At 30.4% G+C, this 72,089-nt stretch overlaps 3 protein-coding genes and 1 non-coding gene across 6 annotated transcripts; 1 reads left to right on the top strand and 3 right to left on the bottom strand.

Annotated features, from left to right (window-relative positions):
• The first annotated feature begins 17,851 nt into the window (after positions 1 to 17,851).
• LOC127259355 (pleiotropic drug resistance protein 2-like) lies at positions 17,852 to 28,533 on the top strand. 3 transcript variants are annotated; one of them, XM_051286642.1, is made up of 20 exons: positions 17,852 to 18,049; positions 18,267 to 18,736; positions 19,180 to 19,300; positions 20,255 to 20,343; positions 20,443 to 20,527; positions 20,625 to 20,915; positions 21,590 to 22,581; positions 23,098 to 23,258; positions 23,360 to 23,463; positions 23,548 to 23,713; positions 23,787 to 23,885; positions 24,759 to 24,883; positions 24,979 to 25,311; positions 25,407 to 25,697; positions 25,789 to 25,872; positions 25,944 to 26,077; positions 26,165 to 26,392; positions 26,733 to 26,904; positions 27,141 to 27,395; positions 27,934 to 28,533. In XM_051286642.1, exons 2-20 carry the CDS (start codon positions 18,357 to 18,359, stop codon positions 28,201 to 28,203), a joined length of 4,380 nt encoding a protein of 1,459 aa, XP_051142599.1. In that variant the 5' UTR covers positions 17,852 to 18,049; positions 18,267 to 18,356; the 3' UTR covers positions 28,204 to 28,533. The 3 variants fall into 3 exon arrangements, with proteins under 3 accessions (XP_051142599.1, XP_051142595.1, XP_051142596.1); XM_051286638.1 differs by having other exon boundaries at positions 24,738 to 24,883; XM_051286639.1 differs by having other exon boundaries at positions 17,852 to 18,736; positions 24,738 to 24,883.
• Positions 28,534 to 34,870: 6,337 nt separating this feature from the next.
• Positions 34,871 to 34,977, bottom strand: LOC127260208 (small nucleolar RNA R71). The gene has a single exon (XR_007840649.1). It is a non-coding gene; the product is annotated as a small nucleolar RNA R71 (small nucleolar RNA).
• Positions 34,978 to 43,939: 8,962 nt separating this feature from the next.
• Positions 43,940 to 49,874, bottom strand: LOC127259911 (uncharacterized). The gene is made up of 4 exons (XM_051287527.1): positions 49,438 to 49,874; positions 46,276 to 46,386; positions 44,791 to 44,871; positions 43,940 to 44,082 (listed from the first exon to the last, which is right to left on the bottom strand). Exons 1-4 carry the CDS (start codon positions 49,648 to 49,650, stop codon positions 44,008 to 44,010), a joined length of 480 nt encoding a protein of 159 aa, XP_051143484.1. The 5' UTR covers positions 49,651 to 49,874; the 3' UTR covers positions 43,940 to 44,007.
• A 14,378-nt stretch (positions 49,875 to 64,252) lies between these two features.
• On the bottom strand, positions 64,253 to 66,039 carry LOC127259824 (uncharacterized). Its single transcript, XM_051287439.1, has 2 exons — positions 65,799 to 66,039; positions 64,253 to 65,011 (listed from the first exon to the last, which is right to left on the bottom strand). Exons 1-2 carry the CDS (start codon positions 65,995 to 65,997, stop codon positions 64,485 to 64,487), a joined length of 726 nt encoding a protein of 241 aa, XP_051143396.1. The 5' UTR covers positions 65,998 to 66,039; the 3' UTR covers positions 64,253 to 64,484.
• Positions 66,040 to 72,089: the final 6,050 nt, after the last annotated feature.

Genomic DNA, 72,089 nt, shown 5'->3' with positions numbered 1-72,089 from the left:
TGCCTTTTTTACGTGGTCTGAGTAGCCACCTTCTTGCTCTTTTCAATTATGGTCCAAATCCATTTTCTTAGGGCCTTTCTAATTTGAATTCTTATTATAGTTAATGGGGACTTTCTTATGGTCTAAGGTGTGGTAGTCACTTGATCAGCTTATATAATTCTTCACACTTTCTGAGTACTAGTGATTCTGACTTTTGCGATGATATTATTCTTCTTAGAATTTGCCTCACTTTGGTTATGTCCCTCGGCCTTGGCCGAACAATTTGAGATAGAGAGAGATAACTGGATTTCATTATTTTTTTAAAAAAATCTCATTTGATAGTCTTGACATTTGGAACCTACACTCGGAATCAATCATTTCAAATACAGAACTTTTTGAAACTTTCATTGCCTCTAATCGGTCATAGACTGGAGTGTAAGGCCAAGAGTGGCTAAACCTATTCCTTAAAAATAACATTTGGCTCTTAGTTGATATTGTGTTGGTAGAGGATGATAAAAATGGGTTAAGATCTACTTGCATCTCTTTTTCCCGTTTATTCAACTCTTTCCATTTAATAAGTTTTAAGGCTGAACAAGCATAGACCTAACCTTTTAGCAATTCAACAGCCTAGACCTCACACTCAGAATCTACTTTATTCGGCTTAGTCTATTCTACACAGGTCGTGTCTTATTTCCAATTAGTGGCATGTGTATTTCATCTCTCATAGACTATGTGTTATGCTCGAGATGCTGCTAGCATTAGCAAGCAAAAATCTTGAAAATGGTGAAAAACTAACTTCTTCATGTTGTTTGCCCTAATATTTTCTATAGCCATAGTAGTGGTATGTCTTTTTTTAGTTTACTCACTGTGCACTTCGCCTTTGCTAGCCTGAACCATTTCAAGAATTTAGTAATTAGTTCATTATGCTTTTGTGTCACGGCCATTAAATGAGCGATATTAGTTTCCACATATGGTTTGTAAAATCGGTTATGAAACATTCGTTCTATCTAGGTTGAAGACTGTATGGAGCCAGAGGCTAGAGAAGTGTAACATGACAACGCTATTCCCGTAAGAAATAAGTAGAATAACTAGAGTCAGTAAAAATTATTAATATCCAATCCTCATATTGGAAGCCTAGTCTTAGATGGCAAAGACATAGTCTCCAAGACCCAAAATGGATATTTCATCTAATTAATAGGTCTTTCATCGAACTTTATCTTGGAGAACACTCATCTAATACTCTCAGCCAGGATCTCTAGATCAATGAAGTAGCATGAATCCACTTATGATCCTTGAGATAGACTAATCCCACAAGGATGGTTGTGGTAGGAAACTGTCCTTCAACCATTTCTTAAGGATTTCATATGGGATGGGGATTTCCTTATACTTCTCAGTATCTCCATGATGTCGAATCAATAATGAGGTGTGAATCCAATATTGGTCCTTGAGACGGACTAATCCCGAAAGGATGGCCTATGGTAGAGGACTATTCTTTAACCCTTCCTTAAGGATTTCATTCCTTCCATCTTTGATGTCTTCAGGATTGAGTCAGCATGTCAATCCTTTATCTTCTATCATTTAGTGGCTAGAATCACTCAGATCAACGCCCTGTGATCCTGCTCTGGTCCACAGGCCACAGGACTGACAATTACAACCACTACGTATAGAATGTGGTCTCTGTAATATGTTGACTGGCCATATTGTAGATTGGATTTTTCATAACACCTATTCTCTTTCCAAGTAATGTTCTGGCCAATGGATCCACCTCTCATGTTAGTTCTACAACTGTTTTCAAATGGTGTTCCTCATTGGGGTATGGAATTCATCCATATGTGCCCTTTTGGTGGGTAAATACCTCTTTAGGCCATTTTTTTCTTTCCTATGGTCTGATTGTTGTTCCATTCAGTATTTCCTTCAAAAGTGGTTCTTTATTTTTCTTCTCGTATATGAAACAATTCATTCCGAATAGTTGGCCTCGAAACATCCGTCAGCGGATGAGATATCCACCAACGGATGAGATATCTCGTAGTCCATGTCTCTTATGCCACATTGGAAGCATTGGTTGACCTTTCTTTGGATTGTTGCAGCCATTGTTTCGGCATGCGGAACCTTCACAACATGGACAACACCGAGGTGTTATTTTTGTCGTTTGTTCCATGACTACCATAACCACTAGCCTAAATATTATGTTTGGTTTGATATTGTTGTAGGTCTTTTGTATTCATTTTTCTCACAAATTTTCTATAATAAAGGTTTATACATATTAAAATGGGGTCTACTAGGTGTGCCAATTATTGGATCCAAAATATACTTGGTGCAAGATTCATTGAATGACTACACGCCTAAATCAAGCAATTTGTGTTGACCAATAGATTTTAAGCCAATGTTGGATTTCGAAGGTACTTCAAAGAATTTTTTTGAATCTAAGAAGAGATGGATAAGCCTAAGTAGTTGTAGACGGGCTGAATAGTAATCCGACCTAAATAGTTTCAAATGGCTTAAACAGTTGAAGGCAGCATGAGCTCCAATGACAAGATGAATATCAACCTGAAAAGTAAAAATAAAATAAAGCATGTATAGAAAAGTAAAATAATATTGAAATTTGAAATGTGAGTTTGTTGTTATTGTTTGTTCCTATTTGAAAAGAAATATTACACCTATGACCTTATTTAAACAAAGCCTAACCGAGAAATAACATGAAATATGAAAAAATCTAACTGACCTACTAATATAAATAATTATTCAAAATGCAAAACAAATTATATCATGTATTTCTAGATAAGATTTGACTTCTAACCTCTTGTGGATGAAATTTAACATTCCAACCTTTATTCTTTAGAGAAGCTCATACTTCAATCTATAATTTGCTTATCTATTCAATAGATCTTTCCGAAATCTTGAGATAATTTATTTGTCACGAGCATAAAGATATAACTAGTCTTGGCTTAAGTTGTGTTCACTATGTTATTTACTTGTCTTTTCGCTTGCTCAGACCATTACAATTTTGAAATAATGTATATGGAGGCTTGGGGATGAGGAGGGAAATAATCTTAGTTCAGTTTGTACTTAATGTATTATGGTTTGTCTTCTGGATTACTCATGACAACACTGTCCTTTTGAATTGTTTGACTTTTTCTTTATGCGTAGACATTTTTAAGATTGAAATGAATATATGATTTTATGGAGATGTATAGTTGTTTGGTATTTATGGAGTGATTTTTTACTCTTTTTACGGTAGGCTTTTTTAATGTGTGTTAATTATATTTTCTATTTTTTTTTTATTGGAACATTTTCTACTTTGATGTTGAATGTTTATGTGATACCACCGGAGTTGGGCCGGTGCTAGACCAACTCTCATATATGGATGAACTGATGCTAAGTCATCCAAAATTGAATAAAGATTAAGTGGATTGAATAGATTACTCATGTTAACATGTACACATTCTTTTTCGGGAGTCCACTTTAGAGAACTCTAGAGTTAAATGTGATTGTCCTAGAGTAATTTGAGGATGGGTGACCTTCTAAAAAATCTCTCAGAGTGCGTGTGAGTAAAGACAAAGTGTGTTGAAAGGACCCATGTTTAGTTGTGGGGACAGTCTAATCCTTACAAGTCCGATCTTCATAGCTTGCAGGCAAGGATATTACAGTTTATGAAGTTAGATGAATTTTTTTAATGAATTGAAAAATGACCATTGGAATAATTTGGAGATATTACAAAGATGAAAAAAAAAATAATAATCACCAATAAATTAAATTAATATAATTTATTTTTCAATTGGGTCGTTCTCAGACTTATGTTTTATGGCTCAGTTTTAAACGGGGCCATGCCTAGCGTATTTGACACAAAATCAAAATCAGACCAAGCTAACCCAACACAAAAAGAAATTAGGTCGTCCTGATTTGCCACCTCTATCTATAATGTTATTATTATTATTATTATTATTGGAAGTTGTTTCATCCCCAAGCAAAATGAGGATTATTCAATTTTCATCCGATATTATAACCATTGTCTCGCCCCTATAACATAATAATAAATAGCATATGAAAATAATTTTCCCTATAATTAGACTGCATGATAGCTTTTATCAAGACCTTTTATTGATGCACAAAACTAGGCAACCTCTAAACATGTAGCGGTTAAGGTTGCTAAAAATAATACTACCTTCGTCCCACATACCGTGTCTGCTACACTGTAGACACGATATTTTAGGAGGGGTGTAATTAATAGATAATTAAAAATGTATTAGTGAAAATAATTATCCTATAATATAAATAATTATGAATTAAAATTAAGATAACTAATTAGTTTTATTAAAATTTTTAAAGATTAAAATTAAAAAGTTTAAAATGAGATTAAAGTGTATAATCATTTTCCAAAAAAGGAAAGTGACATGGTATGTGGGACGGACAGAAACGGCAACGTGGACATGGTATGTGGGACGGAGGGAGTAATTACATAATGACGTCCAATCGTGCATCAGAGCGAAACTTTTTGTTTTTCATTCCCAGTGCATGCAACACTATTATCGCATATCAAGGTGACAATTCTTTTGTATGAGATATATATATATATATTTTAATTTTTTTTTTTTTTTTTTTACTCTTTAGAACCCTATCTTTTGAAGAAATTGAAGTAATGTTATTTAACAATGTTCTGTCTTTCAATGATATCACATGAACATTGGCCTCGAATCTTCATATAATTAACAATTTTTGGTCGTTCCACTCTCCTTCCATAAAAAGCTTGTTATATAAAACTAAAGTTTAGCTATTTAATTGCATACAAAATACTATTTTAGTACAACATAGAAATTGCATCCAATCCATTTATGCAACCACAAAACTCATTACAATGATAGTATCACAAAAATAAAATAAAATAATACCAAATAAAATTATTACACATAAGGACATCAATATGTTCACACTATCGAAACTATTTTGGCCTTTGTGTATCCATAGAAAACATATCCTCCAAAAATATTTTCTAACCGTTTCCTACTAAGAGATATTGCATTCATCTTTCCTAGCTAAAAAAGCAAAAATAAATTTGTACCGTGCACCCTTGAAGAATCTAGATAGAGTATGATTTGAACATTTGGAAACAATTTTGTGTTGCTTTCAATCACCACTAAAAAGAGCATCGTATCTTTGGGTGTGTCCACTGGAAGGAGAATGGTCCACTGCGGTAAAGAGGGTTAAAGCTTGGTATTCACCGATGAATTTTGGTTTTTGTTGCGCTGGTTGTAATAGATGTCGGTTATGGTTTTTTGTCCTCATAGTTGTGATCGTAAAGGACACACCTAATTTCTTAGGTTTTAATGATGTGATCATTGGTCTAACAATTTCTACGGTTCCAACAAATGGTCGGGTGAAGTAAGAAGGTTTCGCTCGGGGCTAATGCCTGATATAGAAGTAAGGAAGAGTACGGTGGAGCTGATGTTACAAATGAATTTTAAAAAAAATTGAGGTAAATATGTCAAATATTAGAATGATGAATAATATATAAACTACACGTGAAAATAAGGAGTGCACTTAGAATGGTTAACAAGTTAAATTAAGTCAAACTTTTCATGTTGAGTTTGGTTCATATTTATTAGTTAAAAGATACAAATTAAAAATTTTTGTTTGAAGTTGACTTGTCAAATAATTTTATTGTTTGTAATTGGCTCGACTCGGCCCACTATTTTTTTTTTCTTTCTTCTAGTTATTTTATTTTATTTAAATTTAAATTCAAGTAATAATATTTATTATATGTGAAAAATTAGAACTAAGTATAATATTATGAATATATATTTATGTTATATAAACATATTAATTCTTTTTAATAAACACTATCGAACATTGCGAACAAGCTTCAGCTCGTTTGTAAACATAACAATCTAAAAGTTGTGTTTGTAATTGAATCGTTTAACTTAGTGAATGAGTTCAAACGAGCCAAATTAAGCTGAGTTTGCAAACAATTCATTTGTTTTCAAACTCTATGTGCATTGTAGTGATTTTGTACGAAAGATTGAATTTTAAAATTTTTATAGCAAGAATAATTTTACTCCAATCAGCGATGTTTTATATAATATAATTAAGTATTTAATGTAATAATTAAATGAAGAATTAAATTGCTTACAATATACTCCATCCATCTTACTTTAGTTGTCCGATTTCCTATAGATACGAGAATCTAGACAATAGTATAATTAATATTTCTCCCATCTCAACCTGAAAGTATCTTTTTTATTGTTTTTGTTCTCATTCAAAAGTACTAATACCAAAATACCAATAACTTGTACGTAAATTACAAAGATGTCATTTTACATATAATTATTTTATACATAAAGTCAAATGACAAAAATGTCAAATTTTTTTACATAATATATTTGCACTGACTAATAAAATATTATTACTTTTTAATTTCTTACAAAACCCTAAAGGGCCCATTTGGATAGTGACGGAGGAAGTAAAAGATTAGGAAGTATATTAATAAAATAATTATTTTATAATATAATGACTATAAATTAAAATTAAAATAAACAATTAATTTAATTATAATTTAAAAATTATAAATTATAAACTAAAAATATAATTAAAGTGTATAATTATTTTTTATAAAAAGATATAAATATATTATGTGGGATGGATAGAAAAACAAATATGAATAAATTATGTGTAACAGAGTGAGTAATACTTTTAAATGAAAAAAATAAATATTTGATTTAATAATTTTAAATAGAAAACCAAAAATGAATAATAGGATTTAGAACTTGGAATAATTCTTTAATTCTTGCAATAATATATAAATTTAGTTAACCTTAAAGTAACCGATTCAATAATTAAATCTAACTAAATAAAAATAGAATATGTATATACTAATTAATAAATTGTGCAAATTAGATTGCATTATTGTTGACCTGATAACAACGTATAAGATTACAACGACTAAAATGACGTGTGTCATTGACATCATTTGTTACAATAGAGAATAACAAGTCAATATTCTCCACCATTAAATAATATATAATTTTAAAATATATGTGCATGCAATTGAAAGGATGTTTTTATTTTTAATATATATTATTTTTTAAAAAATATCAAAATTAAATATTATTTAAATTAAAAAATCAAAGAAAAAAAAACACAAATAATAACTAAACTAACATCTGCAAAACAACTTGTTTGATTTACATGATTTTAAGTACAAATATATTAGTTTTTTTTTAAAAAAAATTAATTCAAATAATATTTAAAAAATTTAAAAATATACGTTTTTGTTTAGTATTTTTTAAATTTAAAAATTATCATACACTAATACCAAAATTTCCTTAACTTTTACTTATATTACAAACATATTGTTGGGAAAGTGATTTATCGAAAAAAACATATTCGAACACTTTAAAGGGTCAACTCCCTAAAAGCGTGGACGGTTCACAGTTATAACAATATTTTAACAACGAAAAACAATGCAGAACAATAAAATAACAATGAAATAAGGTGTTTGTTGACCCGGTTCAATTATCAACAAATCTACATCAGGGGATACCAATCCATGAGGAATTCCGCTAACCAGTGCTGATTAAGGACTCAAACAATCACAACTCATTTAACTCTAACATTTTTCATGGTTAACCCAGGAAAATGCCTCATCAGGGTCGCGTTGCTACAACCTCATACTAACAACGACCACACAACATAGAAGTCCAGAGGTTGATCATTCCCTCCGGTTGGAATTCCATAAAGTCCGAACACCTTCGACCTCTCCAGTTGATATCAGTGTAGAACACACATTCAAAATGTGGAGAGTTGAACATGATGGGTGGTGAGAGCTTTTCTCAATAATCTTCTCTCTGAGATATGCACACCAACTTACACACAACCAACTTGTTTGTCTTCTTTGTTTGTATAATAATCTATGCATCCTTAGAAAGAACACACTTCACATTAATTTTCCTTGGCATAGAAATGGATGGGGTGTTCTTCAATGAGTCTGCACGAGTATCATATTTGACTCTTGCAGACATTTAAAGTTTGAACACAACTACACCATGGTTGCAGTGACAGCCTTACTGCAACATCAAACTTCGTGAAAAGGAAAACTTGTTGCAGAGAAATAAAAAGCATATTTGTCCATATGCTAAAAACAAAAAGGGTTTTTTCATTCACACATATCATTACGTATACAATTATTTTATACAAAACTTAAAAGGGCAAAAATATCAAAATCTCTTACACACTTCTACTAATCAATAAAATATTATTATTTTTTAATTTACTACAAAATCTCAAAGTGCTCATTTCAAAAGAGACGGAGAGAGTATTGAGCATGTAAATAATAATAAATAATATTCTCTGTCCCACATAATTTCTCTCTATTTTCTATTTTCGTCCGTCCCACATAATTTGTCATTTTTTTTAAATATGATTATACACTTTAATCACATTTTAAATTTTAAATATTATAATTTTCTTAATCTTAATTAAATTATTTAGTTATCTTAATTTATAATTATTTTTACTAAATAATAATTATTTTATTTAATATATTTTTTAATTACTTCGTAATTATATTTTACTTAAATTCTCGTATGTACAGTAATAGATCCAAAATATATGGGATGGAAGAAGTAATATTATTAATATTATTATTTCAATAAAAGTGAAATAATGAAAATGCTTGGTCCAGGCCACGGAGCCATCTCAGAAATTAGTGCAAAAAAATTAAAACTAGGTGACAGAACCGATCCAAATATTAGTGAATAGCACTAAGTTGTTGTGACACCACTAAGTTGTTGTGACACTCGGGCCCGTAAGCCACGCAAAGTCGGACGTGTCGGGATCGAAGACTGGCCCCACAAGTCAACACGCGTTCTTCCAACGCACTTTTGTCCTCACTCATGCGCATCCTAGAAAATTTCTCAGATGGTTACCCATCCTCAAATTACTCTAGAGCAAACACGTTTAATTATAGAGTTCTTTCAATAGGGCTCTCGAAAAGAAATGTGCACATTGTTGATATAAGTAGTCTATTCAATAAATTTAACCTCTAACAATTTCAGATGGCCTAATACCGGTTCATCCGCACATAGGAGTTGGCCAAACAACGGCTCAAATCTGGGGCTATCACATCCTCCCCCACTTTAGAATGCAACGTCTATGTTGCACCCAAAAGATCGTCAACTACTAGGCCCCTCAACAATCAGGTCAACAACTGTGGGTTGTCGCTTGTCGGACGCTACATTCTAAAGTGGGGGAGGATGTGATACCCCAGAGTCGGGTCGTTGCTTGGCCAACTCCCGTGTATAGATGAGCCGATATTAGGTCATCCGAAGTTCATTATAAGTTAAATAGATTGAATAGACTACTCATACCAACAATTAGCACATTCTTTTTCGAAAGCCATATTAAAAGAGCTTTAGAGTTGAGTGTGTTTGCTCTAAAATAATTTGAGGATGGGTGACCGCTAAGAAGTCTCTTAAGGTGTATGTAAGTGAGGACAGAAGCGCGTTGGAAAGACTCGTGTTGACGTGTGAGGCTAGTCTAATTCCGACACGCTCGGTCTTGCGGGCCGGGGTGTTACAATTTGAATCGACCAAAATGAGTTTATAATTTTTTTAGTTTTCATGGGATCATTTGGACTCTAGTTGCATCCCGTTGGAAAATGTCTTTGAATGAACTGTTTTAAAATATTAATGTTAAAAATCTCTTTGAAAAGAGTTAAAGTAATATCAGTTAATGTCAAGAATCTTTTTTAACGAGTTAAAATAATATGTTCAACAATATCTTTTGTAAAATATGAAGAATGAATAGATTGTGATCTTTAGTCATATTTGAATTTTGTAATTTTGAAATATTTGGTGCAGTTTGAGCAACCTATGTGTAGGAATCACAATTATGGGAGTAATTTCGTAATCCTTGATTTTTTGAACAGTAGATTAATTTGGTTGATTTTGACTTCTCATTCCTACAAAAACAAAATTATTAGTATGCAATAAAATAATTTAATATATTTTATGCGATACAATTATTGAACTATATATATTTTTTTACTTCTTTTTTAATAAATCTTTTTTCTAAAAGATAGAAACAAATTGAAGTAAAAATAATTCATTTTGATTAATTAGGTGCAAAAAATTAAAGGTTATATTTTTATCTATTATATTAGTATGAATACCTTAATTATTTTTTTCAAATGGATAAATTTGAATTTAAAAAAAAATTCCTAAAATCATATTTGAACTAATAGTATCATTTATAATAAAAATATATAATTTTGAAATAATACTTATTATTGCGAATATATTCTTTTGATAATTTATACTTAATCTTAAAAGGAAATTCATTGGCTGTTACTAATTGTTTATTAATTTTAATAGTACAATATTTGTAGAATAATACCATATTTGAAATAATTTTAATTTGCTCCACTATTAATTAATTAATGTTACAAATAAAATAAACATAAATTTAACGGAATAGTCAAACAAATAGTAATATAATTTTAAATGAAAAAAGAAAAAAGTATATTAAAAATGATCTCCCTTAGGAAAATATATATATATATATATATATATATAAGGTAAAGAAAGCTTAGAAACCAAATAATAAGTGGACATAAAGTAGAATCCGTGAAGTAGATTATACCTAACAGCGTTGGAATTTGATTTGACGTGTGGGTCTGCACCTGCACGCTCTTTCTGACTTTACTTCTTCATTCTCATTCACACTAAATTAGGACCACCCACCGTTATATATAAATATAAATATAAATATAAATATTTACATAGTGCGCACATTCGGACAGAGACTGTGGGTTCTCGTGTCATTAAAAAAATATATATAAATATAAATATACTTATAATTGATTCGTTTGTCACTTTGATTGTGTCCGACTATAAAATTGACAGTACGCACTTTCGGGTAGTATCCGCGAATTCTCACATCGAAAAAAAAAAAAATATATAAATATAATTATAATTGATGCGTTTGTCACTGTGATTGTGTCCCGCTATAGAATTGGAGTTGAAAGGAGTTATTCTCGTTGAATTTTACAATAATCTTAAATCGCGATATTAGAGGTGAAAATAGTTTTACCAATTTAAATAGGGATATATGGCGGGCGCTTAGTTTGGGGATTTTGGAAAAATTTATTATTCATATATATATATATTTTTCAAAACATAATTTCGAATTTTACATTTGCCTTTTATTTTTTATAATATATTATAAATTAATTTTATATTTAAAATATTAAAAATGCTTAGTTCAAAAGAATTAATTTTATATTTAAAATATAATAATTTTAATTTGTAATTGAATATTTGAATTGACTTTGTTTAAATAGTATGTTTAATATTTTTTCCGTCTCATGACAAAGTATTCATTTTTTCATTTTAATTTGTCCTATAGCAAAGTATTTATTTCTTTTTTAGTAACTATACTATCTACCTAACATTACAAATACCCTTACAACTTACAATATATTACACAAATGCTATTACCTTTATATCACACATACTAATAAGGTTATTTTAGTCATTTCTACTTTATTCTTACTATATCCCAATATAATACTAATATTTTTAAAACTACGGACAAAAAGCAAATGGATATCTAGTTATGGGACGGAGGAAGTATAATATATTTTTACGAAAAATCGTATCGAATGAAGTTAAATGTGTTTAAAATAAAAACAAACAAATCATGTATAACAATTATTTATATCACAGTAAACAACAATTTAAATTTAAAATTTTGAACATTCATAATTCAAATCCCAACAAACACACCTTAGATTATTTATTTATTATTAAAATTATTAGAATTTACTTATTTATTTTTTTAAATATTCTCTCCACCAACAATATTTGTTCGTCCAACCTATTTTTATTGCACAAATATTTATAAATATTATTAAAAAATACAATATAAACGCTTTTAACACAATATATATATAATATATATTCTTCATTTACTCACGAAAGTCAATAATTCAATAAAAAAAATATATAATTTTTATGTTATTGGTACATTTTTTTTATATCTAACATATAAAATACATACATCTATATACACAAAGTGAACACACCTAATATATATTGGGGAGATTAAAAAATACTCCAATATATGCCACATAAGGTGATATATATGATTTTCGACGCACAAATTTAAATGAATAGTATTAAGGAGGATATTTTCAAAATTAAGTAATGTGATAAGAGAAAAATATGTATTTATTTTTTTTATTTAGTAATGCAATGAGATAAAATACAGTTATATATTTATTAGAGAGTTACTTATTTCTTATTTTAAAAATTTTGTAGGCCGAAAAAAAAAAAGAAAAAGAAAATTGAACAGTACATGAAACAGAGAGAATATTATATTTATATGACAGTAATGGTGTGTTTATTCGTGGAATTTGATGTTTTATTTTACTATTCCAAAAAATTTTTCACTAAAAAATATTAAATCAAATATCTATTTTTTATTTATTATATTAAACTAAAATTAAATTTTACATTCAAAATATTTATCAAACATCAAATAATAACAATAATCAATGAAATCGCATCATTTTTTTCCTTATAATGGAAACAAAATTTTCCCACCAAAATTACCTTATAAATACTGTAAACAATTACTGCTCATTCTATTTTGATGGAGGAAATGGTAAAAAAGAACAATTTAAGTACCAATCAGCCTAACAATATTGCTCAATTTCTACTATATGAGTTAAGTAACAGAAAATCAGAGGATAAAAAAATCAATAAGACATGTTCAAAGTTTACTTTTACCAGAACAATAGTAAATATAACATAAAAAAGAGTACATGTACATTTAAAATTAGACCAAACAATTTTCTTCTGTAATACGTAAAAAATTAACGTGTCAAACTGCCAATTCTCAAAGATGAATGAATTTGATAAAGTAATTTTACAAAGTATTCATGTACATAAAATGAGAACTTATAAGATATAACAAAACAGATGGATGTAAGCAGATTCTAGTGTTACGAATTGGGTAAAAACTGTTTTTGAAATCACGAATGAAGAAAAGTACATAAAAATATAAAAATTTGATGATCCAATTCGATCAGGATGATCTACGTTTGGGGCGGCTCAAACCGAATATTTGTACTAGTAATTTGAGTGTATAAATTACAGAAAAAATGAATCAAGTATGTGTAGAAGTGTAGGCCAACTCAAGCATCCGACCTAAAATAAGCCAAGCACTTGAAAATAGACTATGATTTAGTCTATACTGTATGGATCGGGGGCGTTGTGCCCCAACCTCCACTGGGCACGCTGCGCCCCCAAACCACCAAGCCGGGGCGTTACCTCTAGACTACACTCGCTGACCGATCAGTGAGATCTTTGTGCAACTCAACAAAGTGACAAACAAATCAAGTTTAGCTTAAATTTGAGCTTCACAACACATCAAAAGCATGACCGATTATAGTCATAAAAATGCCAACAAGTCATCTCATAGTGAGAAGAACAAGATAAAAATGTTGAAATTCATCATTAAGCCATTGGAGATCAACAATGAGATGAAAATAATTAAATTTAGAAACATGTTATATGTTGTGCGTATAGTGTTATATGTTGTGTTATAGATGAAAAATAGTTTACTCTCTCAAGAGAAACAAAAAGATATTACCTAGTATAAGAGGAAATAAAATCATACACTTCATGTCAAAACAAAATATTCATTACCATGATATTATTTTTATGTGCGTTTGTTATACTCGTGTACAATGCCAATGAGGAATGCATCATTGATAGGAAATAGACATTTTTTATTTATACTGAAGATGTTCTAGCAAGGAGAAGTTCAAAGAATAGTGTAGCTAAAACATTGATAACCAAACCATTGAAATCATCACTAAGGAAGCCAAAAATAAATTTCTAATCAATAAGATACTAACATTGCACCTTCTAGTAATACAATATGACTTCTTTAACTCTTAGAAAAGATCATCATCGAGTTATTGATCAAAAGAATAAATCTCCTAAATAAGAATTACATGAATTATTTTCATTGATGATATTATTACTAGTGATCCCAACAATAAAAGAGAAGTGATAATTGATGGGACTGGAGACATTACTATTTAAGAAGATAATGCAAAGTCTCATATCAACAACTTTGATTCAGATTTCATGGGGAAAATTTGCACGGAAGGATTCAACACCCCATTTGATGTTTCAACCACCACACAACTTGAAAATAAATATAGGTGACCTGGGATGATTCCGAGCATTGCAGCATTACAGACAACAATCCCATGTATCATAGTAAGTGATTTACTAGAAGTAGTGCATAAATAATTTGAAGAAATATTAGTTTAAATTCAAATTTTCTATGCTTGCAAGCAGGTCTTGAGAAAATCAATCCAACAGTAGCTTAAAAAATTATAAGATCCCTCATTTAAATAAAGATTCAATAAGAAAGACAGTACCTTCACGAGGATTTACTTTATTTCTTAATCTACTACAAAACCTCATTTGATTTGGGACGAATGAAGTTAATTAAGATGAATCAATACTTCCATGTACTCTTTACGTTATACGTTTTGTCATTTTCATTTGTCTAACGTAAGAGGTTTGTTCCCTAAGGGTGTGTTTGTTTGGGGGTTTGAATTTTGAGTTGAGATTTAAATAGTAGAAATTTTGAATTGAAATAGTTGTATGATGTGATATAAATAGGTGTTGATGTAATATTTTGAATGTAAAATTAATTTTTAGTATAATATAAAAAATTACAAAAAATGTTTGATTTGATGTTTTTAGTGAAAAATTTAATGAATAATAGAATTTTGTCAAAATCCTTCAAACAAACACATTCTAAGTGTTTTTAGGTGAAACAATTCTTTATAAATATTATAAAAAAAATTACAATATATATTAACACAATGTATATATACTTTATCCACTCACAAAAAATTAACAATTCTAAACAAAAAATTAATACTTCATTCTTTATATTACCATCAAAATTTATATATAATATAGAAAACACAATCACAAAAAATACAAAATGAACAAACTCCTTATGTATACATTTTTTTCGAAAATATGAACGTTACTTCAAATTAAAAATACGCTCAAATATCCTTTTATTTACGTCAATACCATTACATTAATTTGAAAATCCTTTAGAATAACAAAATATATAAAAAAAGTTTTTATCTATTACATATTTTTAACGCATTAAAACCGCTCGTTAATTAAACAAATGTATATTCATACCATTTTAATTAAACAAACACAAACAATTTCAAAATGCACACACTTTAACCTTAAATACTTGCGATGTTATTTCGTTCTACTTCATCCCAAACCCTTTCACCGCATAACCTTACGATGCCCCTGGCTCCCATACCGCATAATCTTCTCCAATGGCTGACAATGGGGATACGAAGGTGGAAGAGGTTGTGCCACTGTCACCTAACTCTATTACGGTTATGGCGGAAGATTGTTTGTTTTCACCGAATCCTTACCCTATTTTGACCGCTTGCGAGTTCATGTAGATTTGCCATTTTTTTGAGCCGGAACTTTACAGATCATAGTGTCGGGGTCGGGAATGACCTTCTCTGGTGAGATAACGACATTATTATCTTTCTTGAGTACTGATGCTATCAACCCTTGTTCATATACACGTTCTATATATATATATATATATATATATTTAAACTCTATAGGTGCCAAAATCTTGTGATTTTTACAAAGAGATGGTTGCACCGGATTTTGATGATGAGTTCTTTTTGTTTTTTTTTGTTTTTTTTTTTATGACGTGGGGACCCGAAGCCGCTACCTGAAAGTGTGGGTAAACTTCCGACCGAACCTAATACCCTGCAAACCAGGCCCGACGGAAAAGTCACACTAGGTGAATCATATGTGGCAAGTGACCTAAGGCGTCGGGGGTTTGAACCCATGACCTCACGGTCATAAGTCCAACCCCTACACCACCCATTAGTTCTTTTTTTTTTTTTTTTTTTTTATGACGTGGGGACCCGAAGCCGCTATCTGAAAGTGCACACTGGGTAAACTCCCGGCCGAACCTAATACCCTGCAAGTCAGGCCCGACGGAAAAGTCACACTAGACGAACCATATGTGGTAGGTGACCTAAGGCGTCGGGGGTTTGAACCCATGACCTCAAGGTCATAAATCCAACCCCTACACCACCCATGAGTTCTTGATTTTGTCTCAAGTGGTAGAAAACCTAAACGCTGATGGTCGTGATATACACGTCGGGAAACACACTGTCGTAGCCCGTGAGGTTCCCCTTTTGTTCTTGAGGATTTACTGTATAGATGCAATGTCATTCCCAAATTACCTATAATGTATTAAATCAACTAGGCCTATTTCGCTTTCTATTTTATATCATTCTTTGAAATTGAAATTTTATATTTTCAGGTTGAAACGATAATTTTCAATGTAGATTACGTGTAACGCATGTTCTTGGATGTGTGTGTGGTGCACATTGTTTATGAAGATTCACTGTAAATATAATGCAACCACATGTGCATCCAAATCTTTACACACGCGTGCACACTTGATGAAGATTATTATCCAAGAAAACGTATATGAGCAAATGTAAATTTATGAGAGTGAGGTGATAACACTCTCTGATGATTGATCTTAAGCACACAAATCACAATTACTCGATCATAATACAAAATTTTGAGAGCAATCCACAATGATTTTCATATCCTACACGAGGAGTTTATGTTTATAGCTTAAACATCCTCTATTAGTTGAGCTATTTTATAGCTAAAATTCCTTTACCCTACACTACAATAAATGCATTTTGTTGTACATTTTTAACCAGCACAAAAATATAGGTTTAAATTTAATTATGCATGATCAATATACCTCGTGCATTTTATAAAAGTTCTCCAGAGATATTATGAATTATTCTAAACTTTTAATTTTATTTTTATCAATCAAATGATCAATACATGTCTTTAAAATATATGTTGGTATTAAGGATGAATACTAATGAGACATCAAATTGGTAAAAAAAAAAAAATACTTGAAATTGGACCGAAGAAGTATTAATTAAAAATATTATTTCAATTTCAAATTGCTATATTTTAAAATTTAAAATATATTGATATATACATTATTTCTTATTTTATTCTTATAAATACAATTTATAAAAATATTTTATATAAGAAAAACGAATAAATAAAAATTTTGTTTTTATTTTTTTATTTTTCTGGATATAAGGAACAAAAAAATAAAATAAAAATCCATTTATCAAATTTGACTCAAACAAATAAAAAATATATATATATTTTTATTCTAATTTTCCAATTTTCCTATACCATTCACACCTTAAAATTATATTGATAATATTTTATAATAAAAAAATAGATAAATTAACTTTTGAAGGAATGGTGTAATTTTTCTGAAAAAAAAAAAAAAACAAACATATATATATTTTTTAGAAAAATAATATATTACATGTATTTATTATTTATACAAATTTTTTATATTTCACATATAAAAAAAATTAAAAATAAAAATAAATAAAATCGAATAGAATTATTTCGAAGAAGTATCATAGTTTTCCCACAAACAGAAACACAAGTATATATATAATACATTATTCATCCCATTTTTTTTAAAAAAAAATATCAAATTAAATATCTATTTTTTAACTTTTTTTTTATATTATACTAAAAATTAATTTTACATTGAAAATATCACATCAACACCAATTATTCAAATTTCAAAATTTTTAATATTCAAATTCCAAAATCAAAATCCAAAACCTCCCGAACAAACACACCCGTACTCCAATGCAATGCGGAGCGAGCTAGCAGTTGACTAATCTATGGGATGCATTTATTATTTTCTTATTATTGCTTTAGGGGCCATCCTATCTTAATTCCCACTGTGCCCGTCTTTGTTTTCTCTCTGTACACACTCAAATACTTCATCAAAATCAATTCTCCTCCACTCGAATAAAATCAAAACTCGAAAATCAAATCACTGCTTTCTTCTTCTTCTTCTTCTTCTTCTTGTAGGCTGTAAAGCAGAAGAAGGAAGGATCCTTGTTGTATGGATATATGTGCGTAGTCTAGTTACTCTGACTCCATTTTTTAATGTTTTTATGTAACTAAAGTGTAGTTGTTTATTTATTTATTTATTTATGTTTGTGTGTGTTTGCTTGCTGTGTGAGATAAAGTTTGGTGATGCTTTAAGAAGCTTATTGGTTTGCTAAAAAAAGCTATGATTATTCTTAGTTACTTAGTTGGTTTTTGTTGATTTTGAAATCTGTCTGTTAGGATGGTACGGGCGAATCGGGATCCGTTCATTTTGGGTGTTTGATTTTGAGAGCCGAAAATTAGGTCATAATAATAATAATAATAATAATAATGGCGGCGAAGATCGGAGGAGGTGATGAGGGTGCGGCGGCGAAGTCGCTGAGCCGGCGGCTGAGCTCGAGAAGCTTGGCGTCGGCCAGCGCGCGGGAGGTGTTCACGGCGGCGCTTGGGGAGGACGCGTTTGCAAGGAGCGTGCGGGAAAACGAGGAGGAGGAGCTGATGTGGGCGGCGATTGAGCGGCTGCCGACGTACGATCGGATGAGGAAAGGGATTCTGAAGCAGGTGTTGGAGGACGGGCAGGTGGTCAGGGAGGAGGTGGACTTCGGGCAGCTGGGCAGCCAGGGTAAGAAGCACTTGATGAAGAACATCCTCCGCGACGTCGAGCAGGATAACGAGAGCTTCCTGCGGAAGCTTAGGGACAGAACCGACAGGTCCGTCCCTACCATTTGCATAATTATAAGATGTGATATAAATATGTATTGACAAAATAATTAATTTTTAGTATAATTTTCTCTCCCTCTGGTAAATATTAAAAAATAATAGTATTTTAATTATAGTAGGTAGTTAAAAACAGTATAACGATATTTTTGCTCTTGTTTTTTTGGTGTAAAAATAATGATGTGATTTAAAGTAATAATATTTGTGAAAATAAATGAGTTATTTAATAAAATATTTATTTTTGTAATTAGATGTCCCAAAATAGAAATATTGTATAACTAATATAAAAAAATAAAAAATAAATGTATGATTTAATATTTTTGGAATGGAGAAAGATAAAATCTGTACAAATCCTTGAAACAGACACACCTATAATAATTAATTATGTGAATCTCTCTTGTTTAATATTAATTAATTGATTAATTAATTAATTTAGAGTTGGGATTGAGATTCCGAAAGTAGAAGTTCGGTACGAGCATGTATCGGTGGACGGGGACGCCTTCGTCGGCTCGAGAGCTCTGCCTACGCTGCTCAATGCCTCGTTGAATCTAATTGAGGTACATCCTCTCATCTATTATGCTTATATTGCCGTTTTTTTCTATGTTATTTTTTTTTTTTGGAAAATGATTAGACATTTTGATTTTATTTTAAATTTTTTAATTTAATATTTTCTAATTTAAATTAATCTAATTAGTTATTTTAATCGTAATTTATAATTATTTATATTATAGAATAATTATTTTAAATAATAGATTCTTAATTATCTACTAGTTATAAATATCATAAATTTTAGTGTCTACCGTAACCCGTACATTTCTACTTTCGTCCGTTTCATTTATTCTGTCACTTTTTTTCGAAAAGAATTACACACTTTAATCTCATTTTATAATTTATTATTCTTTTAATTTTAATTACACTAATTAGTTATCTTTATCTTAATCTAAAATTATTTTTTATTGTATTATAATTAATTTTACTAATATATTTTTAATTATTTATTAATTATATCCCTTCTAAATTCACGAATCTAAATTTTGGTTACCATTGCAATAAGAAATTATTTGTTTTGACCAAATTATTCACACAGACAATGACATTTATGTCTTTCTATAAAATATTTAGAATTATGAAGGGCCCATTAATTATGGAACTGAACAAGGATTTAGTGCAGATTTTTTTATATAATAATGGTTAAATACTTCTTACATTTAAATTTATTCTTACTTCTTTTTCTTTATTTATTTATTTTTATTTTATCATCCAAATTTATTCAAATTTTTTTTAGAAAATACCATTTTTTTTACTAAAAAATAAAAGTTTCTATTTTTACTTATTTTCTTAAAATTTATGTTCTGTCAAATGAACACACAATTGATCGACGAGATTTTATGCAAATAATAATAATAAAAATAATAATAAATACTATAACATGAGTGTCTGTGGATAGTTGAATTTGGTATTTGTGTAGACACGACACGGGAGTGAGCTTTGGAGAAATTTATGTTGTGTAGGGAGTTTTTGAGAAGGTGAAGTTAATCCCTTCCAAGAAAAAGTCGATCAAGATACTTGATGACATTAGCGGAACTGTGAAGCCTTCGAGGTTCGTTTGTTTGTTTGTTTCTTTGTGTCTGAGAATTTCTTCACTTAATTAATTAATAGGTGCGTGACGATGCATCATGTTTGCTATTGCATTGCGTAGGATGACGCTACTTCTCGGCCCTCCGGGTGCTGGCAAGACCATTATGCTAAAGGCGCTTTCTGGGAAGTTGGACAAAGATCTTAGGGTAGGGTAGGGTAGGGTGGGGTTGGGGTAGGGGTAGGGGTAGGGTGTGTTGGTTTCTTCTTTGTCTTATTATTTTCATTTCATCCATGAACAAACAGGTGAGCGGAAGAATAACATACTGCGGTCACGAGTTGTCCGAATTCGTACCTCAGAGGACTTGTTCTTACATAAGCCAACACGACCTTCACCACGGGGAGATGACGGTTAGGGAGACCTTGAATTTTTCTGGACGTTGCTTGGGAGTTGGAACCCGATACGAGCTCCTCGCTGAGCTGTCGAGGCGAGAGAAAGAGGCCGGGATCAAACCCGATCCAGAGATCGACTCCTTTATGAAAGCCGCCGCAGTGTCGGGACAAGAATCGAGCATTGTCACCGACTACGCTCTCAAGGTCTCTCTCTCTCTCAACATCATGTCTTTCGCCATATAAATTTATTTTATGGTAAATTATATAACATCCACTTGTGTTTTATTTCTTAAAAATGTTCATTTATTGCGTGAAACACCTTGTGTGTTTGATATGGAACTTTATTTAGAACCAAACATCAGTTAATCAGAGTCTTTCGTGCAAATTTTACATTAACAAAAGAGGTTTGACGCAATAAATAAAATACAGCTTCGATGCATTTTTACTAAAAGACAAAGAAGTGTTATATAATTTACTCATTTATCTAGGCTAAATTGCACAAAATCTTTTTGGGATTTCGTGAAATTGGGTCAAATCCCCCGTACTTTTAAAACTGCGTCAAACTTTCTCGTGGTTTTATAAACTCTCCGTCTAACCACTCGGCGGTCCTTATTTAACGGTATTTGACCTAAATCCACCCAAAACTAAATTTTAGAATCTCAATTTCTAAACCCCTAAAATTACAAATATATATTTTAATATTTAGGTCAAATACCATTAAATAAGGACAGCTGACGCACGCATTTATGAAACCACAATGGAGTGTAACACAGTTTTAGAGGCACATGGATTCGACGCAATTTCATCAAACTACAAGTAGGTTTTGTGCAGTTTAACCCATTTATATATACGGAAATGTAACGTCTGTTATGGCGCAGCTACTCGGATTGGATATCTGCGCCGACATATTGGTCGGAGATCAGATGCGACGAGGGATCTCCGGCGGACAGAAGAAGCGTCTCACGACAGGCGAAATGTTGGTCGGACCGTCCAAGGTATTCTACATGGACGAGATCTCAACGGGCCTCGACAGCTCAACGACGTACCAAATTGTCAAATACATGCGACAGATGGTTCATATCATGGACGTAACGATGATCATATCACTTCTACAACCCGCGCCCGAGACATTCGAGCTGTTTGACGACATTATTATGCTATCGGAAGGTCAGATCATCTACCAGGGGCCGCGAGAATACATCCTCGACTTTTTTTCCAGTGTCGGATTCGCATGCCCCGAGAGGAAAGGTGTGGCCGACTTTCTACAAGAGGTTACTTCAAAAAAGGATCAAGAACAGTACTGGTCGAAAAAGGATGAGCCTTACAGTTATATTTCGGTGTCTGAATTCGTCGACCATTTCAGTTCCTTCCACGTCGGGCAGAAGCTTTCCGACGACCTGGCAGTCCCTTACGACAAGGCCAAAGCTCATCCCGCTGCGCTGGTTACTGAAAAATACGGAATATCGAATGTGGAGCTGTTCAAGGCTTGTCTGTCGAGGGAATGGCTTTTGATGAAGCGGAACTCTTTCTTGTACATATTCAAGACATTCCAGATTACCATAATGTCGATAATTACTTTCACGGTGTTCTTCAGAACAGAAATGAGTTCAGGCCAGCTCGTGGATGGAGAGAAGTTTTACGGTGCTCTTTTTTTCAGCCTTATTAACGTGATGTTCAATGGCACGGCTGAGCTCGCGCTTACTGTTATGAGACTTCCGGTTTTCTTTAAACAACGAGACGGATTGTTTTACCCGGCTTGGGCATTTTCTTTACCCATCTGGCTCCTTAGGATTCCCCTCTCGATTATGGAGTCGTCCATATGGATCATCCTAACGTATTATACGATTGGATTCGCTCCTGAACCTAGTAGGTATGTAGAGAGTTAAAATATATTTAGAAACAATATATTATATTTATAGTAGTTGTCTTATTTAAACGATTCGTACATTCTTACCTTATTTAGACGATTTGAATGTCATTATAAATATATACGTATTTCAATCATAAGAATATATACATATTTATAGTGAAATACAAATCGTCTAAATAAGGTAAAAATATGTTATAATATAAAATTTAAATTTTCTATTTCAATTATAAGAATACGTACATATTTCTATTGATATACAAATCATCTAAATAAGGTAAGAATCTCCGGATCTCTATTATAATATAAAACTGAAATTTTTTATTTCAATCATAACAGTACGTAACTGATATACAAATCGTCTAAATAAGGTAAGAATCTACGAATCTCTTAAATAAGACAACTACCATAAATATAATATATTGCTTCTAAATATATATTTATCACAGAGCTGAGTCGAACATTAATTAACTATGTTAGCTATATATTGTAGTTTCTAAATTCGACGTTCCTTGGCAGGTTTTTCCGGCAATTGCTTGCATTTTTCGCCCTCCATCAGATGGCGCTGTCGCTGTTTAGATTCATCGCTGCTCTCGGAAGAACGCAAGTTGTTGCAAACACATTAGGCACATTCACATTGTTGATTGTCTTTGTTCTCGGAGGCTTTATCATCGCTAAAGGTTAGTTTCTCCTTGCCTCGGTCGTCTTCACGTCGCCATTTCTAAAGATCTCCTACCGCCAAGATTTGATGTTGGAGTATATTTCACTTGGATTGTATCAGATGATATCAAACCGTGGATGATCTGGGGCTATTATGTTTCGCCTATGATGTACGCGCAGAATGCTATAACCATCAATGAGTTCCTCGACAAAAGATGGAGTACGGTAAGTTCTTTTTATATTTTTCTGACTGTCGGTCTATGATTCCAAGTCTGAAAATTATTGCTTGCCTTTAATTGTTCTTCTCAGCCGAATACGGATCCAAGGTTCAGTGAGCCGACAGTAGGCAAGGTTCTTCTTAAGCTGAGGGGAATGTATACGGAGGATTATATGTACTGGATATGTGTTGTTGCTCTCTTCGGATTTTCGATTCTTTTCAACGTCTGCTTCATTGTTGCGCTCACTTATCTGAATCGTAAGCTCTTGCCACTTTTCATTAGACTTCGGCTTCGTGTTGTCTCATCGTACATTTTTGCAAACTCGTGCAGCTTTTGGAGACTCGAAATCAATCGTTCCGGATGAAGATAGTGTAAGGAAGAGAAAGACTCTTGCCTCGGACGGCAGTCTACAGTCTGAAGCTTCCGAAGGTATGAAATTGTTGAAATATATTTAGAAGCAATATATTATATTTATGGTAGTTGTCTTAATTAAAAGATTCGTAGGATTCTTATCTTATTTAACAATTTGTATATCACTATAAATATTTACGTATTCTTATGATTGAAATATAAAATTTTAGTTTTATGTTATAACATGGTATCAGAGCCAAATTTTCCGGGTATATCTATGACCCGTTGTATCTCATATATATTTTTATATTTTATTGATGTATCTGCTTCTATTTACGGTCATGTTGTTATTTTTATACTGTCTCTATCTCTATTACTCCAATGAGTGAGTTTACTTTCGACTCGAACGCCGTTGAGAGTTTTGTTTTTTATTCTAACTCTATCGAGAGCGAGGGAGTCCTGTTTCCGACTCTAGCTCCGTTGTGAATGAGCGAGTCATGTTTTCGACTCTAGCTCTGTTGTGAGCGAGCGAGTCCTGTTTCCGACTTTAGCTCTATTAAGAGTGAGTGAGTTCTGTTTTCAATTCTAACGGTACTGAGAGTTGTACTTCTGACTTTGATCCAGTAGATGGCTACACCACTCTTAGTCAATCTTAGCGAATTCAAATTCGTATGTGGAAGATCTCGGCTATATCTTTTTCGGTCACTTCCGACAAACTCATGTTTAAGAAGGGGTGTTAAAATATATTTAGAAACAATATATTATATTTATGGTAGTTGTCTTATTTAAGAGATTCATACGATTCTTACCTTATTTAAACGATTTGTATATCACTATAAGTATTCCCGTATTCTTATGATTAAACATATTATAACAAATCATACTGTTTTGAGATTTATCAGTGAATTCGAAGGTCTTAACAATATGCAGTTTCGAATGTATCTATTGCAGGTGGGGAAATGTCTCTAAGGATTAAGTCGGAAGGAAGCAGCAGAGCGACGAGAGGAATGTTGCTTCCGTTCACTCCCCTTTCGCTGGTGTTTGATCACGTGAACTACTTTGTCGACATGCCTGTTGTAAGTGATTTCGATGACTGACTAACAACTCTTATTTTAACGAACTTAACGGCTCTGAAGCTTTTTTTTATTGATGTGTTGTTGGCTTCCGATAGGAAATGAAAAAGAATGGGATCGAAGAATCTCGACTTCAGTTATTGAGGGATGTGAGCGGGGCTTTCAGGCCGGGAGTTTTGACGGCGTTAGTCGGTGTAAGCGGCGCAGGGAAGACGACATTGATGGATGTGCTGGCGGGAAGAAAAACCGGCGGATATATCGAAGGGAGCATCAGTATTTCTGGCTACCCAAAGGTTCAATCAACTTTTGCTCGAATCAGCGGCTATTGCGAGCAGAATGACATTCATTCTCCGCACGTGACAGTTTACGAGTCCGTCGTGTACTCTGCCTGGCTGCGTCTTTCTAACACCGTCGATAAGGAAACTAGGGAGGTAACGGCGACATCTTGATCCGACTCTTTTTTTTTTCGTGTGACGAGTGATAAAAAATTTGAAGCGCTCGACTGTTTTTGGTTTGCTTACTATAGATGTTTGTCGAGGAAGTGATGGAATTGATCGAGCTGAATCCGCTGCGAGATGCATTAGTTGGCCTACCCGGAGTGAACGGTTTGTCAACTGAACAAAGAAAAAGGCTGACTATAGCAGTCGAATTGGTCGCTAATCCATCGATCATTTTCATGGACGAACCGACTTCGGGACTCGATGCTAGAGCCGCTGCGATTGTGATGCGCACGGTGCGCAACACAGTCGACACAGGGCGAACCGTCGTGTGCACTATTCACCAGCCGAGCATAGATATTTTCGAAGCTTTCGATGAGGTAAACAAAAAAACGAGCGCATATATATATATTTATGTATGTATTTCTTAGGCGTGCATTTCAATTACGTCATGTCATTTCATCTTCGTAGCTATTGCTGATGAAGAGAGGAGGACAAGTTATATACGCCGGCCCTCTTGGCCGTCATTCGCATCTCTTGATCGATTACTTCAAAGTAAGTCGGATATTAATTTTTCACATCAACATGAAAAAGATGCATTGAATCTTTCTTTTTTGTTCCTACAGTCTGTACCGGGTGTTCCCGACATCAAAGAAGGCTACAATCCTGCGACGTGGATGCTGGAGGTCACTACGCCCGCAATGGAGGCTCAACTTAACATAGATTTCGCCCAAGTTTATGCAAAGTCTGATCTATACCGGTATCTACTTACCGACTTAAAATGCTGTAGCTGTAAGCCATGTTAAGGGTTCGTTTCGTTTATCTCTTATGCCGTATATTATCGCAGGAGAAACGAAGAACTGATTAAACAGCTCAGCAGTCCAGCGCCAGGGTCGAGCGAAGTACGGTTCCCAACTGAATACGCGCAGTCCTTTTTTATTCAGTGTAGAGCTTGCTTCTGGAAGCAACATTTGTCGTATTGGAGACATCCTCGGTATAATGCCGTTCGATTCTTTATGACTATAATCATCGGAGCCATGTTTGGGATCATATTTTGGGACAAAGGGCAACAAATGTAAGGCTATCTCCAACCCATCAACTCCATTTATCGAGTTTTAATTCTAAATATGCAGTTGTTACAGTAATTTTACTCTAACCATAACTCAATTTTTCACTATTATTCTTCAAATATTTAATTTTTCATATTATTTTAAACAATTTTTTATTTTTATAATTTAAAATAATTTTTTTTTTTAAATTTAGAAAAATAAAAAATTAAATTTTTTTGGTGTTGCACTGTAGCAACGCCAAAATATGGCGCAGCATTTGGGGTCGGTTGACCAACCGACGCCATAAGTCGACAGAACATGGAGGTTTGGCTTAATGAGGGCTTTACTAACTCACTTCACTTGCAGGTCTAAACAGCAGGATTTGATGAATCTGCTCGGCGCCATGTACTCGGCTGTTCTGTTTCTTGGAGGAACGAATACTTCTGCCGTGCAGTCGGTTGTCGCAGTCGAAAGAAGTGTTTTCTACCGCGAGAAGGCTGCAGGGATGTATTCAGCTTTGCCTTACGCCTTTGCTCAGGTACAAAACTACTCTAGAGCAAACACGCTTAACACTAGAGTTTTTTCAGTATGGCTCTCGAAAGGAAATGTGCACATTGTTGACATAAGTAGTCTATTCAATTTATTTAACCTCTTATTCAACCTCGGGGGTATTTCATCCTCCCCGACTCGTATCACTATTTAGCTCCGCGGGTATTACATTTAACCTTTAGGATGAGAGACGAATTGATATATTATGTCTATAACGTGTTGTAGGTGGCGATCGAGACTGTATATGTCGCGGCCCAAACGTTGATATACACTCTTCTCCTTTACTCTATGATTGGTTTTGAGTGGAGGGCCGAGAAGTTCTTCTTCTTCTACTTCTTCGTGTGCATGTGCTTTGTGTACTTCACCTCCTACGGGATGATGCTCGTCGCGCTCACGCCCAATTACCAAATTGCTGCGATCGTCATGTCCTTCTTCCTCAGCTTTTGGAACCTGTTCTCTGGTTTCCTTATCCCAAGAACGGTATATGTCTCGCTCTCAAACTACCAATCTAGATATCACATCATTTATATTAGTATTTTACAAATACAGTAAAAAAATTGAAAGTAAAATTGTTCATAACTCTCATGTTGTTTCGAAATTCAGCGTAAAATCTCCTTGTGCTTTGAAAATTGTATGACACCCCTTATACTTTAAAAAACGTTGCATAAAACCTCATCATTTTTAAAGTATAAGGGAGCGATATGCAATTTTTAAAATAAAATGAGCATTTACGCTAAGTTTCGAAACAAAAGGAGTTATAACAATTTTGCCAAAATTAAAAGCACATGACATATTTTTACAGAGCATAAGACACCGGAATGATTTTTCCAAACAACACTAACGAAGAGTCCAAAACACATGAGCTATATTTAAAACATGAGCTATCTGAACTTTTTATCAATGGTATCTAATCTCTTATAAATCACTGTCTCATCTAAAAGGTTAAGTTAAGTTAGTATTAATGTAGATTCATTGATTCAAATCTCATTATTAACTAACTACGACATTGATTGCACAGCAAATTCCGATATGGTGGAGATGGTACTATTGGGCTTCTCCGGTGTCGTGGACAATATACGGTCTGGTGACATCTCAGGTGGGGGACAAGGAGGAGTTGCTGGAAGTGCCGGGGTTCGGAAATGTGTCGCTGAAGACATATTTGGATCAGTATCTGGGGTTCGACTACGACTTCCTGGGCGCCGTGGCTGCCGCGCACGTCGCCTGGGCGCTGCTTTTCTGCTTCGTGTTCGGATTCGGCATTAAGTACCTCAACTTCCAGAAGAGGTGAGCTGAGTACTCAACTCAACTGCTACGTATGCACATACTCACTCATTTATGCCTATATGCTTTTTTATTTATTTGTTACATATACTATATATTACATCAAAATATGCCTTGGTCGTTTATAACAAAGTGTATTATTATTTGGGTTTTTTTTTTTTTTTTTTTTTTTTTTTTTTTTTTTTATCGGAGACAAAGTGTATTATTATTGATAGAAGGGAGAATTGTACACATTAAAGTTTGTTATAGGGTGGTTCATGTCCCTCAGTTGAGCAGTTGTGTGTTTAAACAAGTTAGACAGTCTGTCAAACTCTTGTAGATCAAGCGGTGACGCATCTCTCGTTTGAAGGTTGGGTCCTGATTGGATCCGGGGTGAGTGGGTGCGGATGTTAAAAAAAAAAAAAAAACTTCCACAAGTTTTTGGGATTTTTTTTATTTTATTCAAAAAAATTTGAATTAATAGATTTATTGATTACTCAATTGAACCAATACTTATAAACCAAACAGTACATATCCGACAACGTTTTAGTATAATATAAATCATATATTTTGATAATATATTATATTATTATTATATATAGTACAATATAATTTAATTTTAGCACAATAAATAGATTATTACAATACAACATAATATATAACTCACAACAAATGTTAATATTTTATTCGTCTCATAATAAGGTATCTATTTACTATTTGCGTCATTATATTAATATTATAAGACATTAATAAATGTATTTTTGTCGTTTTTCCTTAATTTGTAATATGTTTTGATATAATAATTAATACTAAAAAATCAACACGTCAAAAGTAAATGGATACTTAGTTACGGGACTAAGGGAGTATATGTTGAATTTAAATGCCAGTCCTTAAAGCATAAACGTACCTAAAGATGAAGCCACATACGAATTTTGGGTGATTGAGAGTTTGGTCTTCTAAGATCAGAGCGGGGCTTCTTTTCTATCATTGACGGGCGAGGAATAGAAACTGCATGGAGAATAGATTTATTTTAAGGCTCTGTCCCGGCGACCTAACCCTAGCCTATTTAGGGGAAACATAATTGTAATTACAATTATACCCTTAATTAATATTATTACTTTCTCACGTCATAAAAAATAATAATATTATACGTCTAGCTGTATTTTCATTCCATTACAATCAAACCTATCACTCAATAATTAATTATATTAATTAGACCACTTAAAATAATATGACTGAATAAAATAATGACTTTAACAATACATTCGATACACATATTTGATCCAAAATTTAACAGTATAATATATAACATATCATATTATATAATATCATATAGTATGATTTCGACACATAATTTGTCTTTTTTATATAATACAATATATGCTATCCTAATTATTTTTAATTAATGTACTAATAGGACAAAGTGCTGACTTGTTTAACGTGAGATCGCAACTGCTATCCGAAAGTACGCACCGGGTAAACCCTCAACCGAACCGTTGAGATTTTTAGTATAACAAACAGATAGTACATCAATTTAATTAAGAGAACATATACTGTTTTAATTGAAATAATTTGTTGTCTAGGTACTTACGATGAGCTAACTAAAAAATTAAATGCAAAGGTATATTAATTTTAGCATGATATGACTTTTTATAAATATTATAAAAAAATTATAATAAATACATGCATTCAAAAATATTAATAATTGAAAAAAATATTATTGACATATTTTTCTAAATTGAATATAGAAAATTTATTTTTTATTTTTTAAAAAAAAATAAATAGTAGCATTATTTTAGAAGCATTTTTTTATCTTTTTATTTACTTTGAAAGGAGAGGATTTGGTGCTGATAGTAAAAAATCAGCACCATTTTGGCAGTGTTAAAAATATTATATTAAGGGTGTGTTTGCTTGGGATTTGGATTTTGAATTGGGATTTGAATAGTAAAAATTTTAAATTTGAATAGTTGTATGATGTGATATAAATAGGTGTTTGATTTGATATTTTTGGAGAAAAAATTGGATGAATAATGCATTTAAAATCCAATCCCCAAAACAAAATATCGGCATCCAAACCCCTCTCAACTTTAAAATAAGGAATAGACAGTTGCTATCCCCAAAAAACATATTTTTATTGTATGATCTACGAAAAGTTAATTGTATAGGTTTCCAAAATATTGGCCTTCGGATTTTTGTTGAAAATGAAGGCAAAATATAATCCTGACATCAAACGAACACATTAAGAACTGAAATATTTGATCAGAAGGCAAGAAAAACGAGTCAAGGTAACAAAAAAGGCAAAATCAAATTGTTGTATTAAAAAATTTGAATATTCTATATCTTCTGATGATTTGATGAAATCGGTCGGAAAAAAAAAATGTGAAAGGATCCCGTAAAATACTTCAGAAAATTTTTAGAAAGAATATTTCGTGTTTGCGGAAAGGGTGAAATGAACTTGAAGTAGGATAAAAATATAAAGGAACTGACAGAAAAAGTTAATGACAACCAAATGAAGAACACAATAGAAATAAAAGAAAATAAAGATAAACATGATAAATTCTAGGAATTGTGTGTTTGGTTGGGATACTCTTGCATCTTTTTGCTTCAGCTTTTATACTCTCATCAACTTTGTAACTCTACTCCATCTTAATCGTACATAATTTTCACCATTATAGAAAATCATCAAACAATAGACCATTTCCAGCCCATTACTTTATTTTTCAGTAGCTAGGGTAAAAATGCAGTTGATTTACAGTAATTTTACTCCAATCATAAACTTCAATTTTCAGTATAAAGTATATTACTTGTATATTCTTCTTTTATATTATTTTATATAACTTTTTATATTTATAAATTACACCTCAATTTTAATTTATTTTTATAATATAACCCATATATATAATTACACATTATATATCACTTTTCGAAAGATAAAATTATATATCACTTTTAAAAAAATAAAAGTATACATTATTCTTAAAAAAATAAAATTATATCACTTTCCAAAAAATAAAATTATACACTATTTTTTACAAAAATAAAATTACATCTCATTTTTAAAAAAAATAAAATTATACAATATATCCTAAAAAATAACAAAAATACACAAACACCACAAAAACATCACACAAACTCCACTCATAAAATGAAGCGGATTGTACAGTGTTACTACAACGATGCAAAAATAGAAAAAATTTGGGAATAAATTAGATCTCCTCCCCACAATTTTGGCACAACCCACTGCATTGTTTTGCAGTTGCAGTGGGTTGGAGTTGCTCATATGTAACTTGTATAACTTCAAATATCTTAAATAATGGATTCATTAAGCCTTCTCCCACTATTAAATAACAACTATAATCTCCATAACTTTCACATTAACTATTAAATAAATTCTGTTAACAAGGTTTACCTCCACAAAATGAGCTTCACAACTTCATATGGGCTGGCTTTATCTTCATTAGGCCTTGGTAAACTTAGGCCTTTCCTATCACTTGGTTATTTTGGGTTTTTTTTTTTTTTATTTTTTATTTTTAAATTTGTCTCAACACATCATTTATCATTTCTTCTATTGGGCCGGAATCCCTCTCCTTGGGTTTCGAAATTCTTAGGCTAGCTCCCTCTTGTATTTAGGCCATGTAATATTCATCTTCGGCCGAATCCACCACTTTAATTTCTAATTTTTCTGCCTTAATTTCCATTTTTGCCGCCTTGATTCCTCCAAAATTTGATGGATTTCCTTGGTATAACAAAAATACATTTAGAAGCTAAAAACATTGGAAGAATATGAACAAAACTGTAAAAATCAACTATGAAGGCTGCTCTTTCTTTGTTTATGTATCAATCTATAGCTTATATAGAGAAAAGTAGATAGAGAAAAGTTAGATGACAGCATACATCGCACGCTGTAAAATTAAATAAAGTAGACCTATTTCCGCAATAAAGAATAGTGTACTATAATTGGAGTGTTGTTGTCTACTTAGGGAATAAGAAAGAGTTTTATTTTCAATTTTTTAATATTTAGATATAATAAAATGGGGTTTTTGAAAAAAAGTGAAAATAAAAATACCAAACTAAAATTCTACAAAAAAAAAAAAAAAAAAAATCCTACGACCATAAGTTAAATTCAATAAAAAAAAAAGCTTGTAGTTTAGAAATGAAATTGACAACATGGATTGTGAATTTGATCATCGATAAATATATAATTTCATTAGTTTTTAAATAAATTAGTTATACTTAGCGTCACGCACTTAATAACCCTTTTTTTTCCTTACCTATTCAATAGTAAAAGTTTGCCTTTATTATTTCTCTAATTAGACTAGAACTCTAGTGAAACCATAAATAATTTACTGTATAACCGCATTCAGAACTAAAAGAGACTAATTCAATTTAATAATTACCTATGCAAAATTATTTAAAATTAATTTTGTGATTTTCTAGTAGTGTTTGTTTTAGTTGCTACTTGGACCAGATTAAAATGCAATTACGGAAACCTAATTTAATTTTACAATTAATCTTTAATTAATTAAAATATCTGGCCACAATACCCAACTAAGTAAAAAATTATAGAACGTTGAAATTCGAAATCACAGAAATATTTAGGAACTACGAAATAATATAAATCTTAGCAAATCTAATACTACACAAATTTGTAACAAGTTATTTTTCACTCCTAAACTAAAAAAAATAAAAAATAAAAATATGTACTCGCTAATCATGGGGAGAAAAAACAAAAATAACAAAAACAAACATCGTCTGAGATTGATCGAGGAAGAACTTGAAATTTCATTGGAAGAATATTTCTCCTTTTTGTTGCGCAATTTTTTTTTTTTTTTTCTGGTATTCTTATGTACTGTTCTCCCTTTTGATATGATAATATGTTTTCTTTTATTTTTATCCTATTTTTTTAACAATTGGACTTCTAGACCTTTTAGTTAATTTCTCAGGTCATCGGGCCTTTTTATTTTCTTTTCTCTCTAATTCTACAAGTTTTGTTACTTTTTACTTTTCTCCTGTATATGAGAAATAAACAATACATAGACAAATAAAGTAGAATCCGATCAAAATAAAATAAATATCACATATAATATGAATATTTAACGCATATGATTTCTAATTATCACTGGAATATAAGATTAAAAGGAAACATATTGGACATAAAACTACAAGAAAACCAAATAAAAGTTGCATTAAAAAAAAAAAGGAAAAGAAAAGCTGAATTCTTGGGTCTGTATGTGGCTGTCCATTCGTTCTCTATCCAAGGATTGATTGGAAGAACTCACACTTCTTATTGTCCCGGATCGAAACCTTGGCTGAAGAATGTCGATGAGCATCCTGCGACATAGATTACATTTCTAGTTTAGGAGTGAAAGAAACAATTTGGTATGGAAATGTGAGATTATACTATGTTTTGATTTATATTATTTTTTGGTTCCTAAGTATTTCTATGATTTTTTATTTTTAATATTTAATAATCTTTTATTTTGTTGGATATTGTGGCCAGACATTTCAATTAGATTAAATATCAATTGCTAAACTAAATTATGTGTCTGTAATTGCATTTTAGTTTGGTTCAAGTAACAACTAGGGCAGACGCCACTAGGAAATCACAGAATCAATTTTAAACAGTTTCGTATAGGTAATTGTTAAATTGAATTAGGCTCTTCTAGTTCACAAGAAGATTAGGCTAGTAAATTATTTGTGGCGTCGGTTTAATTAGGAAAACAGGTGATGGACGTACCTAGACTGTCGAGAAATTAAGGAGAGTTGGTTACTAGACGTGTGTCGGTAACTATAACTAATTTATTTAGAAAACAATGAAATTAAATATTTATCGATGGTCAAATCCACTATCAAAGTTGTCAATTTTATTCCTAAACAGGAAGCTTATTTTTATTGAATTTATCTTTTAGCCGTAGATTTTAGTTTGTTATTTTTATTTTATCTTCAACTTCCAAACCCCCTTTTTTATTATATCTATATATTAAACAACCTAAAATAAAACATTTGATTCCCTGAGAAGACGACCCTACTTCAGCTATACTACGTTATTTTTATTGTGGAAGTATGTTTATTTTATTTAAAATTTTCAGCGTGTGACGAACGCCTGTCAAATTTTGGCGCCGTCTCTGGAGAGTTTTAATTGGTTTAATTTATCTTTGGTTGTGTTACATAATTTTAAAAATCAACTTTTTTGGTTTATATCAAGATCTGATCGCACAAGAATCTTGATTTTCGATCCCGAGATTAAGAAGATTGTGCGTCGATTGAGAAAAAAACTAGGGAGCGTCGCCAAAAAGATTTAACTTCAGAATCATCTAACGATTTGAGTTCCGATGAGTTTAAACTAGAAGAAAAATGGATCAAATGACACTAAGAGAGCTAGCAGTGTTGACTTGACTTAGCAGCATCCCTGCATCACATACCCAACTATAGATGGTAACATTGCTTTTAAATTGAAATTGGGACTAATACATGTGTTGCCTTCTTTCCATGGTTTTTATAGGAAAAGAGCCACATAAACATCTTCAAAAATTTGATATCATCTGCACAAATATGAAGCCACCAGAAATAACAGAAGATCAAATTAAGCTTTGTGCTTTTCCTTTTTCACTGAAAGACACTGCGAAAGATTGACTATCTGGATTAACATGAACAGAAAGTTTCTTGTAAAGTACTTTCCCGTCTCATGAGTTGCAATCATGATAAAAGAAATATGCAGAATCAAACAACATACAAGAGAATCTTTATTTGAATATTGAGATTGTTTTAATGCTTTACTTATTAGATGTCCACATCATCAAATCCCCGTGCAATTACTGATTCAATATTTCTATGAATGTTTGACTTCTATCGATAGGAGAATCATCGACACAGCAAGTGGAGGAGCTTTAATGAACAAAAAACTAGAGAGGCATGGGACTTACTGCACAACATGTCAATGAACTCACAATAGTTCGGACCAAGAAAAGTAGTAGCAGTTAAAGAAACAAGCGAGTGACATTATATACAACAACAATTGACCGAACTAACTTCATTTGTTCGAAAATTTGTTGTAGGGAGGGCACAAGTCAAGGAATGTGGGATCTGCGCAAGTCCAGAACATCCTACCGATATTTTTGTCCTACTTTTAGTCAAGAAGTAGATGTCAATACTACAGGATTCATCCCAAGAGCAGACAACCCCTACTCGAACACTTACAATCCAAAATGGAGAGATCACCCGAACTTGAAGTATGAAAATCAACAAGCCAACATTAAAGATCATTTACGAGGATTCTCGGCACCTAACCACCCTTCAAAATCCTCTCAAATGGTTTCAGATAATTCTTTAGAGAATATGATGAAAACTATGGCATCTAATATGTTGCAATTTCAACAGGAAATTAGGAATAGCATAAGGAACTTGGAAGAACAAGTAAGTCAAATAGTGAATAAGAGACGCGACATAAAGTCAAGAGAAAATGGTATATTGCCCTCGCAAACCGATGCTATCCGAAGAATGTGAGTTCAATTGTTATTCAAAGTGGCAAAGATTTAGAAGTATCAAAAGCTAAAATTTTAAAGGACAAAAATGAGGATGACATTGAGAAAGAGATAGAGAAAACCGCTAGTGAAAATTCGGATAAGGTAACTTCTGAAACACCTACTCATCCTAAAACTAACGTTGCACCATTTCCTTGCAGGTTGGCGAAACCAGAGAAGAGTGACAAAAACAAGGAGATGATGGAGATGTTTCAAAAGGTAGAATTGAGCATACCTCTACTCGATGCGATCAAGCAAGTGCCAAAATATGCAAAATTTCTGAAGGATCTTGGCGTAAAAAAGAAGAGACTAAGAGGAGATGAATGCATAATCGCTGGAGAGTGCGTATATGTTGTTTTACAACATAAGCTTCCTCCTAAATGCGGTGAACAAGGTGTGTTCTCAGTCCCCTGTAAGATAGGTAAGTTGGAGATTAAACGAGCAATGTTAGATCTAGGTGTTGTAATTAATGTGATGCCTAAGACTATTTATAAGTATTTGAATATTGGACCTTTAAAAGAAACTGGAATTATTATACAATTAGCCGATAGGATAAATGCTTATCCTAAAGGAATGATTGAAGATGTCCTAGTGCAAGTTAACGAATTAATTTTTCCGGTTGATTTGGTTGTGTTGGATTTTCATGTCATATTGAGTCGCTTGCGATTTCTTTTGGTTTGTTTGGAATCTATGCTTGAGGACAAGCATAATCTAGGTATGAGAAGATTTGATAGCCAGAAATCGCATGCGTTAAATATTCATATTCTTTCCGATATTTGGTTGATTTTGATTGGATTCTACATAATTTTTGTATATATTGTTTATTTATGATTTTTAGGAGAAGAATAATAAAATTAGTGGAATTTGGGGGAAAAAAAGGGAAAAAAAAAGCCCAATAGCTCAATAATTAATTAAAAGGCCCAAAAACACAATTGTTACAAAATTATGGTAGAATTAAAAAGAAAGAATGGAGGATAGGTGCCATTTCATATGCTGCCAGAGAGGATAACACAGTGCAGAACAGTTCCAGGGATAAATCGCGGAAGGTCAAGAAGGAGAAAGATTCTTCCAAGAAAATTTCAAGTTCTTCCCATCAATCCGATCTATCTAAGGCGATGTTTATTTTTATTATCTTTGTTCTTCTTCCATGACTAACGAGTAGATTACTTTTCTAGTTTAGGAGTGAAAGAAACAACTTTTTGGATATGTGAGATTAGACTATGTTTTGATTTTTATTATTTTTTGCTACATAAGTATTTCTGTGATTTTTTATTTTAATGTTTAATAATCTTCGATTTTGTGGGGTATTGTGCCCAGGTATTTCAATTAGATTAAAGTTTAATTGTTAAACTAAATTAGGCGTCCATAATTACATTTTAATTTGATTCAAATAGCAACTAGGGGCAGACACCACTAGGAAATCACAGAATCAATTTTAAATAATTCCGCATAGGTAATTGTTAAATTGAATTAGGCTCTTTTCACAAGGCAATTAGGCTAGTAAATTCTTTGTGGCGTCACTAAGGTTCTAGTGTAATTAGAGAAACAATTGACACACGTACTTAGACTGTCGAGAAATTAAGGAAGAATTGGTTATTAGGCGCGTCTCGGTAACTATAACTAATTTATTTTATAAACTAGTGAAATTAAATATTTATCGATGATCAAATCCACTATCCAAGTTGTCAATTTCATTCATAGAGTGGAAGCTTATTTTTATTGAATTTATCTTTTAGCAATAGATTTTTAGTTTGTTATTTTTATTTTATTTTCAACTTCCACACCCCCATTTTATAATACCTATATATTAAACAACCGAAAATAAAATATTTTTTATTCCCTGAGGAGACGACCCTACTTTAGCTATACTACATTATTTGTATTGTGGAAGTAGGTTTATTTTATTTAAATTTTGCAGCGTGTGATAAACACCTTTCAAGAAGATTAAATGTTCCATAATGAGTGAGAATCCTTTACCCAGTATTGTACAAAATTTTTTTATGATCAATGACACAACAAAGTTTTGGTAACAAGTTTAAATTTTTCAATATTGCATGCCAATCATAACTGCAAGCATGTATACTTACTTTAAATTCTTTTAATCCATTGGTAAGTTAAGCTTTTGATATGTTTTAGACTAGGGTTGGATCACTTGCGAGCACTAAACTTAGTCATTTTTCCTTTACCCTAATCAATAGTCTGAATATTGAGTTAAACTAAGTACCCGCTGATATGAGTTGAAAATGTTAGTGCCCTATTCGTTTCAATTAATTCATATTCAGTAGGGCAAACGATATTTTGTCTATCAAATTGTTTATATGAGCTGAAATTGAAATAAGAAGTCCTTAAATACGGTTTAATAAGCGATACAAACGAAGCGGGGAGGACTTGTTATTAAAAGGATTGAAAATGCCTATGTTTGCGATGAAAAAGTATATAAGGTAACGAGTAGACACAATGTTTGAAACTCTGTAACCCATTGTAAACTATAATGAGCGATGCAAAAAAAATATATATCTTTTCACGCCTTTTGGCTGAAGGTTACCTTATCCAAAAAAATCCCTGCTGAGCGAGTAAAGCTGATTATTCTTGGATAGCTTAATCATGTAAATCAAATTTATGAGTTTTGAATGCTTAAGGATCAACTGCTTATATTTGAGATTCACTTTGTCCACAACCATGACACTGATCTTATGCAATACTTGACTTCCTTGACAGGGTTAATTGAGTTTGTTCGAGCACGAACAAATGTTTAGTGTAAGGAGGTTTGATAACTCTAAATAATAGCATAATTATCGCTTGATAAAACTATGTATTTCCCGAATTTTTATGCGAGAACCATCACAACCTCTGATTTATTGCATACTTTATTGATTTGTTTCGCTTGATTTGATCAAAAACTCGCTTGTGAAGATTATTGATATCTTTAGCTTTTTTAAGCAAATATTCTAGCTCAGAAATGCCTAAGTATGATGACCAAGCGAGAGTGCAGCCATTTATGGCAAGCGACGTTTTTTCTGCTCACAACCAGCCAGACGTCCATCGCTGACGAACAATGATCCAGCTGTTTCAAGAAATGCGTAAGTGTAGAGCTCTCAGTGGTCAGCCATCTATTTTTGGCCAGCGACAACAACCTCGCTTCAGTTGTACCGATGCCCTCCTGCCAAGCCAATTATACCAAGGTGAACAAGGAAGATTTGCGCCCAGTTGATGTAGTCCCGTAGACGAGCGAGCAAACTAGGAGTTATGGCAATTCCAAGTTCAACCAATTAACTGCCTAATTGCCTAGTGGTTGCAACAACATTCCAACCGCTCCAACTGCTGCTATGTAATCACTCAACTGCTGCCAACTGCTGTTCCAAAAAATCTATAAATAGGGTCAGATTTCTTGTATAATATATGATAGATCATACTATGATATTGTGCATTTACTCTGTTCATTTTTCTAGAGCTCCAATCTTGTAAGTGAGTTCTCTTAGCTATAGAAGGAGTTCTGGGGAGTGAAGATTCTCTTCTCCCGTGACCACCTAGTTTTAGTCGTTTTCTAGGCAGATTTACTACTTTCTTTACTACTTTGTTATCGTTTCCCTAATGTAGATTTACCGCTTTGCTAGTATTAATCCAGTATCAAGATTTCTCCATCTTCAAATTCATTCCTAATCAAGTTTATATTTGATTGTTTAAATTTGAAATTTTACTCGTTGTGGAAAGTGCATTAGACGAATTAACTATCAAAGTCTAATTTTGCGTTGTATTCATTAAAAATTTTTAGGTAGTTCACCGTAATTAAGTACGCGGAAGCCTTCCCAACCTGGTTAATTGTTGTTCTTAATTTAATTTTGATTAAAGAGAGGTATCAGAAGGGTAAAGCCACTAATGAAGCAGGTTTCCAGAATAATTAATTAGACATAGGCTTTGTCTATCAGGTCTCAGAAATGTCTACTAAAAGTAGTTTTTTTTACTTATAATATTCTGAATCTGGGTGTCATTGAAGCCTTGTTGTAAATCCCTTAAGGTCAAGTACCAGAGTCTCAAGAATCTGGTTTACAGGAACAAGTATGATCACTTTTCTTACTTATGTCGCTTCACATTATAAATATACTTTTCGCTATTTCACTTTCATCACCGCTCATTTCATCAGCAAGGATCTAGTCATTTCATTAATGCACAGATCACACACAAACACCTCTGTTCATGTTCATCGTATCATACGCATCGCTCATTTACTCACTTTCGCCATCACTCACCGCTCGCCAACCATCACACATATATATAGCTCATTGTCGCCCATGCCGCTTCGCTTGCCAACGCACTCACTGCGTTCACCATTCGTAAAATATCGTTTCGCTCGTTGTCCTTACCACTCACACTTTACTGCTTTCTTTACTTTATTGCAATTTATTGCTTTTCGGCTCGCTCGCCAACGAGCCAATTTTACTGTTTTTTTGATTTAACCAGACTCGATAATATTTCTTGATTTAATTTCATGATTTAAAGTCCTTGTGTTCGACTTGAAATCTCACCAGTCAAAGAGTATAAAATCAATTATGATAAAACAATTTAGGGTCTACAACACCATCATTTTTATTAAATAACTATATCTGATCATTTGTCATATGCCAAGATTCGAGATTATCTTAACACATCAAAATCCCTATTTTCCGAAAAGCTAGACTCAAACCATAAACTACAAGAGAGTGTTATCAGAGTGGCGGGCGCCCAAGTCAGCAACGGAGGTATGGTCATTCCTTGATCTGACGAATTTCTATTGACGGTTTGTTAATGGTTATTCAGCGATGACGATCCCCTTGACAGACACGTTGTGAAAGAACAAATAGTGAGATATGTATCTAACAAAAATTTAATGATAATGTTCTTGTAGGCTAGCGAAATAGGACATACACCAAATAAAATAGAATTTTATTTGCCATTGTTTCAGCAGATACAATAAAATAAATTACGTATTCAAGATGTTGCACCTATTGAGATATAATTTGTTAAATATATATATTTTTTCTACTGAATAATAGAATATAATGGTTTGCAAATTTTAGATTCCTAGACAGAGCTACAAATATTTTTTGAAAATAGTTCTACTTGTAAATTGGATAAAAAATACTCGTTAATGCATTTATTGGTTTCAACAATAAAGGTTATGCCCCGGAACTTCGTTCCAAAAGTAAGATAGTAATGGTTCAACTTCATCTTTAATGTTCACAATATGTCACATCTACAACTTATTCAACTATGTGTACGAAGGAGCAGTTGAAGCAACTAATGAAAAATTGGATTAAATTTGTCTATTTTTTTTAAAAAAAAATTATTGATATATTTTATCTTCAAATTTTAAATTATAAAAATATAATTTTTTATTTTTTTTAATAAAATTTGTCTATTTTTTTTAAAAAAAAATTTATTGATATATTTTATCTTCAAATTTTAAATTATAAAAGTATAATTTATTTATTTTATAAAATTGATGAAAATTTTAGAAATTCTGATTTTCAAAAGTTTGATAATTCTATCAATAACGAACTCGAGTTATAATATCCCCAAATAATTAGTCTATTTGATTTTTATCAAATGTGTCGAGAGAAAAATAAAATTTAAAGTGAAAATGGGAATTGGATCGGTGAAACGAATAGGAGTAGACAGTATTATGGAAACGAAGAAAATGATGATGAATATGAAAAAGATGATGATGACCACGATGATAATGATACTATTTTGACTACTTAGTATTATTAACATTTTTGTATATATATTTTACTTGATGTATTTTATGTCGACAATAAAATTAATTTAAATATAATTTTGATTTATTCTATTATTTTTAAAAATATAATTAGATTTAATTTTAAAACTAATTCATAGTTAGATGAATATTCAATTTTATTACTTTAAAATAAAATTAATTAAAAATAAATTGGTTCTATTTTTGTCACTACAACAATCTAGTGATAATTTGTCACAACAATTTATTCTGGTTCGCATGGAAAGATAGTTCATTTAATGTTACAAAGATTTTTCTCTCATTCTACACAATGTTATTTTTCATCACCCCCAACAACATCTTTAAACAAGTTCCACTCCTTAAGGGATGACCTGCTGGTGTGGAGAGTAAACTTGTAACAGTGAGATCATGCGTTCAAACTCGGACGCCTCCAGGTCCACCTGCTACACATGGTTCGCCTAATATGACTTGCCTTGTCGTACCTAGTTTGCAGGGTATTAGATTCGACCGGAGGTTTACCTAGTGCGCACTTTCAGGTAGCGTACTAGACTTTAAAAAAATATTTTTAATTAACAGACCGGCCTATTTATTATTATTATTATTTTTATAAAAATATTTTATTATTATTATATATTAAAAATAACTTTCCATCTAATAATAATATTTATTAAATAATTATAATTATAAATTTATTATAAAAATAGAATTTTTTAAATTATATATATTTAATAATGATATGTACTTTATTTTTATTTTTAATTCTAATACTAAATTTGTAAATAAATAAATACATAAAAATATTATATAGTATTTTAAATAGACTTGTAGGCTGTCACATTTTTAAAAAGGTCAGACTCTCAGACTTTTAAAAACAAATTTCAAGCTTCCAGGCTTAGGTCAAATATTATTAAAACAGACCAGACCTATTTAGCCAAAGCCTGGTCTGGCCTATTTACACTCCTAGTGATAGTAATGACACAATAAATACCACATTTTCTAATTATGATTTATATATTACTCCATTCGTCCCATGTAATATGAGTGTATTACTGTAGATACGAGAATTTAGGTAAAGTATAATTAGTAAGTAATTAAGAAGTGTATTAGTAAAAATAATTATAGATTAAGATTAAAATAAGTAAATAGTTTAATTAAAATTAAAAAATTATAAAATTTAAAATGCGATTAAAGTGCATAATTATATTTCCAAAAATAGAAAGGACAAAGTTATGTGAGACGGAGGAAAATAAAAAATATGGACAAATTATGTGGGATGGACGAAAATAGAAAATAGGGACAAATTATGTGGGACGGAGGGAGTAGCATTTAAATTATCTTAGTAGGAATATTTTTATTATTACTATTACTATTATCATTTTGAACTATTATTTGTTTATATGACACTAAACGACTTTAGTTGTTATTAAATTTCTAGCATTTAAATGTTCTACTGTTGTTAATGTTTTTGTAAGTAGTGTTTGCTTTATAATATAAATAGAAATCTCAAGAAGAAATAAATTAATAGTAGCATTGTTGAAACTATATTCTATAAAAAATGGTTTTAGTTTAATTGTCTTCATGACGTCTTATTGGGTGTTGACACGAGAATTAAAGAATAATATTATTTAATTAAAAATGAGTATAAAGTAGAATATAAAAGACTAAAATAGGTTAGAGTAATAATTATGGGTAGTTTGAAAAAGTAGGAATAATTTTGTTATAAAGTGGGGACAACGGTTACTAAATAAGGAAACGAGACAATTGTTTTGGGACGGACGAAAATGAAAAAAATAAGACAACTCTTTTGGGACGGATGGAGTATAATTTATAACAATTTTTGTGACTAAAAATACTTACGATACTATTACAATCATTGTTATTTAAAACTTTTGACAAATAATACAATTCTTCGTAATAGTTACAATATGTTTGCAATATTTGTCACTAAAAATAATTACGATATTGTTACAATTTTTGTGACTATAAGAAAAATCATAGAATCGTTGCTATTTTTTGGGACAACATATTTGTTACTAAATTGTCGCAACCTTTATGGCTTAAAAATTGCGGAAATCTCACAACCTTCGTGACAATATAAAGCCATAAGATTGATGCAGCTTTCGTTGCTATTTCAAGTTACAAAAATATCACGGACAAAAAATTCACCAATTTTTTTTTTTTTTTTTTAAATCATCAGCAAAATTCCATTGAGATGATTTTGTAAATTTTTCCGTGATTTTTCAGTAAAAATTACCAATTTACATTGAAATCGTAATATTTTCACTGTAACTTTTACTCAATATATTCTAATATATTTAAACCATATATTCTTTTACTAGTTTTTATTATGTATTTTTATAATACTTTAAAATCTTAAATTAAAATTGATCTTAAATATAAAATAATTATTAAATAAAATGTTTTTAATTTTTTTAAAACATTATCATTTGTTTTCTAAGAACATAATATTCTATTATAATATATAATATAAAATTAAAATTAGAAAGAAAGAAAGAAAAAATCTAGACTTTGGGAAATGATAAAGGCAGACAGAAGATGACAATGTAAAAAATCAAAATTATGGATTTAAATTGAGAATCTTGGTGAGCTCTTCCAATTTCTTCATTCTCAACTTTTCGCTTTCATCCACTAGCTGCAATACAATACAATCCCACCTCAATAATAAATAAAATAAATAAATAGATAATTAATTTAGACAAAATTGTCCATAACTCCCTTATAGTTTCGAAACTCAGCGTAATTTTTTTTTTACTTTAAAAATTGCATTACGCCCTCTTATACTTTCAAAAATATTGCATGAAACCCCCATCATGCAAAAAAATATGGATAAAAAATCATCATCACAGATTTCATACCACGTTTTTAAAGTATAGAAGAATGACATACAATTTTTAAAATATAAAAATTTTAAGCAAAATTTTGAAACATAGGGAAGTTTAATAAAATGAATAATACTTAATTTAAAGTAAAATTGCTTATAACTCCCATGTGGTTTCGAAATCCAGCATAAAATCTTCCTGTACTTTAAAAATTGCATGGTACCCCCATGAAACCCCACCACCATGAAACTTTCCTCGTGTGATAAGAAGATGATTTTTTATCTATATGTTTTGCATGACAGGGGGTTTTATGCAATATTTTTGAAAGTATAAGTGAGCGTCATTCAATTTTTTAAAGTAAAATGAGAATTTATGCTGGGTTTCGAAACCACAAAGTGGTTTCATGCAACATTTTTTAAAGTATAAAGGGACGTCATGCAATTTTTAAAGTAGAGGGGAAATTTACGCTGAGTTTCGAAACCACAATAGAATTACGGACAATTTTGCCATAATTTAATTACCTGGATGAGGGCAGTGGTGAGCTGTGCTTTCTCTTTGCATTTGTCTTGAAAAGCTTCCATTGCTTCTTTATATTCCTTTTCCTGTTTCCCAATAAATAAATAAATAAAGGTACCAAGTGCGTTTTTATTTATTGCATTTAGTTTGAAACTTATTTATTTTTTATTTATCACTGATAAATATTAATATAATAAATAATATTTTATATTTAATTATTAATTTTTGGAAAGTGATATAATATACTTTTTCATCTCATATAATATGAGTCTATTATCGTAGATACAAAAATTTAGTTAAAATATAATTCGTAAGTAAATAAGAAATGTATTAGTAAAATTATTATTGTATAGTAAAAATAATTATAATTTAAAATTAAGATAACTAAATAAATTAATTAAGATTAAAAATTATAAAATACTCCCTCCGTCCAGCTATAAAGTATATATATTTTTATTTTGAGACGTCCTATTACAAAGTAAATATTTCATTAAATACCTCACTTTTTTCCACAAATACTCTTACTTTATATCACATTATTACTTTTACACCAAAAAGTAAGGGAAAAAATGTCATTACATTACTTTTAACTATCCACTATAATTAAAATATTTATTATTTTTTAAACACCGCGCTAAAAAAATAAATGTATACTTTGTATGTGAACAGAGAGAGTATAAAATTTAAAACATAATTAAAGTATATAATCATATTTTCAAGAAATAAAAGGCCGAACTATATGAAATGAATGAAAATAGAAAATATGGGAAACGAAAGATTATATAAATATACTATATTCTTTTTATAATATTAATAAAAAAATGTATATTTTTTTTTTTCTTTTTAATTTGATGAATACATACTTAACAAGCCAATTATTATATAACCACTCCCATAGGTCAAAAAGTATAGGCCACTAACTCACTATACATATAATTATGTGAAATATATTACTATAAATATAAAGAATAATTATTCTTTATATATTTGAATTTTAAATTATAAAATTTTAAATTTAAATAGCTATTCGATATGATATAAATAAGTATTATTTATTTCGTCTTACTTATAGTGTTCATTTTTTTTATTTTCGTCCGATCTTATTTATTCTGTCGTTTTTTTTTCTAGAAAATAATTATACATTTTAATCGCATATTAAATTTTTTTAATCTATAATTTTTTAAGTTTTAATTAGACTAATTGATTATCTTAATCTTAATATAAAATTACTTTTATTATACGATAATTATTTTCAATAATATATTATTAATTATTTACTAATTATATAACTCCTAAATTCTCGTGTCTACGATAAATAGGACACGATAGTCGGAACGGAGAGAGTATTTTTTATTTTTTTTAAGCTATTTTTTTTAAAATAAAATATAAAAGATAGTGAAATTTTGAATTGAAGAAAGAAAATTTTAATCATAAAAATCGTTTTTTTTTTTTGTAAAAAAAATATGGAATCGAAACAAACAAATCCATACTTTCTTTTGGCAGATGAGGGTAAGAGACTTGATATCATTGTTGGCAGTGTCCAATTTTTTTCGGACAACACTCACTTCCTTTCTCATTGGATCTGTGAATACTTCCAGTTCCTGCACCAATCACCAATTATTATTGCAGGTGCTCTTATATATTTATGTTATATATGTATAATTTATATATATATAATTTATTTGATATATATATATGAATAAAAAATATTGTAATTTTGTGGTATAATAAATTTTTAATATTGAGATCTTAAGTTCAAATTCTATATATTTCAAATATTTAGAAATATTTTTTTATACTATTTTTTATGTAAAAATCCTAAAAGATTATTTTATTTAATTATTTATATTTTATTATAAATAAAAATATATTATTTATATATATTTAGGGGCCATATTTTTTTTCGCCTCGGCCTTTCGAAGATCAAGACCGGCCTGTATGAATGCAAAATAATTTATAAGAATTTCCAATGAACTATTTTCTATTTTATTTTTATTATGTAGATGACGACTTCCAATAAAACACAAGTTTTGAACGTCATGTTTTTTTTTTTTTATTAAGGTAAAATATTGAAATATATATACATTTTCTTATGTGTTTTGAATTAAATTAGTTATTTTAACAAAAAATAATAAGATGCAATTTTTCTCCGTATAAAAGAGCACTTGAAAAAATTTTGTTCTCTTCGACTAAAATTAACTCTTCGGTTAGTGGACTCGTGGATACATTTGGGGTTTCTACCCATTTTTGACGTGTTTTTGATCTTCCGACATGCACGGCGTACTTGTAAATATATTTTTTTTTATTTTATATCTATAAAATTCTTGATCTTTTCGATAAAAGAAAAAATCAAATAAAACAAAATAAATATAAAAAGAGTAGGAACATATTTTTCTTTTTCAGGATTTTGTATATAAATATAGGAAATTATATACATCATTTGACATAATAAAATAGTAATTACTTCATCCGTCCGCTTCTAAGGGTCACATTTACCTTTTGTGCCATTGTACTTAATATTAAAAATATCTTTATATTTGTATAATTTTTTGTACAAATGTCATTCTACTAATATTATAAGACATTAATTGAAGTATTTTTATAATTTTTTTCTTAATTTGTATTACGTTTTGATATAATAATTAATATTTAAAGATTAACACGCAGAAAGTAAATGAGATCCTTATAGCGGGATGAAAATAATATATGATATAATCTCAGGCACACAAATCCATTTATTTTACAATATATATAGAGAGATTATACATATAATTAACTATGTTTAAAACTAATACATTTTTACGGGGTTTGTTCACAAAATATTTTTGAATGACACATTCCCTATAAATATTATTTTTTTTGTCCATATATTTTGTCCATGTTAATGTAGATACGAAAATTTAGATAAAGTATAATTTACGAAAATTTAGATAAAGTATAATTAGTAAATAATTAAAAGTGTATTAGTAAAAATTATTATTGTATATTAAAAATAATTATAAATTAAAATTAAGATAACTAAATAGTTTGATTAAAGTTTAAAATATTATAAATTATGAAATTTAAAATATGATTAAAGTGTATAATTATATTTTCCAAAAAAAGAACATTATGTGAGACGGATGAAAATGAAAACAATAAAAAATTTATATGGGACAAAAGGAGTATAATATATATATTAACACAATATATATAATATAGGAGTATATTCATTCACTCATAAAGATACAATTCAATATAAAATATTTTTTATATTACTGACACTTTAATACCTAATATAAAAAATACATTCATTTAAAAGTGACAAACACTATAGTTTACCATAATTTAAAAATAAAAAATAAATAAATTGATGAGCTAAGCTTAGCTTTATTGATATGAGTATTTTAAAAAATCAAATAATGTGATACAATACATACTTTAACAAAATTATTAGTTTAACCTAAAATATTCTGAATTAACATATTATTTTAACTTGATTATATTATTCTCTTAAAAAGCAACTAATTAAACAACTGAACTTTTATAAATTTCTTGACCAATTTATTGTCACTTAAAGAAAATAAATTTATTACTCCTCTTATTCAAATTTAGGTCTTTTTTTTTCTTTTTCTTTTTTTTTTGTCATATAAAAATTTTCTTGTTTCCTTTTAGTAAAAATATTATTTTTTCTACTCCCTCCGTCATGCAAATGTGTGCTCATTTGACCGAGCACGAATTTTAATAAAAGTGAGTAATAATAATTACTTTTTTCTTTTATATTAAAAAAAGAACAAAAATATAATAAAAAAGGAAACGGGAATTTTTTTCAATGACAACTCAAAAAGGAAAGTGAATATAAATTTGAATGACGGAGGGAGTATTTTTTTTACTATGAATTTTTTTTATTTATTTTTTATAAAACTCGTGCCTGGTTAAATGGGTATAATGGAGTATATGATATGAACATTGATAAAAACATACTTATTGATTGACCATATTTACTTGTAAGATTTTTATTTAGGTTTTGAAATAAATTATATCTATATTTATAAATAAAATTTTATTCATTTTTGTAAATAAAATAAGTTATACACAATTTATCCTTGTTTGTAAATCAATGTATTGTAGCTAAAGTAATATCATATATATGTATGAAATATATAATATATGTATTTATATATGTGCTGGAAAAATGCATTGGTGAAATAAAATATTATATAATCACAAATAATAGAGTATTATTACCTCTATAAGGTGATAATATAATTCAATATTATTATCCAATATAAATATATATATATATAATTAACAAATTACTATTTTTATTTGTTTCTTTGTTTGTCAATGTTTTTGAGGTGCTTGTATTGTATTTTTTGTATGTTTCAGTAAAGTTCTTACAAAATATTATATCAAACAATTATTATTTCTTTTTTTATATTATACTATAAATTTATTTTATATTCAAAACATCGTATCAACATCTATTTATATCACATCAAACAACTATTCAGATTCAATTTTTTACTATTCAAAAATCAAAACCCAAAAACTAAAACCCACAAACAAACACACAATGTTTTGTGTAGCAAATAAATAATGAACGTGATATTTTAAAACAAAAATTGTGAGAGAAAAAAAAAAAAAAAAGACGAACACGAAAAATAACTTACTTCCCACACTTGCTTCAACCGTTTGGCTTCTTCCTCAGCGCGGGCGAATTGCGATTCAACCTTCTCACGGATTTGCAATTTCCTATGTTCAATCGCATTTTCTCTTGTTTGGTAAGATGCGATGGCGGCCTTCGACACGTCATCATGATCGTGATCCTCTTCGACCAGCTCGGATCGACCGCTACTCCCGATGGCCACTCCAAGACTCCTCATTTTGATCAATATTTGTGTATGTTGGATGTTGCATTAATTACCTAACTAACTAACTTATCACCATTGCTATATATTATCATCCAAAACTTGTTGGATTTTTATATATCACTCACTATATATATATATATATATATGCACTTCTCACAACTTTTAATGCATGCATGCTTTTGCTTTAATGCATGGCCTCTTTGATCTTCCCTCCCTTTTCTTTCAAGTTATTTATTTATATATTTATTTTTGGGAATGTATAAAAAGGAAAAGAAAATTAAAGCAAAAAAAAAAAAAAAAAAAAAAAAAAAAAGTAAAAGCGAAACAAATTAAAGCAGCTTCTTTGGGCTTTATATTGTTTTGTTTTGGGGTTTGTAACAATATTATCTTATATATATATATATATATATATGCAAATGCAAACAAGATTCGAAATGTGTGTATATAATCGATTTCTTGAAATATGGGCAATGTTGTTTCTTAACATGCACTCAACTCAAGGCTTATTGTCATATCCATATATGTGTATGTGTGTAAATTAAATGAAAAGGATCATGACATGAGACTGCACAGACATACAATTAGGCAAAATACTTTTTTAACCTTAGAAGTCACTCATAGTCATTGACGGAATCAGCTTTGCGGCTCCGGAGGGACAAAAGTGTTATGTTTATTTGTTTCATTTTTTTTTACCGTTTATTTTTAGTTGCTACTTATTTCGAGCCTGTTTTTTTTTTTATTATTATTTGAAATAGACATTCGGTTGTTTCTGTGTGTAAAAAAATAATATAAGAAATTTCTTGTCACTAATTTCTACCAAATTGATGTCATCTTAATTTTTTTAATTTTTTATTAACACTATAATGTGATTGTGAAGAAGAAGAAAATGAACGGAAACAATATTTACAATAAAATATTTTATTTTTTATATAATAAATTTATAAATAAAAATATTATATATTATTATAAATTAAAAAAATAATAATATGAAGGTTTATGTAGAATATTAATCCCAAATTGGGGAGCAAATTTGATTACTATATAAAAAATTAAAAAAAAAAATTACACTTGAAAAAAATAAATTTGGGAAGGGCTTGGAGGGTCAATTTATATATATATATTTATATTTATCGAACAAGTTACATTTCATTCATTATCATTGAAAATATGTGGAGCAATTTAGAATTTAATGTTTATAGGCTTCGGGTTCGATTAATTTAAATCATTGTATAGAAGACTTCATGCTTAGATAAGTCTAAAGATGACAAATATAAAAATATATTTCCTTCCTCTCACATATTTTATTATATTTATTATAAATCCGAGATTTAGCAGTTGTATAATTAAGAAATAATTAAAAATATATTACTAAAAGTATTTACAATACAATACAAAAAAAAATATAAATTAAAATCAAGATAATAAATTAGTTTAATTAAAATTGAAAAAAAAATATAGATAAAATATTTAAAATGTAATTAAAATATATACTCCCCCGTCCCATATCTATATATTCATTTGCTTTTTGTACGAAGTTTTAGAAATATTAGTATTATATTAGGATAAAGTGGAAATAAATGTAAAAAGATTAAATTAATCCTATTAGTATTGTATAAGATAAAAGTAATGACATTTGTGTAATATATTGTAAATTGGAAGGATATTTGTAATGTTAGATAAACAGTACAATTATAAATATTTTGTTATATGGGACTGACCAAAATAAAAAAAAATGAATAAATTAGTAAAGAACAGAAAAAGTATTTTTTTTTCAAGAAAAAAATGAAACAAAAGACGTAAAATATTTTAAAACAAATAATATAAGATGAGATATGAGATGTAAGACGATAGAACTATAACAATTGCATTAATTGTTCAAGCAGTAAGCAAAAAAAAAAGTACAACTATTGTTATTTTATTTTTACTAAAAATTAGTGACAAATCTAGACAAGGGCAAAACAAGTGCAACCTATAAAAATATTCACAAAATATACATGGGTGTGTTTGTTCGGGGAATTTTCCCCCAAACACACTATTCATCCCATTTTTTTTTCTCAATAACATCAAATCAAACATTTAATTTTTATTTTTTATATTATACTAAAAATTAATTTTATATTAAAAATATCACATCAACACCTGTTTATATTACATCATACAACTATTCAAATTCAAAATTTTTATTATCCAAATCTCAACTCAAAATTCAAATCCCCGAACAAACACACCCATGAAATAAATATAACAAAAACACAATGTAGTAGATCTTAAATCTCCTATCATTGCTAATTACCAATAGTGAGGAAGAAAGGATTCTTGCTAGCCCAATAGATCGGTGTGTGTTTTTGAAAAATCTATCAAATTGATTTTCTATCATTTGTTTAATGGTCAAATTATATTGTTTTGAACTCTTCCTTTACATACAGGTGACAAAAAATCAGGTCGGCCAGGTTCAGGTCAGCAATAAATGAGTTAGAAAACTATTGACTTGAACTTGATCCATTTAATTAAATGAGTTGATGTTAGCAATTTTAACTTTATTTTTTATTAATCGGGTCAATCCGAATCTGATATGCATAATTTGTTTAAATTTTAAAATTCTAAACTACAATTTTCACTAACAAATTTTTTCAAATGAATAATATATAATTAAATATATACTAAAACAAAAAGTACTCCCTTCATCCCACTGGATTATGCTACTTTATGGTGGACATTGTTATTAAAAAAAATATATTATCAAGTTAATTGTGTTTAGTTTAATTATTTAATGCTTGTAATAGAGTGAATGTATATATATATATATTTATTTAATATTTTATGAGTGAAATAAATGTTAAATAATTTTGACATAAGTAATTTTTGTATTTGAACCGATAATTTATTAATTATTTGTAATAGTACTATGTTTTTTTTAATAAAAAATAATTTATTTATAACAAACTATTTATAATTACTTAAACTATAAATTAAAAAAAATTTGTGTTTGGTTGAATTTAAAAAAAAACTACAATTCACCAATTTTTTCTTTTAATATAAAATAAAATACCTGTTTGTTGATTTTTTTATATTATATTACAAATATAACATTAATACATATTTAAATAATATCAAATAATTTAAATTAAAAAATTCAATATTCAAACTTTAAATTCCCAATCAAACACGTAGTTAGAGTTTATTTATATAATTTTCTCTCATAAAAATATCAAATAAAAATTTTATGTTTACTTTTTATATTATATATTAAAAATGAAGTTCATATCAAAATATTACATTAATATATATTTATTTAATATTTATGAATGAAATAGATATTAAATAATTTTGACATAAGTAATTTTTGTATTTGAACAAATAATTTATTATTTATTTGTAATAGTACTATGTTTTTTTTTCTAAAAAAAGAAATTATATATAACAAACAATTTATATTACTTAAACTATAAATTAAAAAAATTTGTGTTTGATTGAATTTATACATAGAAGAAGAACTACTATTCACCAATTTTTATTTTTTTAATATCAAATAAAACTCCTATTTGTTGATTTTTTATATTATTTTTTAAATATAACATTAATATATATTTATATAATATTAAATAATTTAAATTAAAAAATTTAACATTCAAACTTTAAACTCTCAATCAAACACGTAGTTAGAATTTATTTATATAATTTTCTCTCAATAAATATCAAATAAAACCTTTATTGCTTACTTTTTTATATTATACTATTAAAAATCAAGTTCATATCAAAATATTACATTAATATCTATTTATTTAACATTTAATAATTATTCAAATTGAAAATTTTACTATTAATATTTAAACCCAAAATCCGAACCCTAACCAAACACATTGGTAAGTTTATTCAACTAAATTTTCTTCCAAAAAATCAAGTCAAACTTGTATTTTTTATTTTTTTTATATCATATTTAAAATCAATTTAATATTCAAAATATCACATTAATAATTATTTGTGTAACATAAAAAAATTATTTAAATTTAAAAATCATACTATTGAAAATTCAAACCCAAATCTAAATCTCTAATGAGATACACCGTTAGATTTTATTGATCGGATTTTTTCGTTTAAAAAATATCAAATCAAAATTTTATTTTTTTTACTTCTATATTATATGAAATATGTCTTTTACATTCAAAATATTATCCCAATACATATTTATACTATATTAAACAATCTATTCAAATTAAAAATTTATTATTCAAAATCCAAACCCTAACCAACCACACCCGCTAAAGTCTATTTACCAAATTTTCCTTTTAAAAACATTCAAATTAAACTCTTATTTATCATTTTTTTTATATTAAAAATTAATTTTACATTCAAAACATCCTATTTATACATATTTATATTAAATAAAAAATTATTCAAATTAAATTTTTTTATTATTTACGCAAATCCAAAATCGAAATCTCAAACCAAACACTCCATTAATTAAAATATATTTTTTTAAAAAATAAAAATTTAGATTATTTTTATTTAAAAAAAATTCAGCTATGCATAGCCTAAGTCCGATTTTTCATATCATACCTGAGTCGAGTTTTAAAAATTTTGGAGCATATTTATTTTATCAATTTTAATTAAACGTTATTAAAAATAAATTTTTGAAATAATCGTGAGTAAAAAAACTAAATAGATTAATTTGAATTAGTTAAGATTTAATTGTAGGTAAAGTTTGTTAATTTTTACTTTTTTGGAAAAGTGATGTAATTAGGTGGGACAACTAAAAAAAAGAAATGTGGCATAATTGAGTGGACGGAGGGAGTATTTATTTATATTATGAAACTGATTTTTAAAAATCTAATTTAACAAATGCCATACAAAATACTAAAATAAATACATTTATTTTATATTATAAAGTCATAAGGTAACAACAAACTAACAACAAGCTAACAGTACAAAATTTTCTACTGTCACCCCAATTAACAAACACAATCAATGATCCACTGCCATCCATCTCAAATCACCGTTACATCGCTCATTAATTTTCCACATAAATCATTCAATTCATGATTCATTATTTCTATGAAACAACCGTATAAATATAAATACAAATAATTAGACTTATATTGATAGAATAATAATTATTATATTACTTGGTAATATATAAATTTATTACCTTCTCCAAATGTCCAATCTCTCATAAAAATAATTGACTCTACAATTGACGGCTTCAACAAACTTTTAAAATAATTAAGGACCCTCCCACCAATACTAAATGTCGATTTCAAGACCACAATTAATATTGAGATTGCTAATACGTCTTTATCCATTTGAGAAATGATAAAATAACGAATTGCATTAGAATTCCAATATCTCAAAATATCAACATCATTTATGCAAGGTACTAGTGGCTCTTCATAATAAAGTTTCAAAACAATCATATCTTTTGAAATTACAGACATAAACTCATCACACGATACATCAGAAGCACTTATGTCTTGATTGCCATCACTTTTTAACAGATTTTGTGATGCAGATGAAAATTGTAATGCATAAGAATCATAAAACCACTTTACCTTCTCTTTAAGATTAAAAAACTCAAAAACATAATCTTCACCAATCCCATATATTTTTTACAAACACCATTGAACAAATTGCAACTTGAAACCGGGATCCAAAATTACAACAATAGCCGTAATTGTGCTAAATTGAGACCAATATTTGTCAAATTTCTTGAACATTCTACTTGCCATTGTCTTCATGAAAGTATCCTAATTATCCATTTCATCTTTCAAGAGTAATCTAATCCTTAAAATATTAGGAAAATACAAATTGGCAATATAATATATGCTTCCAGAAAAAAAGAGGGTGACTTTATAGAAAATTTTCAAAAATCTGAATATTTTCTTTCATCCACTCTTCTATTGTCGGAAAATGCACATAATTAGCATCAACTTTCTGAAAATAGATTAGAGCTTTTTTGTAGTACAATGAACTTTCTAACATTAAATATGTCGAATTTCCACCTAGTTGGAATATCTTATTTTAATCCTTTAGAATTCAAGTCCAACATGTTAAAAACTTAAAAATCGTTGCTTTCGACTTTGAGAACTTTTACAATACTTCACACTTTCTCTAACCTTCAAAACAACACCATCAATCCCTTTCAAACCATCTTAAACTATAAAATTCAATTTATGGGCACAACACCGCACATGAGGAAATTCACCATCACAAACTAAGTTAAGTTCACCTCTAAGAACATCAACGAAAACATTATTTGACGATGCATTATCCAATGTAATAGAAAACATTTTCTTTGAAATACCCTAATCCTTCAACAAAGCACACCCTTGATCACTCAAATGATCTCTTGTATGAGGTAAAGGCATAAAACGGAAGTTCAATTTTTTATTTTTTATTTTGGTAAAATTGCTAATAACTCTCCTGCAGTTTCAAAATTCAGCATAAAATCTCCCTATACTTTAAAATTTGCACGACGCCTTCTTATAATTTAAAAAATATTGTATAAAACCCCACATTATGAAACCTCCGTTGCATGATGGACGCTAGTCAATTTTTAAAATAAAGTGACAATTTACGTTGAGTTTCAAAACCACATGGACGTTTCATGCAATATTTTTGAAAGTATAAGGGGACGGTATGCAATTTTTAAAGTAAATGATAGATTTACGCCGAGTTTTGAAACCAAAAGGGAATTATGAGCAAGTTTGCTGTCTATTTTTCTGCAAACAACATTCTTTATCAATAAAGTGAGCTGTTAGAGAGTCATTTGTAGTTATAGAAGTCTAACAATCTGACGTGAGTGATACTATACCATTAATAAAATTCAATTCTTTCTTTAATCTTTATTTCTCTCTCATGAACATCTTAACCACGTTAGATTTAATTGTATTAAACTGACTTTGATTCAGGATTCAAATAATAAAAAAATTATCTAATTCCTTCGTACTTAACAATGGCAAGGGCTAATAGTTCACGAAAAGCATCAATATTGAATTTTGGCAACTCATGTTTTCTAAACTTGAAGAAGATGTTGACAAAATCATTTATTAAACATTTTTATAGGTACTCTTAAGACAAACTTTAAGATGATGACTAAAGTTTCATATGCCTATTGTACTTGACCGATTAAAAAGTTTGCCACATTTATTACATTTACATACTAATGTTTCATTTTCATGTAGTTCACCAAGAAAATTGAAATGCACCCAAACTTCAGAAGTAAGTCTATGAATGCATTTTTTATTTTCAAGAATAATAGGTTTATAATTTTTTTTTGATACATGTTATTGCTGTTGACTTTTTTTATTGTTATCCCCTTCATCTCCAGAATAATCTAAGTGAACAGAATCAACATTTTTTTAGCGCCATTATTGTTTATATACAATTTGAATAAAAATATATAGAAATAACTTTGTTGCAAAAAAAACAAAAAAATTATAAAAAATAAATCTGAAAAAATAATAACAATAAATTAAAAATCAATTCATTCACAATACATTTAAAATATGCGATAAATTTTATTTTTCAATCTATTAAAAGAAAAACAAAAATAAATAAATAGATTCAAAAACTTACTCTTACCTCTTTAGGGATGACCGAATAAAACAAAAATGGCGGAACAAACGGCTGGAGTTGTGGAGAACATGAGATGTATAAATTAGAATGGTTTTTCAATTGACATCGATGTCTGAACGTCAAGATTAAAAATTCTAAAATCTCCAATCGGACCAGCTTTGAGAACCTGTGAGAAAGCATGCATCGACAAATTACAAGGTTTGATGATGAAGTTTGAAATTTGGGGAGCAATTAAAGCCCATGGTACAATAGCCGGAGACTTGTCGATGGATGCCGACGTTAGAGCTTGCAACGCTTCAATTGGATAAATAACAGAAAAATTGTGCAAACCTAAGAGTATGCTAAAATAGAGGATTTAATATGTAATTATATATAAACCTACGATTGCACATGGATTAAGTGGGGGACCATCCCTTGGGACCATTTCTATATAATATGGAATCTCACATGCCTCGCACATGCATGGGGGGTAGGGGGAACCATTAGGCTTGTTATTAGGCTTGTCGTCATTCATTAAGATGCTTAATTAGTTAGTTTCGCTTAGTAGTTTATTCTGTATCTTGTGTAATTGATCGATTTGGTCTATGACAGTTACCTGTGTCGCTTAACATTTGGTCAACGCCGTCGGTCAACACTGGTCAACAATTTCATTGCCGCCGACTTTGGCTTCATGTGCTTGTGTGTTCGGTGTTCAATTGCTAGAATTTTGGGAAAACAATATACTAAGATATTTTCAACTTATCCGCAAGTTGCTTACAATTTTTTGATCAAGATTTTTGTTTGATTTTCAATTATATGTTGGTGTTTCTGCTTATTAGAATTTAATTACTTAGGATTTAGTGCCACTGCAGCGACAAAGGATCACCAGTGTCACCGCATCAAAGGACCTCTGTTATTAAAAATCCTACTTTGATTCCATTGAAGTGACAGAGAATCATTTCCGCTGCGGCGGTAGAGGATTGTGATATTTAAAACTCCTAATTTGGCTAAAAATTTTATTTATTAAAGTTACGGCCATTGCGACATAGGATTGTTGATATGTTCCCAACGAAAAGAGGATTGACACCGCTAGAAACTTTAATTTGGCCGAATCCTAATTTCTTAGGGTTTAAGCGCCACACAAGAGCAGAAAATCGAGTTGAATGCTGATATCCAATTATAAACTCCATCCAATTATAAACTCCATCCACATTCAAAGTCCACATCTTGTTTCTTTTTCCAAACTCGAGTTAACTTCTACATCACCAATTTGAGTTTGAGGTGAAATGTTGAAATATATTTTGATTAGTATTATTTAATTTTTTTAATTATTATTTAATCATATCTAGATTAGATTATTAGATTCATATCTATATCTTAGATAGATACGATTCATATCTATATCCATATCTATGATTTAATTAGATTTAATTTGTCATGATAGATTTTCTAAATACGTATATATTATACTTCCATTTTCCTTCTTATGAAATAAAATAATATTTTTCCTCTATTTCTTTACAATCCAAAACATCAATTCGAAGTGGTTTCATATTATTTTCTACTATGGAATTTATAGTAATATGTGTGTATATATATTATACGCAAAAACATTATATCCTAAAATGCTTTTCATTGCTTTTCTTTATATTTTTATTTTCATCATTGTCCAGTCTTTTCATTCTCTTTAATGATGAGTCCTCCCCCATCATTCAACATTGTTGAACCATCCTATTTTTAAGAATTTCTTACTTTGGTGTCATCACATATCAACTTAGTTGATAGAAAAAAATCCAGTAAACTTTAGCTGAGTATGGAAAAATCGAAATAAATGGGGTACTAACTGTTTCAAGTTATTAAATCAGGTACTTAGGTTAACTCAAAATCAAAATTAATTAATAAGGTAAAGGAAAATTATTGAGTTGAGTATCAAAAAGTGATCTAACCTTACTCTAAAAATATATTAGAGACTTAGCTCAACAATGTATTAATAAAATTTAAGGAAATTACACATGCTTATAGTTATAAGAGGCACACAATATTGAAAAGTTCGTTCAACTTTTTACCAAAATCAAAAGTCTCATTGATTCACCAAAAAAAGAAATATTTGTACAAATCTGTCATTCTTTACATATTTCATCACTCAAATGTACAAGGGTGGAAGACACATGCTTCGTTCAAATAAGGCATATTTTTCGCTCAAATTAAAGTAAAGGTGTCTTACCTTAGCCATCGTGTCAAGGATCCACTGCATCATTTTTCTAAATTATCATGGTGAATTGATTACAATGAGAATTAATTTCCCATATGTCTAGCATAAGGTTGCCCTGTAGCGTGATGGTAGGACTGAAACATCGTCGTTCGCCTTGCCACTGTCACAATTGGATGGAGATAACTTTTGGCATGGTCTATCATCCCAAAGTGATACTTTCTTTTGTGAAGTCGGCCATGTTGTTATGGTACCAATCTGAATCCTAAGGAAAGGTTTATTGTCCACTTTCAAACTAGCGAGTTTGAGACGCCCATGCTTCAAGAATTTTTGTATGGTCGTTCTGAAGTGAAGACAATTTACAGTGGCATATCAAAATAAATGGTACCATTTGCAATATATTCTCCTTTTGGCTTCCTTAGGTGAAGCTAGTTTCTGACCGTTAGGGATATGAATTTGACGGTCATTTTTCATCTCTTTGAAAATTACATCATTTTGTGTAGCATCGAACAAACAATTTTTATTCAGTACTTTGAGCACGTATTTACCTTTTGGAGGCTTAAGATTGGAGCAAATTTAACGCTTGCCCGGTGCCGGTTCTGTTGTGGCTTCTTCAATAATATCTGAGTGTTCATGTCTGTTTAACGTATTCTCCATATCAATTCCAACAATTTGGTGTTTGGCTTGTTCGCTTGTGTTTTTTTTTCTCATGAAAAAGACGTTCCAAACGTGCAACCTTGGCTGTTAATTGTTCAAGGTCTTAAACTCTGTGAGCTGAAGCTAGTCTCGGAAATGCGGCTGCATATTCCTAATTGCGATACTAGCAAGTTTGGATTCGTTGATGATCATTGGACACCGTTTTAGTTTGTCTAATTTATTTGATGAAGGTGGTGGCTAATTTCTCAAATTCTTGTTTTGTTTCCATTAAATATGTTAAAGTAGTTTCCGGTACAGGACTGTAGAACCTGTCGTGAAACACTTTTTTCATTTGAGCCCAATTTTGTATAGATTTAGTGTGGAGGGACAAGTAGCATATAAAGACGGTTCCAGTAAGAGTTAACATGAATAGTTACAGTTTATAAAATTCATTAATGGATAATTCCCAATCATAATTGTAAATTTGGCTATGTGTTCAACAAATGATTGGCCATCTTCTCCTAAGAACATGAGAGACTCAGGGATCCTAATATGTTGAGGCAATGGGTAATTGCATTATACCCATTCTTGAAAAGCTTTCTAGTATACCAGACCATAACGCCTTTGTCTTTGGGCACCGAGGTGTTGGGACATAGAATCTTGTACAATTTAGACTATGTCCGGATATTCTTGTTGTTGTACCGCGGGTTGTAGACTCCATTGTCGCGATTCCAGAGCGATATGAGGTTTTTGAGTTGCTGATGCTTGTGGTTGTTGCACGTAGGGCGCAACTCAGGGAATATTGTCATATGATGAAATGACTCCAGGGATATTGCCGTATGGCAGAGTATTCCATTGTTGAGAGGGGGCTGTGGATATTCTTCACCATTGTATACGGAAGCCAAGGCAAAGGCCTTAGTTCACGGTATGACATAAGTTTGGGTGGTACCGGCATTTGTAAATAATTATACAGATGTCTGCGGCCATTGTTGGTCATGATTTATGAAATCGACTGAAGTAAACAGTTGTAGATTATACGTTCGGACACCACCTTTGACTTGGGAAGTTGACGGGATCGTGTTTACACTCGCTATCCATTGTGTTGAAGCCAAAAAGCTGTAAATGAGTTATTGGCATATCCCTTTGGATAGTACAACCATACTGCCGTGGTAGCCAAGTTTGATGCCTCTTGGAAATCTGATGGTGCCGATCTCTCTATCCGAGTCGGAGTGAATCATTCCGAGATAGATATTGTTGGTGGCAGAAGGCCTGAAGATATCATATATATGATATTAGTTTCTTCCACCGATGTTACTATCTCAAAATGAGCTATCGAACGATGTACAAGTCTTCTTGATCGTAATCTTATGAATTCATAATGATTTTCCGTTAGGAACAAATTACTGTCTCACTAGGCATGCCAAAATATTGTTGTGAGTTGAAAATTTGTAATCGAATAATAATCAAGGACTTCTTCTTGGAGGATATAGAGTAATTAAATCCGTAATTCGTACTAAGACCCAGTGCTCATATGTTTGATAGTAAATAAATTGCAGAGGAAGAAAGAAATGTGAAAATTTAAATGAATTAAAAGAATTAAAAAGAAATGATAGCTTTAGTTAAGATATTAGAATCTGAGTTTTTACAATAATTACAATTCATATTTATAAAATATAATTGTGTCTGCGAATTGACGTATTGTTTCAATAAAACTAATAAAACAAAAAGATGTAACCCTTCAATATAAAAATAATTACAATTAAGTTGTTTTTTCAGTTTTTTAAATTATGTCTAAATTTGGAAACAATCCAATTTCCAAAATTAGATCAAATTTATATAATAAATATAATAATATTTAATCAGGACCAACCTTCTGAAAATAAGTTGAGGCTCCTGAAAACACATCTACGCCATCTGCAAAATATCTAATACACAACAAGACTTCATCTGAAAACACGCTCAGGTCTTCTGAAAACACGCCCAACCTTTTGAAAGCACGCCCAAGCCATCTGAAATCACGTTGAACCCATCTACAATGCATTTGACATGTCTGCACCTTATCTACTGGCCCTATATTCTATTCGGGCGACTTCTGCATTAATCCAGATGATTTCTGCATCAGTCCGAACAACTTCTGCATTAGTCTAGATGATTTCTATATCAATTCGGATGACTTCAACATTAGACCGAGTGATTTCTATATCAGTCTGGGCAACTTTCGCATCAGTCTGAGTGTCTCTGTATTAGCTCAGACACCTCCTACATATGTCTAGGCGCCTTTTGCATTAGTCTGGACGCCTCTTGCATCAGTCCAGGTGCCATGTCTATCAATTCGAGCGCCTCATACATTTGTCTGGGTGACTTGTGCATCAGTCCGAACGTCTTCTGCATATGTCCAAGCACCTTCATATTAGTCCAAGTGTTATATGTATTCTGTCTCGCCACCCTGCACATTGTTGGGGTGCCCAACAAACTGTCTAGGCGCCCTTACACACTATCCGGGCCCTCTGACACTGTCCGGGCCCCCTACATTCTGTCTGGGCACCTCTATACAATATCCGAGCGTCCTGCACACTGTCTGGGCGCCCCTCCATGCACCCTTGCACATTGTTCGGGTGCTCTGCCAGTTCCAATGCATAATTATTGTATGTTCTAAATCCTAACACAACTGAACACGCCAAACACATCTCTACGCCCAGAATGTTTTAAATTATAATATGGCAGTGATATTTGTTTTGAATTTTTTTTTTCTAGAAATGCCATTTTCATGTATTCTCACGCCGGGGTGGCCTTCAGTTCTCCATGCCTGTGAGTCGACCACACTTAGCATGCCGTAGCACCTTAACTTTTTAATGCATTCGAATGTGACAAATGCTTGTCACACGCTGCAAAATTTAAATAAAATAAATCTACTTCTACAATAAAAATAACGTAGTATAGATGAAGTAGAGTCGTCTTCTAAGGAATTAAAAAGGTTTTATTTTCAATTGTTTAATATATAAATATAATAAAAGTGGAGATTTTGGAAGTAGGAAATAAAAATAAAATAACAAACTAAAAACTCTACGACTAAAAGATAAATTCAATAAAAATATGTTTCCATTTTAGGAATAAAATTGACAACTTGGGTAGTGGATTTGATCATCGATAGATATTTAATTCTATTGTTTTCCAATAAAACTGACATGCCTAATAACCAACTTTTCCTTAATTTTTAGAGGTACGTCGTCAACTGCTTCCCTAATTAGACTAGAACTTTACTGATGACAAAAAGAATTTACTATCTTAACCGCCTTGTGAACTAGAAGAGCTTAATTCAATTTAACTATTACTTATGTGAAATTGTTTAAAATTGATTCCATGATTTTTTAATGGTGTCTGCCACTAGTTGCTACTTGAACCAAATTAAAAAAGCAATTACGGAGAGCTAATTTAGTTTAGCGATTAATCTTTAATCTAATTGAAGACCTGGCCACAATACCCAATCAAATAAAAAATTATTATACATTAAAATCAGAAATCACAAAAATACTTAGAAACATAAATATCATAAAATCAAAACAAATCGCTAATCATAGGAGAAAGAAAAAAGAAAGCAAAGATAAACATCGCCCGAGAATGATGTTGGTAGGGATAGAACTCGAAATCTTCTTGGAAGAATCTTTCTCCTTCTTGCCCTTGTGCGATTTTTCCTTGGAACTGTTCTGTAAGGTGTTCTCCTCTTTGGCATGTAAAGTGGCAAGTAGCGCCTCCCCTTCTTTTTTTTCTGCATTATTTGCCCATTTTTCAAATCATTGGGTCTTTTGTTCTCATTTCCCTCAAATTCTACCAATTTTATTATTTTTCTCATGTAAATCATAAATAAATAATATATACAAAAATCAAGTAGAATCTAATCAAAATCAACCTAATATCACAAATAATATTAATATTTAACGCATGAGAATAAAAAAGGACAATATCAATTCAATAAAAAAATTTTGACATTCAGCCTCTAAAGTTCAGAGGCTAATTCCGCACTAGACGCATCTCTACTATTCGAAATTACACAAATCTAAAAGTATAGAATCTAACACATAAGAGAGGTTTAGAGAATTTTTTTACATATCCTTAATTTAGGTTTTACAAAATATAATCCAATATATTAAATTCTACTTACAATTGCAATTAGATTTCTTCTCAGCTTGATTTTATTTAAATACAATGAGCACAAATTAATTAATTATTACACTAAAAACATGCATGTATTTAATTCATGTCTCAAAATTTTAAAATCAATTAATACAATTTTTTTACCCCACACACACTCACCCTTAATGGAATTGATCATATATAGTCAGTCCCTCAAGTGGACATGTTTCACCACTTAATCGATCTACTAGAACTTGACTAATACAAACTTGCAATTTGAGGAGTGCAAAAGATCATAACTTCTTCTAAAGAGGACTTGTTAATACAAACGTGCAATTTGAGGACTGCAAAAGACCATAACTTCTTCTAAAGTGGATCTATTCTCATCCCCAAACATCGACTCCTTACCATCCGGCCTCTTGGCATACGATAACCCTAGCCGAGACTTAGCCTGCCTCAGATCACCCACTCCCGAGCTCGCATCAGGCCCCGTGAAAACGCCCATGACAGGTGACAATGGTGGGCCTATGAGCAAGCCGTCCGGGCCAAACTGCGGCCCGCCTCGCGCATAGTCAAACAGGGCTGCACCACTCCCACCTACTTTAGGCAAGATCACAGGTAGCTCATCACAATTATTAGGGTTTTTCCAGTAGAAGAGGAAGGCATCAAATGTGTCGAAGTAGTCGTCAGTGCTCCGGTAGCCTTCGGGGTTGAATGCGCCGAACTTGAAGGAGTCCGTGGTATAGGCGACGACAACGCAAGGCCCCTTGAAGTCACAGCGGGCATGAAAGTTGGTTGCACTGAACCCATCTATGGTGGCCTTGTAGCAACACTTGAGCTCCCTGTCTGCTTAGGATATTAATCATCAGATCGTGTCATCAAACTCCCTATATCAAATTATTAAGAACAATGGACACTCGCTCAGGGTTTGATATAAGAAAACAGTCCTTTTTACTGATGAAACTAAAATAGCATTAAAGTTGTAGACTTTCATGAAGTAGCTAGCTAGGAACGGCCTTGATTTAGAGCTTAAATTGCTATTTAACTCAAGAAGACAAAAAAAAAAAAAAAAAAAACAAAATAAAACAAAATAAAAGAATACATATGCAATATTAAGGTATCCTCTTAATTGTTTGTGTTTTGGAAATTGTATATTTGATGTTATCGTTTTGAAAGTGTTCTTTTAGTTTTATTCGAATTTAAGTTAGGTGGCGTATCCTATGCTATTGAAAAAAAGCTGAGTATTTTTTTTTTTTTTTGGGTATTTTTCTTTTCAATCTACCTAATGTAAGTCAAATGATTTTAGTATGTGTACAAATAAAATAAATAAATATTATAATGTTTTAAATTTACTATTCATATTATGCAATTTAAGGTCTTTTCACCAAAAAGTAAAATAAATAAGTAAAATTGAAACTAGCTAGCACTTATTTTTCCATGAAAAAAATTAAATAAACAACTATTCAAAAAAGAAAAAAAATCTAGAGTACTAGTAAACATAGGCAAATGAAAACAATCTGATAAAAATAATTTCAATTTATCTCATAAGGTAAATTTGAAATCTTGTTAATCTCTCTCTCTCTCTCTCTCTCTCTCTCTCTATATATATATATATATATATAGGTGCAGGTACCTTTCAAGAATGTATTGGTGAGCAAAGAGTGAGGGAAGGGGAGAATGATTCCTTCATGATATTTAGCAGTGTCAATTTTACTTTTGCCAAATTGCCACTTGAATATGCTCTGTGTCTGTGGCTGTGCCCACCTTAATATAGAAGAAGATGAACACTTAAACGAACAAGTCGAGATGGAAGAAGTCATCATATAATTCATATTTAGAATAATTAATCTCTCTCTCTCTCTCTCTCTCTCTCTATATATATATATATATACATACATATGATATGAAGGGTTTTCTGTGGGTGGATGATATTCGTGTGCTTCTTTCTTGGCTTTTACGAGTAGTGGATAAGATGGTAAAGCTGTGCCAATATTTTAGGGCTTCCTCCTCTTTTAATTATTATTAAATATATTTTTTTGGGAATACTAGACTACTAGTATATAAATTATTCTATAATAAAATTTTAACAATCATATACTTCCTCTGTTAACATTTGTCCATTTTAATGTAGAAACAAAAATTTAGCATTAGTAAGTAATTAGAAAATATATTAGTAAAAATAATTATGATATAATACAAATAATTATAATTAAGATTAATATAATACAAATAATTATAATTAAGATTAACATGAATAAATAATTTAATTAATTAAAAAAATTATAAAATTTAAGATGTGATTAAAGTGTATAATTATATTTTCAATAAAGGACAAATTATATGGGACATATCACTACTAGAAAAAATTTGGATAACTGCTGAAATTTATTGCAGCGACAATTAAAAGTCACGATGAGTAATTTCGTGACAAATTTGTGTCATAACTTTTTGTTTTGACTTTTCCATATATAATATTGGCAGGAAAAATTATAAACAATTTTTCGTAACTATTTAAAGTAAGGGCATATGTAACGAAAATGTCCAAAATATTTTTATTTCGTGTTTTTTAACTATTTTGTCACAAAATTTGTCACGAAATTTTTTCATGACTATTTTAAGTTGCGGCAAAAATAACAAAAATACTTGCAACATTTTTAAATTATTACAAATCTTGTCATTATATAATTTTCGTGACTTTTTAAAGTCAAATTCACGACATAAGTAACGAAAACAATCATAACTTTATTATTATTATTATTATTACATTATTTTCGTTCCTAGCTATTTAATAACTGGTTGGTATATAAAGTCATAGACGTGTCATAGTATTATTTTATGACTTATTGTAATAACTTTGTTGGTATATAAAGTCACAGACGTGTCATAATATTATTCTGTGACTTATTGTAATAACTTTGTTCGTATATAAAGTCACGGACGTGTCATGGTATTATTATGCGACTTATTGTTACAGAAATATCACCAATTTTTTTTTAAAAAAAGTCACCAATGAAAATTCCACAGAAATTTATTTCGTATATTTTTTCCGTAACTTTTCATTAAAAATTCAATTATTTGTATTAAAATCGTGATTTTTTTACAGTAACTATAGTCCAATTTTCTGGTAGTGTACGAAAATAGAAAATATGAATATTTTATGTGGAACGGATGAAGTATTTTTTATTACTATTTTTTTTTCCGTGAAAATCCGCAGCCGTTACATGAAAATATGCACCGGGTAAACTTCCATGATCTCACGGTCACAAATCCATCCCACCCCACCAGATCGGAGGAGTATTTTTCATTATTCATTCGTATATGAAGCTAGAACTAACTATATAGTGCCGAACAAATTTATGGAACCAGTCCATATAGTTGGAAGCTATCTATAGTCCTATCATATATATATATATATATATATAAATATAAAAGAGCTCGGAACCGTTATGTGCTCCGGAAGGACGAAAATGCACGTGTGCGATTATATGTAATTGAATTTTGTGAGGAATCTAGCTAATGGATGTTATAGTATAATAATGTTTCGAAGAAACAAAAGAATAATATAATTTGGTGAAAATTAGATTAAAGTTGTCGGAAAGAAATCACAGTTTTATATAATTTGGTGACTTTTACTGAAACTCATGAAAAAGAACACGGAACTATTTTCATGTAATTTCACTGGTGACTCTTTCTAAATTATAGATATTTCTTTGTCATAGCCAACTCTCATTACAGAATAATACCATGATGCGTACGTGACTTTATAAAGAAACAGAAACTGTAACAAAATTCTGTGATTTTTTTGAAATAGTGACATTTTCGTGACAATAAGTTAAAAGAATAATATCATTAAACTTCTGTGACTTTATATCAACAGAAATTATAACAATTTCATGACTTTATATTTTTGGAAAAAAAATATGACTTTATAAAGCAACAGAAGCTATAACAAAATTCCGTAAATTTTTAAAAGTAGTGTCATTTCCGTGACAATAAGTTACAGAATAATATTATTACACTTTTATGACTTTGTATCAACGGAAATTGTAACAATTCCGTAAATTTATATTTAAAAAAAAAAACAAATATGATTATATTATAATTATTGCTCAATACAATTCTATACTACAAAAAAAATAATATATTTGTAACGAAATTCCGTCCCTAAAGTTCACGTAGCTAACGTAATTCTTTTCCTAATTCCGTCTCTAATGTCATTAGTAACGAAAAAAAGTAGATTTAGAGACAAAAAAATTTTGTTGCAAAAATGATTTTTTCTTGTAGTGAGCTACAAGTCAGAAGCTATTGGTAGAATTTGAACCAGTGACCTTATAGTTATTAAAGACTATAATCACGTCCAGTGGCGGAATCAGAACTCGAATATAGGGGGGCTATTTCTTTTATTGAAAATTCGATATACCGAAAAATCAGTATGATAAATATATATACATATATCATACCAAATTTTGGTATAGTATTGATATATACTATTTCATACCAAAATACTAAAATTTTAAATAATAATTTTGGTATCAATATATTGAGTTATTTGTATATACTGAATAATCGAGATTGTTTTAGTATATACTGAAAATATCAAATTATATATAGTTACCGTACTAAAAAATTTAAATATGATATTAGATCATATCGAAAATTTTGATATACTAAAATTTTTAGTACAAAAAAATATTTTTTATACCAAAATTTTAATATTTTTTAACTATATATAATTTAAAAATTATATGAATTATAATAAAACATAAGAGGTGGGGTGGGGGGAGGGGGCTCCCTCCTTGCCCCCACCTAGTTACGCCCTTGGTTACGTAAATTTAGCTATTTACTTTTAAGTATTTATTTTTGTTTATTTTTATATTTTAACTGGTTATAAATTTATTTATTAATATATACATACTTACTTAATATATCATCACTAATTTTTAATAAAAAATTGATCTTGTCCATTTAATATAAAAAATTATTAAATTTATTTTGCATATATTTTTTTAGTGGTGTATATAATTTCTTGAATTGTGTCAATTGTCCATCAGTTATTTTCAGGGTAAATTGTTTTTTTAGTTCCGTAACTGGACCCCCTTATCATTTTAGTCTAATAAGTGGAGTCTGTCGCAAACTAGTCCTATAAGTGAAAAATTTTCGCTGTTTTAGTCCTCCGGCGCCGGAGACGCCCGCGTGGCTCGCCGGAGGTGACGTGTCCGCCAGGTGTCCCGCCAGGTCAGCGACACCTGGCGGACACGTGGATTTATTTTTTTTTTAATTTTTTTTAATTTTTTAAAAATTAAATCAAATTAAAAAACTTAAAATATATAAATAAAATTAAAAATAAATTAAACATAAGTTTTAAAAAAAATTTAAAAAAATTAAAAAAAAATTAAAAAAATAAAAAATCCACGTGTCCGCCAGGTGTCGCTGACCTGGCGGACACGTCACCTCCGGCGAGCCACGCGGGCGTCTCCGGCGCCGGAGGACTAAAACAGCGAAAATTTTTCACTTATGGGACTAGTTTGCGACAGACTCCACTTACGGGACTAAAATGATAAGAGAGTCCAGTTACGGGACTAAAAAAAGAGTTTACCCGTTATTTTCATTTTATTTTTTAAACTCAATCATTTTTTAAAATATATCACATAAAATTTTCAAAGTTAAAAATACATTTATTAAATTTATCATCAATGATAACTATAAATAGTTAAATATTTGATTACATTAATATCTGCAATAAATTAAATTAATAGATCTTAATTAAATAGAATAAAATTATTTGTAATGTAACTATATTTTAAGGACTTTTATTTGGACTCACAAATGCCCCGAACACTTTTATGAGATTGACGAACTATATTTTAAGGAATTTCATTAATAAATATGTTGTGTATTTTGATGATATACTCATTTATAGTCAATATATTGATGCACACACAAAACATGTTAATGATGTACTTGATGTTCTTCAAAATGAGAAGTTGTTCGCTAATCACAAGAAGTGTGAATTTTGTGTCGACAAATGCAACTTCGTTGGTTTTATTGTAGGAAAATATGGGATTAGTGTGGATGAAAGCAAAGTGACGGCAATTCAAGAATTGGCCTACTACACCGACGAGCGTGAAGGATATTCGGAGCTTCCATGACCTTGCAAGCTTTTACCGACGATTTGTGCGAAACTTCAGTACCATTTCTGCCTCAACTACTCCACATACGACAAGGAACTCTATTCCTGGGTTTATGCTCTCTAAACATGGCTACATTATTTGTGCCCACATGAATTTGTTGTCCATATCGACCACGAGTCTTTGAAGCACGTCAAATCCTAAAAAAAGTTGAGTCCAAGATATATCTTATGGATCTCTTTTATCGATACCTTCCTGTACATTTTCAGGTACAAGAAAGGTAAAGATAATACGGTAGCCGATGCACTCTCCCGAAGGTACACTCCTGTTGCTACCATTGAATCTAAATTATTAGGATTGTCCTACTTGAAAGATTTATATGCAAATTATTTGGATTTTTCTGAAATATTTGCTAGGTGTCTTAAGCATGCTTACGATAAGTAAAATTTGCATGATGGGTAACTAATGTGTGAAAATCAGTTGTGCATTCCAACATGTTCACAAAGGCATTTATTGATTTATGAAACACATTCGGGAGGATTAATGGGTCATTTTTGGGATTTCAAAGACTTTGAACTTGTTAAAAAAAAAAAAAATTGGCCAAAAATGAAAGTTGATGTAGAGAAGGCTATTCGAAAATGCACCATTTGTTTATCTTCCAAGACAACTTCTCAACCTTATGGTTTATATACACCCCTCCTAATTCCTGAATCCTCTTGGGTAGATATTTCTATGGATTTCATCTTAGGATTTCCTAGAAGTAGAGGTGGAAAAGACTCGACTTTTGTGGTTGTTGACTGATTTTCAAAATGGCTCATTTTATACCATGCACTAAAACCACTGATGCCTTACATGTAACAAATTTGTTTTTTAAAGAATTTCTTAAATTGCATGGTATTCCAAAAACCGTTGTTTCTGATCGTGACTCTAGATTTCTAAGTTACTTTTGGAAAACGTTGTCGGCTAAATTGGACACAAGATTGCTATTTTCAACTTTACATTATCCACAAACGGATGGCCAAACTGAATCCTTGAATAGAACTATAGATAGTTTACTGTGTACCTTAGTTTAAGAGCACTTGAAATATTGGGAAGAATGCTACCACATGCTAAATTTGCTTACAATCGTACCATTCATAAGGCTACAAATTGTTCACCGTTTGAAATTGTGTATGACTTTAACCGACTGATACTTCTTGATCTTATGTCATTGCCTCACAATGAGTAAACCAATCTTGATGGTAGGAAGAAAACATAATTTGTGTGGCAATTGCATGATGAAATCAGCTCAAGACACCAAAAGACGGCTGAGCAATACACAAAGCAAACAAACAAAGGTCGTAAGAAAGTTCAACTCCATCCGGGTGATTGAGTTTGGTTGTATTTGCGTAAGGAATGCTTTCCCGAGATAAGAAAGTCGAAGTTAACACCACGTGGTGATGGCTCCTTCCGTGTTTTAGAGAAAGTGAATGACAACACTTACCGCATCGAACACTCGGGTGAGTACCAAGTCTATGGTACCTTTAATGTTGCTAATTTGACTTTGTATGATGTAGGAGACGGTGATGCTGTTCCGGAGAACAACAAACCTCTTCAATAAAGGGGATGGCGTGGACCTCCAAAAGCCTCCCGAACCATTTGGATTAATTACCCTGAGCCATGCTCGTAAACTTCAAGATCAATTTTTCGGCTTAACCCGAGAGCTTAAGGTGAAGAATATAAACAAAGATAAAGCATGGAGACCTATCGGACCGAGTTTAACGGTTATGCAAATCAAAATAATTGAAGTCATGTGA

This window comes from Andrographis paniculata, unplaced genomic scaffold, assembly GCF_009805555.1.
Source record: "Andrographis paniculata isolate CXL003 unplaced genomic scaffold, ASM980555v1 Contig60END, whole genome shotgun sequence".
In the NCBI taxonomy this organism is placed as follows: domain Eukaryota; kingdom Viridiplantae; phylum Streptophyta; class Magnoliopsida; order Lamiales; family Acanthaceae; genus Andrographis; species Andrographis paniculata.
This window is presented reverse-complemented; position numbering and strand designations above follow the sequence as displayed.

What these genes read in the sequence shown, in the direction of transcription:
- LOC127259911 (XM_051287527.1), bottom strand. Translation starts at nt 49,650, where the DNA reads ATGAGGAGTCTTGGAGTGGCCATCGGGAGTAGCGGTCGATCCGAGCTG. An exon ending in CCCTCATCTGCCAAAAGAAA is followed by an intron (nt 44,872 to 46,275) that starts GTATGGATTTGT and finishes ATTGGGAAACAG; the next exon opens with GAAAAGGAATATAAAGAAGC. An exon ending in TCACCACTGCCCTCATCCAG is followed by an intron (nt 44,083 to 44,790) that starts GTAATTAAATTA and finishes ATTGTATTGCAG; the next exon opens with CTAGTGGATGAAAGCGAAAA.
- LOC127259824 (XM_051287439.1), bottom strand. Translation starts at nt 65,997, where the DNA reads ATGAATTATATGATGACTTCTTCCATCTCGACTTGTTCGTTTAAGTGT. An exon ending in CACCAATACATTCTTGAAAG is followed by an intron (nt 65,012 to 65,798) that starts GTACCTGCACCT and finishes TATCCTAAGCAG; the next exon opens with ACAGGGAGCTCAAGTGTTGC.
- LOC127259355 (XM_051286638.1), top strand. Translation starts at nt 18,357, where the DNA reads ATGGCGGCGAAGATCGGAGGAGGTGATGAGGGTGCGGCGGCGAAGTCG. An exon ending in ACTTTGTCGACATGCCTGTT is followed by an intron (nt 24,884 to 24,978) that starts GTAAGTGATTTC and finishes GGCTTCCGATAG; the next exon opens with GAAATGAAAAAGAATGGGAT. An exon ending in GCAAAGTCTGATCTATACCG is followed by an intron (nt 26,078 to 26,164) that starts GTATCTACTTAC and finishes ATATTATCGCAG; the next exon opens with GAGAAACGAAGAACTGATTA.